This window comes from Canis lupus, chromosome 33 (assembly GCF_011100685.1).
Source record: "Canis lupus familiaris isolate Mischka breed German Shepherd chromosome 33, alternate assembly UU_Cfam_GSD_1.0, whole genome shotgun sequence".
NCBI classification, from domain to species: Eukaryota; Metazoa; Chordata; class Mammalia; order Carnivora; family Canidae; genus Canis; species Canis lupus.
The window spans coordinates 17,894,704-17,966,792 of record NC_049254.1 but is presented as its reverse complement, the minus strand read 5'-3'; the positions used below and the strand labels follow the sequence as shown (position 1 = coordinate 17,966,792).

Here is a 72,089-nt window from a genome sequence, read left to right as displayed (position 1 = left end):
AAGAGACAAAGATGGTCATTATATCATGATAATGGGGTCAGTTCCTCAAGAGAATATAACATTTATAAATATAATGTCCCCAGTATTGGAAAATCTAAATATATTAAGCCAATAGTAACAGATCTGAAATACAGCAATATGATAATTATAAGAGACTTCAATACCCCACTTAGGAAATTAAAGGAAACATTATACCTGAAGTATAATGTAGACTAAATGGACCTTACAGACATACAGAACATTTCATCTAGCAGAAGCAGAGTACATATTCTTTCTGAGTGTACAGAATGTGCCCAGGATGGATCACAAAGTTAAGGCAAAAACAAGTCTTATCAAATTTAGAAGTTTTATTATAACAAAAAGCTTTTCCAAATACCATGGTATGAAACAAGAAATTGATAACAAGAGGAAATTTGGAAAACTCACAAATATCTGGCAATTAAACAGCAAACTCCAGAACCACTAATGGTTAAAAGAAGAAATCAAGAGGGAAATAAAAAAAAATATCTTGAAGTAAGTGAAAAAGGAAATACAATATACCAAAACTCATAAGGTGTAGCAAAATAAGTTCTAAGAGAGAGGAAATAAAAAATCAATAACCATCATATTCACTACTGAAAACCTGTAAGATTTCCCCTTAAGATTATGAATAAGACAAAAATACCCACTTTTGCTACTTCTATTCAACATTGTACCAGAAGTTCTAGCCAGGGAAAATACATAAGGAAAAGAAATGAAAGGTATCCAAATTGCAGAAGAAGACCCAGAACTATGTATTCACATATGACATCATCTTTTTTTATAGAAAACTCTAAGCATACTACCAACCCCACAAACCCAACATAATTAGGACTAATAAATTCAGCAAAGTTACAGGATACAAAATTAAAGTCAGCATGCAGCAATGTGTTGTATTTCTATACATTAGCAATGAACAATCTGACAAGGAAATTAAGAAAACTGTTCCATGTAGCCAAATAGTTACAAGACATACATTAAAAAATATAAAACATTGCTTAAAGACTATAAAAAAGATATCAATAAATGGAAAGATATATTCATGGATTAAAGATAGTATTGATAAAATGACAATACTCTTCACAGAGATATACATATTCAATGCAATTCCTGTCAAAATCCCAATGGCCTTTTTAGGGGCAAAAATGGGAAATCCTCAAATTCATGTGGAATTTGAAGACTCAAATAATCAAAACAATATTGAAAAATAAGTATAAAGTTTGAGAACTAATATTTCCAATTTTAAAACTTCCTACAAAGCAATAATAACCAAACAGGTTGGTACTGACCAAGACACAGACATGAAGACCAATGAATGGAAAGGGACTTGGAGTCCAAAAATAAAACCACACTTTTATGGCCCATTAATTTTCAGTGGAAGTATCAAGATCATTCAGTGGGAGTAAGAATAGTCTCTCCAAGAAGTGAACAAAATAGATCATCAGCTGACATCATATTCAAAAACTAACCCCAAATAGATCTAAGTCCTAAGTGTGATTGGTAAAATAATCAAACTCTTAGAAGGCAAACATCTTCACTACTTTTAGATTTGGCAATGATTTCTAGATTGGCATCAAGAGCACAACCATCCAAAGATAACATATAGAGAAATTAGAGTTTGTCAAAATTAACAACTTTTGGGTACACAGTTTTGTGTATCAAGAATGGAAAACAACTTATAGAATGTGAAAAAATAATTGCAAATGATATATCTGTTAAGATTCAAGTATCCAAAATACAAAACAAAATTTATTACTCAAAACGAGTACTGATACATACCACAACATGGATAAACCTTGAAAACATTATGTTACATGAAAGAAGCCAGACACAAATTGCCAAATACATTATCTTTCCATTTATCTAAAATATCTAGAATAGGCAAATGCATGGAGACAGAAAGATTAGTGATTTCCAGTGGCTGTGGGATGAGTGCTTATGACTACAGAGTTTCCTTTTGGGATGATGAATATCCTCTGGAACTTGGCAGTGATGACGGTTTCTTTACATTGTGAATGTACCAAATGCCACTGAATTGTACACTTTAAATAGGGTAAAATGGTGAAATTTGTTGTGCATATTTGACACAATAAAAAGAGTGCGCTTCAGTTATGTTTAGGCACATCTACAAATAAGGAAATGAAATTTTCTTTTAATTTTAATCTTTAGGTACACCTGGGTGGCTCAGTAGTTAAGCATCTGTCTTTGGCTCAGGTTGTGATCCTGGGGTCCTCAGGTGGAGTCCTGCATTGGGATCCCCACAGGGAGCCTGCTTCTCCCTCTGCCTATGTCTCTGCCTCTCTCTCTCTGTTGCTCATGAATAAATAAATAAAATATTTTTAAAAATTTAATTTTTAAATTAAATTTTTTATTTTGCGATGGTTGCAGATTCACAAGAATTTGTTAAGAAACAACCTAGAGATCCTGTGTACCTTTAATCAGTTTTATCTAATAGTAACATTTTGCAAAAACTACAGTAAAATAACAACAAGGATACTGACATTGATCAAGATACAAAATAGTTCTCTCATGCCATCTTCAGTTTTCTTTTTTTCTTTCTCATCTGTATTCCTTATATTTAGTTTTCTTACCTTATTGCACTGGCTAGAACTTTCAACACTGTATTGAGTAAGAGTTGTGAGAGTAGGTATCCTTGCCTCACTTACTCGTTGAGGGGGAAAACATTCAGTCTTCCACAATTATTTATAATGTGAGCTGTAGGTTTTTATAGATGCTCTTTACCAAATGAAGAAATTTCCTTTATTGCTTTTTTTTTTTTGAGAGATTTTTTTTTCACAAATTTGTGTTATGTCAATAGATATGTTGAAGTCCTATCCCCAATGTGACTGTATTAAGAACTAGGGCCTTTAATGAGGTCATAAGAATGGGACCCTAATCTAATTAACTGTTATTCCTACAGGAAGAAGAAAAGATACCAGAGGTATCGCTTGCTCAACCACATACACAGAAGAAAGCCATCTGAAACCATAATGAGAAGACAGCTCTCTGTTAGCCAGGAAGAGAGAAGCCTCACAAAATCCCTCCTGGTACTAATTTTGTGGTATTTTCCTACAATAGCCCTAATGGACTAAGAGAATTGGTTGTAAAAGTGATTGATCAATGCTTTTTAGTTACCTGTAGCATGGAAGAGAAAAAGAAAAAAGAGAGAGAGAGAAACTTTAAGGAAACTTAAAGAGAATGGAATTTTCTTTTTTCCTTTCTTCTTTTTCTCCTCCTCCTCCTCCTCCTCCTTCTTCTTTCTATATTGTTTCCAAAGTCATGTATCAACTCATTTAAGTTCTACAAAGTTTGAGTAAATAATTCTAGAGGAATTAAAAATTTATGTAAATTTTGATTTTGGTGACTGTATTATAAACTGTATCTCTACCATTTAAAATTGTATGTTGAAGAATAGTTAAGAATAACTTTTTAGCAATATATTCACATTCTGAGAAAGGACTAAGTATATTTGTTCCTTTAAGAAATAATTTATAAGAAAATTTTAGAGCATCGTAATGACCATAAAAAACAAATAATGCCCTAGAATGATGGTGTCCAATATGTTAGTTGTTAAACACAAGGGCTGTGGACCACTTGAATTGTGGTTGAACTCAGTTGAGATACAAGATGTGGCAAATTGTCTTGGTAGAAGTGGTGATGTTTTGTGTAACTAGCTCTCTGCAATGGTAGGGAAAAAATGGCACTACTGGTTTGGAAATGTATTAGTTTTCTAAGGCTGCCTTAACAAAGTACCACAAACAAAGTGGCTGAATTAACAGAAATAAGTGTCAGTTCTGAAGTCTAGAAGTCCAAAATCATGGTGTCAGCATGGTTGTTTCTTTTTGAGATTTATTTGACCAAGTTTTTCCTTTTTTTTTTTTTAAGATTATATTTATTTATTCATGAAAGACACACAGAGAGAGGCAGAGACGTAGGCAGAGGGAGAAGCAGGGTCCCTGTGGGGAGCCTATGTGTGACTAGATCCCAGGATGCCAGGATCATGACCCGAGCTGAAGGCAGATGCTCAACCACTGAGCCACCCAGGTGCTCCAACAGAGTTTTTAATGCCATTTTTATTTACTTTTGTGGCCAGTCAGTACCCTTTCTTAAGCACTTGATTAGGCCCATTTCTCAATCACTTCCTTATTAGGACTCCCACCCTGGTCCACCATGCACCTGCAGAAATGGCCCCAGGACCAACCCCAGACACCTAGGGACTGGGGTACTCATGGACACCTCAGGAGCCCTGCCACCACATACATGCTTTGCAGGCAGGATTATAATAAGTGTTTCCACTTTCCCCCATAAATGCAAGGATGACATTACATTAATAATATTCCCATCCAAGGAGTTTTGTTGAACATACTCATTAGGACATACAAGTCCAACATCTTTTAATCCCTTTAGGATTCTGGAGGCAACATATTTCTCATTTAATTTTACTAATCTCCCTGATGCTGCTATCTACAGATGAACTCCCATCCCCAAAAAGCTCTACAACCTACCCAATTAAAATCAATAGGCCGTCCCACTAGCGCTAACAGAGACTCGTTCACTGTACAAGCTTCAGCACCTCTTCTCATACCTCCTGGGATCTCTGGACTACCTATAATGGCCATAAATAGCCCATGAGTTTCTGATACAAAACCCTGCCCCTCACTGTTTGCTAAGTCCAAAATCTTAATTACTCTTTAGTCTCTGCCAAAACATACATCGCTACACTCCCATGTCTAAAGAGAAACCTAATTTGTCCTAGTAGCAGTGGTACATTGTATATTGTTCAGCAAACCTTTTATTTATCTTATGTCAGTGGTGCACTGACTAGTTGTCTAGCTTAGTGCAGCATAATACTGGGGGCCCTGGAATGGAGTGAAACTGAAATTGTGTGACTAGACAAAATGTAGTGTTTCCTCCAGTTTTTTGGTTTGTAATTTTATTGTCTCCATGATTTCTTATTTGCTGTTTGATATTTCTAATATTTCTCTTTTGATATTTCACCTTTGATATTTCTAATATTTCTAGCACGCGGATTAAGAAGGAAACCTTAAATTTCTACTTAGTGTTTTAAAATTTTAAAATAGAGGCAAAAAATTAATGGGTAAAATTTGTATCATAAAATGTGAACCAGAGAACATAAGAGTATATAAATAAAAAATTATTCAAACTCAATGATTTTAAGGTCACACCAGAACATTTTATACTATTTTGGTTTGTTTTATGTTTTGGGGTTTTTGTTGGTGTTGTTTGGCATTTTGAGTATTTGGTGGTCTCCAAGCTTCCAAGAACTTTGATTTGGTATCTGATAGTAACTTGTGGTGAAATTCTCAGTCATTATTTCAGATAATTCTTCTGTTCCTTTTTCTCTTTCTTCTTCTTCTGATTTTTCCATTACATGTGTTTTACATATTTTTATAGTAGTCCCACAGTCCTTGGATATCATGTTCTTTTTATTTTTAAGTATTCTCTTTGCTTTTCAATCTTCCACTGGTATATTCTCTAGTTTAGGGCTTCTTTGCTCAGTCATATCCCATCTAATATTAACAAGCTCACCAAAGACATTCCTCATTTCTGTTACAGTGTTTTTTATTTAAACCTGTCAATTTTGCCTCATGTATTTTGAAACTCTTATTAGATATACGGGCATATCTCGTTTTATTGTGTTTCACTTTATTGCACTTTGCAGATATTGTGGTTTTTACAAACCGAAGGTTTGTGGCAAACCCTGTATGGAGTAAGGTGCTGATAGCACCATTTTTCCAACAGCATTTACACACTTTGTCTCTCTGTGTCTCATTTTGGTAATTATTGCAAATTTGAAACTTTGTTACTACTTTTTATTTGTTGTGTTGATCTGTGGTCAATGATCTTTGATATGACTATTGTAATTGTTTTGTGGTGTCACTAATCATGCCCAAGTGGCATGTATGTGTGTGTGTTCTAGTTCTCCTGCCAACTGGCCATTCCCCCATGTCTCTCTCCTTGTCCTCAGGCCTCTTTCTTCCCTAGACACAACAATATTGAAATAGGATAATTAATAATCTCACGGTGACCTCTAAATGTTCAAGTAAAAGGAGGAGTAACATATTTCTCACTTTAAAATAGAAGTGAGAAAGGATTAAGCTTACGGAGGAAGGCATATTGAAAGCTGAGATTGATCAACAGCTAGTCCTCTTGTGCCAAGCAGTGACCAAGCTGTAAATGTGAAGGAAAAAGATTGAAGGAAATTAAAGGTGTTATTCTAATGAACACAATAATGAAAAGAAAGTGAAACAGCCTTATTTCCTTTATGGAGAAAGCTTGAGTGGTCTGGACAGAAGATCAAACCGGCTACAACATTTCTTTAAACCAAAGACTAATCCAGAGCAAGGCCTTATTTTTCCAATTCCACAGAGACTGAGAGAGATAAGGAAACTGCAGAAGAAAAGTTGGAAGCTAGAAGAGGTTGATTAATGAGGTTTAAGGAAAGAAGCCATCTCTATAACATAAAAGTATAAGGTGAGGCAGCAAGTGCTGATGTAGAAACTGCAGCAACTTATCCAGATGATGTAGCTCAGATAATTCATGAAGGCGACTACAATAAACAACAGATTTTTAAAGAAGATAAAACTACCTTATATTGGAAGAAGATGTTATAAAGGACTTTCTGCAATTCTATTGCCTTTCTCCTTTCATGTACACTTGTGTTATTATCTTTTTTAAAAAATATTTTATTTATTTATTCATGAGAGACATAGGGAGAGAAAGACAGAGACATAGGCAGAGAGAGAAGCAGGCTCCATGCAGGGAGCCTGATGTGGGACTTGATCCTGGGGCTCGATCCTGGAACCCCAGGATCACGCTCTGGGCATGAAGGCAGGCGCTCAACTGCTGAGCCATCCAGGCTCCCACATTTGTGTTATTATCTATCATTTTCCAGGTTAGGTAAGTAGAGAATCAATGAGTAATGTGACTTGTTGTGTACTTCTAATGTACATAGCTTTTTTTGGAGGGGGAAGAAGCAGGTGTTGAAACCATATATTTCTTCTTCTTTTTTTAAATTATGCTTTTATTTCTTTAACATTTTCCACACATGTCTTATACTCTACATTTAAATTTCCAAACTCTGAAGTTCTGAATCTTATTCTTCTCTTTAGGAATAAGAGAAGGCAACCAATAAAAAGTGCATCATCTCATTCCGTGGTTGCATTTTCTTCTCCTGTATTTTGTAATTCTGTAATGTGAAGTCATAATTACGTGCTTTGAGTTTGAGAACTACTTTGAGTGAAGGATTATCATTTTCCGGTACAGCAACTAACCTAAGTTTTTACTCACTGCTATAGACTGAATGTGCCCTCCAATGTTAGAACTTAATCTCCACTGTGATGGTATTTGATAGAGGCCATGGAAGGGAATTTTGAAATGAGGGTGAAGCTCTTGGATTAGTACCCTTATATGAAGAAACCCAAGAGAGCTTTCTCCCTCGCTCCCTCTCATTCTCTCTCTCTCTCTTTCTCTCTCTCTCTCCATCTAGCCCTCCCAAATCAGAATACAGTGAGAAGGCAGCTGTCTACAAGCCAGAAAGTTCACCAGACACAATATCTGCTTGTGCTTTTTTTTTTAAATTTTTATTTATTTATGATAGTCACAGAGAGAGAGAGAGAGAGAGAGAGAGAGAGAGAGAGAGGAGAGGCAGAGACAGAAGCAGGCTCCATGCACCGGGAGCCCGACGTGGGATTCGATCCCGGGTCTCCAGGATCGCGCCCTGGGCCAAAGGCAGGCGCTAAACCGCTGCGCCACCCAGGGATCCCCTCTGCTTGTGGCTTTGATCTTAGACTTCCCAGACTGTACAGCTGTGGAAACTGTGAGAAAAAATGTTTGATATTTAAGTCTGTCTATGGTATTTTTGTTAAAGCAGGCAAAACTAAGAAACTCACCCTTAATTTGGTTAGATAGGGAAGCCATATCATCAAGAGGATATAACAATTGTAAATATTTATGCATCCAACTTTGGAGCACCTTAATGTATAGATCCGATATTACCAGAACTGAAGAAGAAGTAGACAATACAGCAGTTGTAGGGAACTGTAGTACCCCACATAAAAATGGAAAACTCTTCAAAAAAAAATTGTTGTTTTCCAAAAATTAGTTCAATATAGAAGTTTACAGAACCTGAATTTGAAGTAGATTAGGATTGTTTTGATTGTTAGAAACTGTATAGAATCCAAGGGAAAGATGCATGTTGGTCTCAGGGACTAAGGAGTTAGAGATGTGAGCCAGGTGAGGAGAATCATTCTATCTTTCCTTGCTTCTGCTTCAATCTCCCAAGATGGGTGTATTAGGGTTCCTTGGAGAAAAAGTAAGAGAGAGAGAGAGAGACTGTAGAACTCAGATTTTTCTTTAATACCTCTCTTCAGCCTGGTACTCCCTCTCCACCTTCCACTATGTCTGGATCCTTGACTCTGAATCTCTTCAGGTCATCTTTTCTGGGGCCAAACTTCCTGTTTTCTGCTGTTTGAGGGAGGTATGGTGGCCTGGCTGCACAGGGAGGGAGTGGACTTGGCAGCCTGTCTCTTCTCAGTACAGACCTTCAAAGAAGCTTCCAAATTTTAGCTCACACCTCACCCCCCACACACTTGCCCCCTTTAATTAGATTTAGCCTTTCCTATTCTAGAATCTTCTTGGTATTCTATGGACACTAAGATTCTTAATTATTCCACCCTAAATTATTTATCTTCTTCTGTACATTTTTCACCTGAAAACAAAGTGACATTATTCATCTCATCTTCATCCATGTTCACTTAAACAGTCTATATTTATAAATTTTTCCTCCTGATAATTTAGTAAGTTTAAGAAGAGGGAAGAGAAAAGCCCATTATCTTAAAACCACCATGTTCCAATATCCATTGTTAAAGTGACTTTAAAAGAGATTTTAGGAGTATTTACTGAGGAGAATAATTGTGCCCTGTGTATGCAGGCAATCGACCCCTGCTATTGCGATATGATGTCATGTTTATGAATTCTCAGAATTGAAAGGACTGTCTCATCCACTGCCAGCCAGTCATCAGGTTTCTTTCCTGTCACCTTGCAGATGGATCCTCAGCCTCTGTGGCTACAGTACCAATGAAAGAGGATGCGTTCTTTTGCAAGAGAGGGTTTCGAAACAAGGCTGTTGATTTTAACTATAACATTTTTTTTTCTTTTTCAAACAAAAGGCAGTGAAATGCAATGTTTGAAAACAAACCATTGAAAGAAGGTGGAGGGGCAGGACGTCAACCTGTTTAGCCTCCACTCACCTCACTCTGCTGCCCTCAGCCCCATTCAGGGTACAGCAAGAGCGAAGTCATAAAGGGATTGCCTCTGGGACTGGGTAATCCCTTTGTTGACTTCTCTTGTCACACTGAGCTTCATCTTGCTGCCAGAGTTAATAAAAATTGTTGGAAGTTGCTGCCATGCATTTATGTCAGTTCTGAGGTCCAGAAGAAAGGTGACTTCAGGATTAGGTTGTTTTGGGGCACCTGGATGGCCACTGGTTGAGTGTCTGCCTTTGGCTCAGGTTGTGATCCCGGGGTCCTGGGATCAAGTCCCGCATCGGGCTCCCCTCAGGGAGCCTGCTTCTCCCTCTGCCTGTGTCTCTGCCTCTCTCTGTGTGTCTCTCTCGAATAAATAAATAAAAACTAAAAAGATAAAGGATTAGGCGTTTTTCCAATTACCTTCTTTTCCTCCTTTTCCAATTACTCCCCATTTATTTCTGAATGCTGGAGACGGGAAACACCTTGCTATTACTGCAACTGAGAAATCTAGTCTTCACATCCCTCTATATGAATTCACCATTCATGGATCCTTAAAGCCATAAAAATCTAGATTGAGGATGATGTCTTGCTAGCATCAGAACTGTGAAGAACATTTTATTTTATTAATTATTTGAAGTGTTAATGAGTCAGAACTGTTTAAAATAAAATCACAGAATTTCATGAACTCTGAGACATTGTTGAAAAGTATTTTATTTTGTAGTTATATATTTTAAATAGACTGTAGTTTTTAGAGCAGTTTTAGGTTCTCAGCAAAATTGAGTAGAAATTACAGAGTTTTCATATAACCCCTGCCCCAACACATGCACAGTCTCCCCTCTCTGTCCATCTCCAACACCCTGATACATTTATGAGAACTGGTGAGCCTACATTAACACAACATTATCACTCATAAAACATAGCTTAATTAGGGTCCACTCTAGGTGTTTAGCCTATGCGTTTTAGCAAGTGTAGAAGTGGCACATATCCACCATGGTAGTTTCATAGAGAGTAGTTTCACTGTCCTAAAGGTCCTCTCTGCTCCAGCTACTCCTCCCTCCCTCCACCCTAGCCTCCAGTAACCAACCCCTGATCTTTTCATTGTCTCCATAGTTTTGCCTTTTCCAGAATGTCATATACTTGGAATCATACAGGATGTAGCATTGTTAAATTGGTTTCTTTCACTGAGTAATATGCATTTAAATTTCCTCCATGTCTTTTTATGGCTTGATAGCTCATTTCTTTTTAGTGCTAAATAATGTTCCATCGTCTGGATGTGCCACAATTAAAGCATATATTTTTGTGTCTATATTTACAGGTCACAAATCACCACTAAATTGGAATACTGTATATATCATCCTCTCTACTTTGATTTTATTCATCATCATAGGTTCCGTTTTGCTGTTCAAAATCTGTGGCTGCAGGTATTAACTGATGCTTTTTCTTCTTCAGTTTTATTGGGCTAGAAGGGGTCAGATATATGGAATGATGGGGTAAAATTAATATGTTAACACCAACTCTCCCGTAATCAAGAAGGGTGTCCTAAAGGTCTTAGTTTTGAAATACTCTAAATGACAAGAGACATTTGCTTGGTTACTTGGGCATGCGAGCATAGGGATATAGGGCATTTAGGACAAGATCTTGGGAGAGAAAGTGTATGTTTTTCTGTATTAGAGAAAAGAATTACAATAATTCATTGTGTGTACCAAAAAAGATTGCCATATTTATTTCATATATCAGGATTCTGCTGCATAATTCTACTTTCCTCCAAACCAGAATTAACTTGTTTGGGTATATTAACTATAAGTAGCAGTCTTATTTCTGGTAGTGATTTCTGATTTATTTTGGCTTCTATCAAAAATAAACCACACTTGTCAGTAGTGGTTTTGTTTTCCCATTTTTAATTAAATAATAATGTTTTCTACGTTCACTCCAGCTTATATTTATTTTTGCAAAAAAATGCTAATTAAAAAAAAGCCACTTCAGTTGTTGAGAAGGTAAGACATTAAAAAGAAGTTTAAAAAAAAAAAAAAAAAAAGAAGTTTTACCATCTTTAAGCCACAAAGTCAAAATATAACCATGTAATTACAATTTGGATTAATATTAGTTTTTAGTTAAAAAGTAAAAATTCTAATTTCATAATGCCAATAGGTATACTTATTTTGTCAATTATTTACTATGGACTATTTATATTCTGAACAATATTTTCATTTCAGGAACTGTATCCTACAAACACATAATATTTGCCAAATTTGGGCTGTAATGTTTGGAGAAACTGAACTGGTCTTTCCTCCCCTATGAAACCATCTCCAATTTTTGACTTCCCTTTCTCCATACCATCATTATTCTCCTCTTACTTGAACTTAAATCTTCTCTTGCTTCATAATCTCTTATAACCAGTAGCTTATGAAGTCTTTGACCCTCTCCTTTGAAAAATCTCTCCTATTACTTTATTCTTTTCTGTTTCTACTATCAAGCAAACTTTACCATCTCACACTGAGACTTAAATAAGCAATACATTTTTTTTTTTACAAAATAATAGAAAAAAGTCTTTCTGTTATGTCCATTTAAGCACATATACAAATATAAGCACTCTTGGTAGATACTAAACCTGTGGGTACCTGCTAGAGCAAGACAGATAGCTGATGACTTCTGGCTTTTTGAATTGATTTTGACTTTGAGTTCTTTCTTAGGATGAAATACAGCCCTACACCAGCACAGAGAAGAACAATCAACTCTATGATACTGTGAGCAATGTGAAGAGATCTCCAGAGTTTCAAAATGAAGTTGATGGGCTGTGTCTCCATAATTCATAAGTTACTGGAATCTAACAGCAGGACAAATGAATGAAGATACAGCACAGCTACTATTTTGATTCTCTTAGAGTTCTAGCATGGAAAACTGTTTTGAAATTAGCTTCTCAAAGATTCTGAGAAGACAAAGACATTTTAAAGGGTTTGAACTCAGAGTCCCTGGGTGTCTCAATGGTTGAGCATCTGCCTTTGGATCAGCTCCTGATCCTGCAGTCCTGGGATCAAGTCTTGCATTAGGCTTCCTTCAGAGAGCTTGCTTCTCTATCTGCTTATGTCTCTGCCTCTCTGTTGTCCCTCATGAATAAATAAAATCTTAAAAAAAAATAAAGAGCTGGAACTCATACCCTTATGCATTTAAAAACTTAGAATGTTAGCTGCTATTAGCTACATATTGAAAAATTGATATTAGTACAAAGAAAGCAAATGCTCATGATAAAATATTCAAATTGTTCGGTATAGTAGATAATGAAAAATGAGTTTCCTCAAGAAAGAACTCTGCAGAAGGAACAGTCATCAACATTTTTTATGTATTCTTCCAGAAAATTTTATATACATGTATCTATCCACCCAAGGTATGTGTGTGCATTTTTAAGTCTATTTATATATACCCATATGCTTGTCAAGACACAAATGGGAACATACCATGATAGTGTCCTGTACTTACATAAAGCCAGTAATATGATAAGTCTTCGAGGGTCTATATCAACACAAGCACAAATGCTAAATTATGTTTTTTTCATTAATAATTACAGAAATTTCCATTGTATGGTTATATAATAATTAGTTAACCATATTTATAGACATTTAGATAATTTGTTTGCTATTACAAACAATCCCACATATAATGTTTCTTGTGGATATATCTTGTTATTTCAGTGTATTTATAAAAAGATTTCTGTGAATGGAATCACCTGGTCAAAAGGCTTGTGCATTTTAATTTTGACTAATATTTCAAATTGTATCAATTTTGATCCCCATTAACTGTGTTTGTGTCTTTCTATATACTGTTATTTTATTTTCTGCAATTTGTCACTTCTTGTTTTTAATCAACCAATTAACTAATGTGATGTAAGATTATAAGAAGAATTGCACTATTTAATAAAACCAGATTTATGATTTTCTGTTATGTTTACGAGAAAGAGTGGTAATAAGAGAGAGGAAACACGTATGAGGAATTAGCTTTCTGAACTCATTATATCTCTATAGAGATACTGATATCTAATATCTAGTAGTTTTGCAGATGTGATAAATTGAAATTGTGTATTTTTATGATGTACATTTTTGTGATGTATTTAGCAAATAACAGATGATCACTGACTTTATAAACAGATAAGTATGCATTATGAAGAACTTGGGTATCCATAAAATATGATCTACCTGGTAAGAGAATAGTGAAGGGATGACATGACCTTCCCCCAATTTTTCTGTGGAATACAGTATCAAGAATGTGTGTACTAATTGTTTTTAATATTATGAAAAATGTATTTTATTTATGAAAATTTATGAAAAAAAATTAGTCTGCTTCTTCAGAGCAGGAAAAACATTAAAAATTTTCATCATGGAGAAAATTAAATCAAAATCCATTCATTCTCTCACTGACACATCCAGAAATAATGTTTTACCAGCTCCTTGGGCATCCCTAAAATTAACTAACACAAGCATATCAATATTCCATTCTTTTTAATGGCTGAATAACGTTTCATCATATTGATATACCACATTTTGTTTGTCCATTCACCAGATGATTGAAATATGCATTGTACCAATTTCTGGCTATTAAGAATAATGATGCTGTGAACTTTCATGTGCATCTCTTTGAACATTCATGTGCATGGACATTTCACTTCTCTTGGGTAGATTCTTCAGAGTGAAATTGCAAGGTTATATAGTAAGTTTGTGTTTAACTCTAAAACTGCCAAGTTATTTTCCAAAGTGGCTCTACCATTTTATACACCGACTTGCAATGTATGAATATTCCAGTTTCTCTGTATCCTCACGAGTGTTTGTATTGTCTTTTTTGTTATAGTCATTCTACTGGACATGAACTGATATTCATTATGGCTTTAATTTGCCTTTCCCTAATGACTAATAATATTAAGTATCTTTTCCTGTATTTCATTACCGTATAAGTAAGTAAAATGTCTTCTTTGGTGAAATGTCAAAAACAAAACAAAACAAAACAAAAAACCAAAATCCATTCATTCTTCAATTATGCCATGTGAAGCATTTAAGACAGCTCTTACATCACTGTCATCTTCCCTCCAGATGTTTTGGCTACAGTAGGCTTTATTCTTAAAAAGATTCTTGGTTTCTTTTGGAGGTAAAACTAACTGAATGACATTTGTCACATGATTTTGACCAAAGCATTTTGACACCATTTGGCTATGCCCCAAAAACAGTCCATGAAGTTTCCCCATATAAATATTACTAAGCAGTGCACATAATAGATGTCAAATGCTGTCCTTGACCTTTTCTTAATTCTTCATGCATCCCTGGATAGGATGAGGCTCACAGTTAACTGGGTTAAAAGGAATCTGTTTAATTTTACTGAGAAACAAAAAAAGCAAAATTGTATTTACATCTTAACTTGATGATATATGTCAAAACAGCCATGTAAATAAACACATCAAGATAGTTTATAAATGCTAAACTATGATGTACAGGAAACAAAGGTTCCATTATAGGGCTGCTAAATGTGGCTGAACATGAGATTCATATGGGTAAATACAAAATTATATAGATTGCTCAAATCCGCTTTAGGTCTGCTGAATCAGAAAAATCTAGAAACAAAAACAGGTATGTCAGTTTGTTCCTCCAGGAAGAAGAGGCTGAGATGAGTTAGGAGCAGTAAAGGTTAATTGGGAAAGAGGGGTTATACATGTAAAAGATTGAAGGGGCAGAAAGTAGAATAGGGCAGGGAAGCCTTCAGACCGTGACACTGATCTGAAAGAAACCTGTGAAAGGAAAGGGGAGGAAGCAGGACACAAGGGCCTCAGATCAGGATATAGAACTAACTCTTGGCCAAATCAGTGAGAAACCCTGGAGTGAAGATGGCTTCCGAGAAGAATTTTTCATGAGCAGAAGTGGCAAAACTGTAATACCCCTTCATGCTTAGTCATTAGCTGGAAAGAGTATGGCCTCAACTCCAAAGCTGAAATGGATCCTGAAGGCCTTAACAACTGGAGACCATGAGCTGATTGCACTCCTTGCATTTGGATGGTAAATTCTCTACTGATGGGAAAGCTGAACCCCTTACCTCCTTGGCTGCCCAGTGCATCCTTTCACTGGTTAGTATTTGCCTGGTATGTCATCATCGGTCTCTCTTCAACTTCTCTGTGACACTTTATTTTAGGTATACATTGTATAAAGAAACTCCAGATCGTTAGTAAATAAGATAGAGCTGATTTTTACGAACTCTGAGAATTAACTTTTTTTAAAAAAAGATTTTATTTATGTTTTCATGAGACACACACACACACACACACACACACACACACACACACACAGGCAGAGACACAGGCAGAGGGAGAAGCAGGCTCCATGCAAGGAGCCCGACAGGGGACTTGATCTAGGGTCTCCAGGATCAGGCCCCGGGCTGAAGGTGGCACTAAATCGCTGAGCCACCCGGGCTGCCCAGAATTAACTTTTAATAAGAGAATTGAAACCATCCACATTTATTGTGGTTACTTACTTATTTGGTCATATTTTTACAATCTTAATTTATCTGTTTTGTTTTCTGTGTTTACTCTCTGTGCCCTGTTTTACCTTTTTCTTTTATTCTGCTTTGCTAGATTGGCTAATCTTTTTCCTCTTTTTTTTTCTTTTTTCTTTTTCTCTTTCTTTTACTACCGGCAGTTTCCTTCTTTCCTTCCCTCCTTCCCTCCTTCCTTCCTTCCTTCCTTCCTTCCTTCCTTTCTTTCTTTCTTTTCTTTCTTTCTTTCTTCTTTCTTTCTTTTTCTTAAGATTTTATTTATTCATGAGAGAGACACACACACACACACAGAGAGAGAGAGAGAGAGAGAGAGGCAGAGACATAGGCAGAGGGAGAAGCAGGCTCCATGCAGGGAGCCGGATGGGGGACTTGATCCTGGGACTCCGGGATCATGCCCTGAGCAGAAGGCAGATGCTCAACTGCTGAGCCACTCAGGCGTCCCAACTTCTGGTAGTTTCAAAGATATCCCTTGTAATATGCATCTATTCATGGTTACGCTTTATTTCAGAATATATAAAAGCATCTTTGTTTTGTTATTATTACCTCCAAAAATTTTTTTGTCTCTTTTTCTCTCTTCTGGCCTTTGATTATTTCAAATTTATATATGTAATCTGGCTTCTCCAAATATATATATATATGTAATCAGGCTTCTTGAAATTGGCCCAGAACTCACTGATACTCTATTCATATTAATGTAACTTTTTCTATTTATTTTTGCATAACTTTTATTATCTAGTCAATATTTTTTCTTTTGCAATGTGTGATCTGCTATTAATTTTATTCAGTCTATTTTTCACCTCACATATTGTAGTTTTCATCTTTAGAAATCTGATTTGGGGGCAGCCCCGGTGGCGCAGCGGTTTAGCGCCTGCCTTCAGCCCAGGATGTGATCCTGGAGACCGGGGATCGAGTCCTGCGTGGGGCTACCTGCATGGAGCCTGCTTCTCCCTCTGCCTGTGTCTCTGCCTCTCTCTCTCTCTCTCTCTGTCTCTGAATTAAAAAAAGAAAAAAAAAGAAATCTGATTTGGGCCTAGTTAATGCTTTCCATATGTTGAATGAACCTTTAGAATATAGAGATAATAGTAATATTATAATGATTTTTAGTGTCCTTGCCCACCATATCTTTCATTTGTGTCAGTTTTTAGTTGGCTTTAATTGTATGTCTTTTTTTCCTCATTGTGGATTGCATTGTCCTATTTCTTTGAAAGCTTTATAATTAAAAATACTTTTTGTAATCACTCATAATGTGAAATTTACCATTTTAAGCATTTTTAAATGTACAGTTCCGTGGTACATTATTACTGTTGTGTGTATAGGATTTAGGTAAGTCTTTTATTAAAAATCTGGGTTAAGAAATTGTGATTATTTTAATATTTATTGTTATGTTTATATATTTGATATAACATTTAAATATTAATATATTATAATTTATATTTATCCTGGTGTTCTGTTTTTCCCTTTCTCTTAGACTTACTGAGCTTTTTTTTTAAAATTGGAATTCAATTTGCCAACATATAGAATATCACCCCAGTGCTCAGCCCCTCAAGTGCCCCCCTCAGTGCCCGTCACCCAGTCACCCCAAACCCCCACCCACCTCCCTTTCCACTACCCCTTGTTCATTTCCCAGAGTTAGGAGTCTCATGTTTTGTCACCCTCACTGATATTTCCACTCATTTTCTCTCCTTTCCTCTTTTTTCCCTTTCACTATTTTTATATTCCCCAAATGAATGAGACCATATAATGTTTGTCCTTCTCCGATTGACTTATTTCACTCAGCTTAATACCCTCCAGTTCCATCCACGTCAAAGCAAATGGTGGTTATTTGTCGTTTCTAATGGCTGAGGAATATTCCATTTTATACATAGACCACATCTCCTTTATTCGTTCATGTTTCGATGGACACTGAGGCTCCTTCCACAGTTTGGCTATTGTGGACATTGCTGCTAGAAACATTGGGGTGCAGGTGTCCCTGCGTTTCACTGCATCTGTATCTTTAATTAATCCCCAACAGTGCATTGCTGGGTCGTAGGGCAGGTCTATTTTTAACTCTTTGAGGAACCTCCACACAGTTTTCCAGAGTGGCTGCACCATTTCACATTCCCACCAACAGTGCAGGAGGGTTGCCTTTTCTCCGCATCCTCTCCAACATTTGTGGTTTCCCGTCTTGTTAATTTGTACCATTCTCACTGGTGTGAGGTGGTATCTCATTGTGGTTTTGATTTGTATTTCCCTGATGGCAAGTGATGGGGAGCATTTTCTCATGTGCTGGTTGGCCACGTGTATGTCTTGCTCTGTGAGATTTCTCTTCATGTCTCTTGCCCATTTCATGATTGGATTGTTTGTTTCTTTGCTGTTGAGTTTAATAACTTCTTTATAGATCTTGGATACTAGCCCTTTATCTGATAGGTCATTTGCAAATATCTTCTCCCATTCTGTAGGTTGTCTTTTAGTTTTGTTGATTGTATCCTTTGCTGTGCGGAAGTCTTTTTATCTTGATTAAATCCCAATAGTTGATTTTTGCTTTTGTGTCCCTTGCCTTCATAGATCTATCTTGCAAGAAGTTGCTGTGGCCAAGTTCAAAAAGGGTGTTGCCTGTGTTCTCCTCTAGGATTTTGATGGATTCTTGTCTCACATTTAGATCTTTCATCCATTTTGAGTTTATCTTTGCGTTTGGTGTAAGAGAATGGTGTAGTTTCATTCTTCTGCATGTGGCTGTCCAGTTTTCTCAGCACCATTTATTGAAGAGACTGTCCTTTTCCCAGTGGATAGTCTTTCCTGCTTTGTCGAATATTAATTGACCATAGAGTTGAGGGCCCATTTCTGGATTCTCTATTCTGTTGCATTGATCTATGTGTCTGTTTTGTGCCAGTACCACACTGTCTTTATGACCACAGCTTTGTAGTACAACCTGAAATCTGGCATTGTGATGCTCCCTGGCTCTGGTTTTCTTTTTTTAATATTTCCCTGGCTATTTGGGGTCTTTTCTGATTCCACACAAATCTTAAGATGATTTGTTCCAACTCTCTGAAGAAAGTCCATGGTATTTTGATAGGGATTGCATTGAATGTGTAAATTGCCCTGGGTAGCATTGGCATTTTCACAATATTAATTCTTCCAGTCCATGAGCATGGAATATTTTTCCCTGTCTTTGTGTCTTCCTCAATTTCTTTCAGAAGTGTTCTGTAGTTTTTAGGGTATAGATCCTTTACCTCTTTGGTTAGGTTTATTCCTAGGTATCTTACGCTTTTGGGTGCAACTGTAAATGGGATTAACTCCTTAATTTCTCTTTCTTCAGTCTCATTGTTAGTGTATAGAGATGCCATTGATTTCTTGGCCATTGATTTTGTATCCTGCCACACTCGCAAATTGCTGTATGAGTTCTAGCAATCTTGGGGTGGAGTCTTTTGGGTTTTCTATGTACAGTATCATGTCATCTGCAAAAAGGGAGAGTTTGGCTTCTTCTTTGCCAATTTGAATGCCTTTTATTTCTTTTTGTTGTCTGATTGCTGAGGCTAGGACTTCTAGTACTATGTTGAATAGCAGGGTGAGAGTGGACATCCCTGTCATGTTCCTGATTTTAGGGGAAAGGCTCCCAGTGTTTCCCCATTGAGAATGATATTTGCTGTGGGCTTTTCATAGATGGCTTTTAAGATGCTGAGGAATGTCCCCTCTATCCCTACACCTACACTCTGAAGAGTTTTGATCAGGAATGGCTGCTGTATTTTGTCAAATGCTTTCTCTGCATCTATTGAGAGGATCATATGGTTCTTGTTTTTTCTCTTATTGATATGATCTATCACACTGATTGCTTTATGAATGTTGAACCAGCCTTGCGTACTGGGGATAAATCCCACTTGGTCATGGTGAATAATCTTCTTAATGTATTGTTGGATCCTATTGGCTAGTATCTTGTTGAGAATTTTTGAATCTGTGTTCATCAGGGACATTGGTCTATAATTCTCCTTTTTGGTGGGATCTTTGTCTGGTTTTGGAAATAAGGTGGTGCTGGCCTCATAGAACGAGTTTGGAAGTATTCCATCTCTATCTTTCAGAACAGCTTTAGTAGAATAGGTATTGTTTCTTCTTTAAAAGATTGATAGAATTCCCCAGGGAAGCCATCTGGCCCTGGACTTTTGTGTCTTGGGAGGTTTTTGATGACTGCATCAATTTCCTCCCTGGTTATTGACCTGTTCAGGGTTTCTATTTCTTCCTGTTCCAGTTTTGGTAGTTTGTGGTTTTCCAGAAATGCGTCCATTTCTTCTAGATTGCCTAATTTAATGGCATATAGCTGCTCATAATATGTTTTTAAAATTGTTTGTATTTCCTTGATATTGATGGTGATCTCTCCTTTTTTATTCGTGATTTTATTAATTTGAGTCTTTTCTCTTTTGTTTTTAATAAGGCTGGCTAATGGTTTATCTATCTTATTAATTCTTTCAAAGAACCAATTCCTGTTTCAGTTGATGTGTTCTACAGTTCTGGTCTCTGTTTCATTGAGTTCTGCTCGGATCTTTATTATCTTTCTTCTTCTGCTTGGTGTAGGTTTTATTTGTTGTTCTTTCTCCAGTTCCGTTAGGTGTGAGGTTAGCTTGTGTATTTGAATCTTTTCCAATTTTTTGAGGGATGCTTGTATTGCGATGTATTTTCCTCTTAGGAGTGCCTTTCCTGTATCCCAAAGATTTTGAACAGTTGTATCTTACTTTTCATTAGTTTCCATGAATCTTTTTAATTCTTCTCTAATTTCCTGGTTGACCCTTTCATCTTTTAGCAGGATGGTCTTTAACCTCCATGTGTTTGAATTTCTTCCAAATGTCTTCTTGTGATTTAGTTTTAGTTTCAAAGCATTATGGTCTGAAAATATGCAGGGGACAACCCAATCTTTTGGTATAGGTTAAGACCTGATTTGTGACCCAGTATGTGGTCTATTCTGGAGAAAGTTCCATGTGTATTTGAGAAGAATGTGTATTCAGTTGCGTTTGGATGTAAAGTTCTGTAAATATCTGTGAAATCCATCTGGTCCAGTGTATCATTTAAAGCTCTTGTTTCTTTGGAGATGTTGTGCTTAGAAGATCTGTCATTTACAGAAAGCACCATGTTGAAGTCTCCCAGTATTAGTGTATTATTATCTAAATGTGTCTTAACTTTGGTTATTAATTGATTGATATACTTGGCAGCTCCCACATTAGGGGTATAAATGATTGTTAGTCCTCTTGTTGGATAGATCCTTTAAGCATGGTATAGTGTCCCTCTTCGTCTCTTATTACAGTCTTTGGGATAAACTTTAATTTATCTGATATGAGGATGGCTACCCTGCTTTATTTTGAGGACCATTTGAATGGTAAATGGTTCTCCAACCTTTTATTTTCAGGCTTTAGGAGTCCTTAGGTCTAAAATGAGTCTCTTGTAGACAGAAAATAGATGGGTCTTGCTTTTTTATCCAGTCTGAAACCCTGTGTCTTTTGATGGGATCATTAAGCCCATTCACATTCAGAGTTACTATTGCAAGATATGAGTTTAGTGTCATCATGATGCCTATTCAGTCCCTGTTTTTGTGGGCTGTTTCCTTGGACTTCCTCTTTCTTTTACAGAGTCCCCCTTAATATTTCTTGCAGAGTCTGTTTGGTGGTCACATATTCTTTCAGTTTCTACCTATCTTGGAAGCTCTTTATCTCTCCTTCTATTCTGAATGACAGTCTTTCTGAATAAAGTATTCTTGGCTGCATGTTCTTCTCATTTAGGACCCTGAATATATGCTGCCAGCCCCCTTTCTGGCTGCCAGGTCTCTGTGGAGAGGTCTGCTGTTAACCTAATACTTCTCCCCATAAAGGTTAGGGATCTCTTGTCTCTTGCTGCTTTAAGGATCTTCTCTTTATCTTTGGAATTTGCAAGTTTCACTATTAAATGTTGGGGTATTGAATGGTTTTTATTGATTTTAGGGGGGGACCTCTCTATCTCCTGGATCTGAATGCCTGTTTCCCTTCCCAAGTTAGGGAAGTTCTCAGCTATGATTTGTTCAAATACACTTTTTGGTCCTCTGTCCCTTTTGGTGTCCTCTGGAACCCCAATTAAACGTAGATTTTTCCTTCTGAGGCTGTCATTTATTTCCCTTAACCTTTCCTCATGATCTTTTCATTGTTTTTCTCTTTTTTCTTCAGCTTCCTTCCTTGCCATCAACTTGTCTTCTATGTCACTCACTCTTTCTTCTACCTCGTTCACCCTCATTGTTAGGACCTCCAGTTTGGATTGCATCTCATTTAATTGATTTTTAATTTCGGCCTGATTACTGTTCTGTTTTTGCCTTTCTTTTGGACTTATTAAGCTTTAAAAGCTCTTTACACACTCCATTTCTATTCTTTTGATATTCCCTTTCGGTATTTATGCTTGAAATCTAGAGATAATCAACATTATTTTACCTAAAGGATTAAAATTTCTTACGATATTTTAACTTCTCTTACTTCATCTCCCATCTAGGGGTTGAGACTTCACAATTCTTTGAAAACCATTCCCCAAACTAGATATTACTATAATGGTTTATAAGAGTTTATCTCTATATTTACCAATTTTGTTTGTTCAGTATTTCTTCCTGAAACTTAGAGATTCCTATTTTTCCTTTTGTTTTTTTTTTTAATTTTTAAATTATATATATTTTTATTGGAGTTCAATTTGCCAACATATAGCATATCACCTAGTGCTCATCCCATCAAGTGCCCCCCTCAGTGCTGGTCACCCAGTCACCCCAACCCCCCGCCCACCTCCCCTTCCACTTCCCCTTGTTTGTTTCCCAGAGTTAGGAGTCTCTCATGTTCCATCTCCCTCTCTGATATTTCCCACGCATTTTCTCTCCCTTCCCCTTTATTCTCTTTCACTATTTTTTATATTCCCCCAAATGAATGAGACCGTATAATGTTTGTCTTTCTCCGATTGACTCACTTCACTCAGCATAATACCCGCCTTCCTTTTCAGGTCACTTTCATTCTTCTCTTCCTCATTTTTAAGTATTGTTCAGGAGTTTATGTAGGGAGGTTCTGTATTTATTGGTAATAAACTCTCAGTTTGTGTTTGTCTAGAGGAAAGGTCTTTAGTTTCTCATTTGTAAAATATGTTTTTCTGAGTAATTGAATCTAAACAGTTATTTTGCTTCAGCAGTTCGAAGATATTCTATTTATTTTGGCCTTCATCATTGTTGTTAGGAATTCTGTCAGTACAGGTGTTATTCCCTGGTAAGTATACAGTAATCTGTCTTTTCTTCTTGATTGCCTTTAAGATCATTTCTTTGTCATCAGCGTTTTGTAGTTTCACTATTGTACATTTAAATATAAGTTTCTTTTTATTACCTTGGTTTAGGATTGGCTGTGCATCCCAAATTTGAAGATTCTGGATTTCCATTAATTCAATATTGGAAAATTCTTAGTTATTATCTCTTTTGACACTAAGTTTCATTATTTGACTCTGTTCTCTTCTCCTGGAAATCTAATGAAATTTTCTTGATCTTCCATGACACAACATTTTTCATATTTTCTATATCTTTGTCTCTCTGTGGCGTATTTTCTGCAATTTTTTCCAGATTTCTCCTAGAGACTACAAAATTTTTCTTACTTGTTTCTAATCTATAGTTTGGTCTGTTCTTGGCATTTTTAACTTTTAACAACATTAAATTTGATTCTGCAAGTTCTATTCAGTTCTTTTAAATCCCTTTTTTTGTATGAATATAATTTTGTATTTTTATAAACATGTTAAAAATAATCATTCTATAAATATATATTCTATGAATCTATTTGAATGTTATAATACTTGCCTTGATATTCTTTTTGTTTTTGTAATTTTGGATTGTGTACTCATATATCACTAATCTATATCTGCGGTATCATGTGGAGTCTGAAATCTTGGGGAAAGAGTTTCTTTCAAAGAGGATTTTCTGTTCTTGGGAATGCTACTGATATGGGGAAAGTGTATTTTAATTTCTGGGGTTAGAGTTTCTTAGATAACACAAGTAATATAAATTCAACCCCCAAACCCATATGAGGGTAGTGTGGTAACATATTCATGGTGGAAACCTTTCCGTCGTTCTTATAAAAATAAGAGATAAGTGTATGACAAGTAATATACTCTTCTTTATTTTTAGATAATAACTTATTTAAACTTTATCCTGACTTTATTTTGGGGAAGGGAATCTCAGTTTCTACTTTCTGTTCTGCCTGGGTCCAATGTTCTTCTGTTCCCTAAATCGCTCTTAAAACCCTAGTGTCTATATTTCTACTACACTCTTGATAGTTTTTGGGTTAAATCAGTCTTTCCAGTACATGTTTGCTGCTTTCACTTTTGATTCCATAAGTTCTCTCTAATTACTCATGAGCCCAATTAAGCATTAACAATTTATCCACCCTTAAGCCCTAATTTTTGGTGTTTTGAATGGTAGGGTTTTTTTTAGAGTACATAATTAACAATATTTCCAGAAATAGAAGTCCTAAACAGAACTAAAATCAGATTTTACATTAAATCTATTTTTTCAGCAATCAGTTGTTATGATGATATGTAAAAGTATAAAACACACTGATAATGATAAGTATATAGTCAGATTCAGACTACTCTAATGCTAATGCTGGTGTATAACTCATGTAATTCTATTGTAAAGATGAACAGATGAAAACATTAAAAATAAGTTTAGCTATGATATGATAATGGATACACAATATAAAAAGATGTAAATTGTGATGTCAAGAACATAAAATGAGGAGCAGTAAAGGGATAAAGTTTTATGTAAGTTAAGTTGCCACCAACTTAAAATAGACTGCTATAACTACAAGATATTTTGTATAAACCTCATGATAACCACCAAGGAAAAACCTCTAGCAGATTCACAAAACATGAAGAGAAAGTAACCAAAGCATATAAAGATAGAAAGTCATCAACTCACAAAACAATACTGCAAGAGACACAGAAAAGTACAAAGAATTTTTAAAAGAGGTAGAAAACAAAAGTACAATACTCAATCCTGAGTTTTCAATACTTACTTTAAATGTAAATCGATTAAATTCTCCAATCTAAAAGCAGAGTAGCTGAATGGATTAAAACTGAGATTTGACTTTATGCTGCCTCTGAGACTCCCTTCAGCTTTCATGACACACAAAGGCTGAATGTGATGAATTGGAGAAAGATAATTCCACACAAATGGAAACCAGAGAAAAGCAGGGATAATTATGCTTGTATCAAACAAAATAGATTTTAAATCTATTAAACCCCATTAAGACCCTTTTTTAAAAAAAGATTTTATTTATTTATTCATGAGACACACACACACACACAGAGAGAGAGAAAGAGAGAGAGAAGCAGGCTCTATGCAGGGAACCTGACCTGGGACTCCATCCTGGGTCTCCAGGATCACCTGAGCTGAAAGTGGCACTAAACCGCTGAGCTACCCAGGCTGCCCCTATTAAGACCCTTAATAAGAGACAAAGAAGGTCATTATATTATGATAAAGGGACTAGTTCTTCAAGAGGATGTGGCAATTGTTTTTTTTCTTTTTTAAAGGATCTCATGTATTTATTTGAGAGAGAGCACAAAAGAGAGAAAGCATAACAGAGAGAGCTCACACAAGATAGAGTGTGCAGGGGAGGGGCAGGGGAAGAGGGAGAAGCAGACTACTGCTGAGCAGGGAGCCAGTCATGGGGCTTGATCCCATGACCCTGAGATCATGACCTGAGCTGAGGGTAGATGCTTAAATGACTGAGCCACCCAGGGACCCCAAAGATATGCAATTGTAATTATGTTTTCAATATCAGAAAACCTTAATAAATGTATTAAGCCAATATCAACAGATCTGATATAGAGCAATATAATCAATATAAGAGACTTCAATATCTTACTTAGAAAATTAAAAGGGAGCATTGAACCTGAACTATATGGTAGACTAAATGGACCTTACAGACATATACAGAACATTTCATCCGGCAGAAGTAGAATACATATTCTTTCTGAGTGTAAACAGAGTATTGTCCAGGATGGATCACAAAGTCAAGGCAAAAACAAGTCTTATCAAATTTAAAAAGTTTGATTATAACAAATATTTTTTCCAAACACTGTGGTATGAAACTAGAAATTGATAACAAGAGGAAAATTGGAAAAATCACAAATATCTGGAAATTAAACAGCACACTCCAGAACCACTAATGGTTAAAAGAAGAAATCAAAAAAATATCTTGAAGTAAGTTAAAAAGGAAATACAATATACCAAAATTCATAAGGTGTAGCAAAATAAGTTCTAAGAGAGAAGAAAACAATCAACAACCATCATATTCACTGGTGAAAACCTATAAGCTTCCCCCCTAAGATCAGGAATAAGATAAGAATTCCAGCTTTTGCTACTTCTATTCAATATCATACCAGAAGTTCTAGCCAGAGCAATTACACAAGGAAAAGAAATGAAGGCTATCCAATTTGCAGAGGAAGACCTTGAACTATCTGTTCATGTATGACATGATTTTACATATAGAAAATACTAAGCATACGAACCCCACAACCCCAATACAATTAGGGCTAATAAACAAACTCAGCAAAGTTCCAGGATACAAAATTAAAGTCAACATGCAGCAATGTGTTGTATTCCTATACATTAGCAAAGAATAACCTGAAGAGGAAATTAAGAAAACTTCAATTTACACTAGCATCAAACAAAATAAGATACTGAATAGTAAACTTAAACAAGGAGTTGCAGGACTAAACTGTAAAACATGACTAAAAGAAAATTAAAAAATTATAAATAAATGGAAAGATGCCCTATGTTCATGAATTAGAGACAATATTGATAAAGCAGCAACACTCCTCAAAAAGATCTATATATTCAATGCAATTACTATCAAAATCAGAAATGGATTTTTTGGCAGAAGTGGAAAATCATCTAATTCATATGGAATTTCAAGAGACCTCAAACAATATTGAAATACAGGTTTGGAGAACTGACATTCCCTAATTTAAAACTTCTACAAAACTGTAATAATTGAAACAGTTTGGTACTGACCAAAGCATAGACATGCAGACCAATGGAAAAGAATTTAGAGTCCACAAATAAAACGATACTTTTATGACTCATTAATTTTCAGCAAAAGGGCCAAGACCATTCAGTTGGGGTATGAAAAATCTCTCCAACAAGTGAACAAACTAGATTATCACCTACAAAAGAATGAGGTGGATCTTTATTTGACACCATATTAGAAAACTAACCTCAAGTAGGTCAAAGTCCAAATATGATTGCTAAAATGATCAAACTTGGAAAAGACAAAGGTCTTCACTACTTTTAAATTTGGTAATCATTTTTAGGTATAGCATCAAGAGCACAAACTTCCAAAGAAAACATAGAGACATTAGAGTTCATCAATATTAACAACTTTTGTGTACAAAGTTTTGTGCATCAGAGTACACTATCAATAGTGAAAAACAGCCCATAGAATGTGAAAAAATTATTGCAAATGATCCATCTGATAAGATTCGAGTATCCAGAATATTTTTTTAAAAATTTCACTACTCAAAATCAAACAACCAAATTATAAAATGGATGGATGACTTGAATAGGCATTTTCACAAGTAAGATCAACAAATAGCCAATAAACACATGATAGATGGTCAATATTATTAGTTATTAGGAAATTGCAATTTGAAACTATAATAAAATACCACTTTACACTCACTAGGATAGCTAATAATAATGAAAATAACACGTGTAGGCTCTCATGTATTGCTAGTAGAAAGGTACAATTGTGTAGCCATGATGAGCAACAATTTGGGGACTGCAAAATAAGTTAAACATGGAATTACACAGTGTTCAGCAGTTCCACTTACAGCTACATAGCCAAGAGAATTGAAAACAGGTGTTCAAACAAAAACTTGTACCTAATGTTCATAGCAGCACTACTCACAATAGCCAAAGTAGGAACCAACCCAATGCTCATCATTTATTGGATGTACACACAAAGTGGTATATCTATACAATGAAATGTTATTGAGCCATTAAAAGAAAAGAAGTACTGATGCATGACACAACATGGATAGACCTTTAAAACACTATGGGAGGGATCCCTGGGTGGCGCAGCGGTTTGGTGCCTGCCTTTGGCCCAGGGCGCGATCCTGGAGACCCGGGATCGAATCCCACGTCGGGCTCCCGGTGCATGGAGCCTGCTTCTCCCTCTGCCTGTGTCTCTGCCTCTCTCTCTCTCTCTCTCTCTGTGACTATCATAAAAAAAAAACAAAAAAACAAAACAAAACAAAAAAAAAACTTAAAACACTATGGGAACATGAATGAAGCCAGATACAAAATGCTGCATATTAGGTTTTTATTTACCTGAAATACCCAGAATAACAAACCCTAGACAGGAAGCAGATTAGTGATTGCCAGTGGGTGTGGTGTGAGTACCTATGACGACAGAGTTTCTTCTTTGGATGATAAAAATCCTCTGGAACTTGGTAGTGGTGATGGTTTCTTTACATTGTGAATGTACTAAATGCTTCACTTTAAAATGGATAAAATAGTGAAAGTTAAATTATACATATTTGCCACAACAAAAAAGTGCACTTTAGTTACTTGTAACACCTGTGGGGAAATTCTTTAGGTAATCCTGCAAATGAGAGAATGACATCTTTTTTTAAACAAATTCACTTTTAAATTAAATTTTTTATTTTGAGATGAGTGCAGATTCACAAGTAGTTGATAAGAAACAATCTACAGATCTTATGTGCCTTTAATCAGTTTTATCCATTGGTAACATTTTGCAAAACATTAGTAAAATAACAACTAGGATATCGACATTGATCCAGATACAAAATAGTTCTCTCATGTCATCTTCAAATAGAAACAGTTTTCTTTTCTTCTTTCTCATCTGTGTTCCCTATATTTAGTTTTCTTACCTTATTGCACTGGCGAGAACTTTCAACACTGTTGAATAAGAGTTGTGAGAGTAGGTATCCTTGCCTCACTTACTCTTTTAGGGGGAAAACATTCAGTCTTCCACAATTATTTATAATGTGAGCTGTAGGTTTTTATAGATGCTCTTTATCAAAATGGGGAAGTTTCTTTTATTGCTTTCTTTTGAGGTTTTTTTTTCACACTTTGTGTTATGCCAATAGGTATATTGAAGTCCTATCCCCAATGTAACTGTATTAGGAAGCAAGGCTTTCAGTGAGGTCATAAGAATGGGGCCCTAATGTAAGTGTTATTCTTTACTTTAAAAAAAAGATTTTATTTATTTATTTGAGAGAGACCATGAGTAGAGGGAAGGGAGAGACAGAGAGAGGGATTAGCAGACTCTCTGTGGGGAGCCTAATGCAGAGCTTGATTCCAGGACCCTGGGATCATGACCTAAACTTAAGGCCGATGCTTAACTACTTAAGCCACTCAGGTGCCCCTGTAACAGTTATTCTTAAAGGAAAAAGAAAGGACATAAGAGGTATCTCTCACTCAAGCACATACACAGAAGAAAGCCATCTGAAAACATGACAAGAAGGAAGATTTCTGTCAGCCAGGAAGAGAAGCCTCATCAGAACCCTGCTGGTACTTCGATCCTGGCCATCTATCCTCCAGAGCTCTGAGATAATAAATTCCTCTGATGTCACTAAGGTTATGATATTTTGCCTAGTAGCCCTATTGGACTAAAACAATTGGTTGTTGAATATTGTCAAGTGCTTTTCTGTGATTGATAAATGCATTTTAGTTGCCTGTACCATGGAAGAGAGAGAGAAAAAAACAACTTTAAGGAAACTTAAAGAGAACAGAATTCTCCTTTTTCCTCCCTCTTCTCATTCTCCTTCTCCTCCTTCTTTTTCTTCTTCTTCTACATTGCTTTTTTTTTGCTATGTTGCTACCAAAGTCATGCACCAACTCATTTAAGTTCTACTGCAAACCTTGAGAAAAGAATTCCGGGAGAATTCAAAATTTGCGTATATTTTGATGGCTGTATTATAAACTGCATTTCTACCACTTAGAATTGTATGTTGAAGAATTTTTCAGAGTAATTTTTTGGCAATACTCACTAGTTATGAGAAAGAATTAAGTATATTTTCCTTTAAGAAATAACTTTATCAGAAAACTTCAGAGCATCATAATGACTGTAAAAATAAATAATGCTCTAGAATGATAGAGAATGATGATGTCCAATATGTTAGTTGGCAGCCACAAGGGCTTTTGACCACTTGAATTGTGGCTGATCTCAGTTGAGATATAGGATGTGGCAAATTGTCTTGGGAGATGTTGAGAATATGAATAATTGGCTCTCTGTAATGGTAGGAATGAAAAAAGGCAGTATTAGTTTGGAAATGTATTAGTTTTCTAGGACTGTTGTAACAAAGTACCACAAACTAAGAGGTTGAAAAAACAGAAAATACTATGTCACAGTTCTAAAGGCTAGAAGTCCAAGATCATGGTGTCAGCAAGGTTGGTTCTTTCTGAGAGGTATTTGATACAATTTTTAAATGCTTTTTTTATTTGGTTTTGAGGCCTATGTTAGAGACCAGTCAGTTCCTCTTCTTGAACACTTGATTAAGTCCACGTCTCAACCACTTCTTTATTAGGGCTCCCGTTCTGGGACACCATGCACATGCCCTGATTGCCCCAGGACGACTGACAATTGATCCAACACCAGGCAACTAAGGACAGCCCTTATGCCCTAATCCCATGAAATTATTCAAATTAGCCAATGCATGGGAACCCAGGAAATCTAGTGAACTCTGCTCTATCTGCCAGATATAAACTTTTCCCCACAGTTCTCACTGCTACCCTGAGCCCAGTTTATCCCCTGTGCAGCCCTGTATGGCAGCCTTCTTTCATTTGGAATTGTCACACAGAGTCTGCCTTTTATCTATTCTGAATGTCGTTTGTTGTGTCCTGCCATCAAAAAAAAAAAAAAATCTTTTGATCTTATAAAACATTTGGCATTGTGAGCAAGAAAGCATGGTCATGACTGCTTACTCTTGCATAGCTTCTTAGGGTTCTGCTTTTGGCTTCCTAGTTTATTCCAGATGACAGGAGAGGAGCTTGGGAATGAGCTATTGCCTGTTGGTAAGCATGAGCTTTAACCTTGCAGCTTGTTGCTGCATCTGCTAGTGGTTTCCATGTTTCTCCTTGCCCACATTTTCTTGGAGTTGAAAGGCTAAGAAAGAACAAACAACAGTCCTAAATGGTTAAACTCCACTGACTAGATACTAGCCCAAGTGGGAGTCACCTAGGAGAAATGGGAGCAATAGGCCATGTGAACCACACTTTCCAGGGTCCAGCCTTATGTTTTCAGTCTTCTGTAGACTACATATTGGTGTCCCTCTCATCCAAATTTATATATTGAAACTTATTTTTTCCTAAAGATGGCTTTTGGAGGTGTTGCCTTTGGGAACTGATTTGGTCATAAGGACAGAGCCATCATGAATGGGATGAATGCCCTTAGATAAGAAACCCCTAGGGAGCTAGCTCATCCCTTTGCCATGTGGGGACACAATGCAAAAATCAGCCTATGAACTAGAAAGTGGGTCCTCAGCAGGTACCAAATCTGCTAGTGCTTTGTTTTTGAACTTCTCAGCCTCCAGAACTATGAGAAATAAATTTCTGTTGTTTATAAGTCACTCAGTCTGTAGAGTTTGGTGATAGTAGCCTGAATAGTCTAAAATAGTAGATATAAACATTGTAACACAGCAAGTATTGAATCAAAATTAAATTTCAACAGATGAATGGATAAAGAATATTTGGTATATATATATATGTATATATATATATACAATGGAATATTACTCAGCCATCAAAAAGAATGAAATCTTGCCATTTCATTGCAAATAATGATGTGGATGGAACTAGAGGATATTATGCTAAGCAAAATAAATCAGTTGGAGAAAGACAAATATCATATTATCTCACTCATATGTAGAATTTAAGAGACAAAACACACACACACACACACACACACACAAGAGACAAAACACATAAGCATAGGGAAAGGAAGGAAAAATAAGACAAAAACAGAAAGGGAGACTTAACTATGGGAAACAAACTGAGGGTTGCTCAAGGGGAGGTGGATGGCAATTGGGGTAACTGAGGAGTTAAGAAGGACACTTGATGTAATGAACACTAGGTGTTATATGCAACTGAAAATCACTAAATTCTACCTCTGAAATTAAGAATACATTATATGTTAGTTAAATTGAATTTTAATAAGAAAATGAAGATAAATTTAAAATATTAATATTGAATTAATAAATAATTAAATAAAATAGTTATATTAGAAATTAAATTTGATGAAATGAGACCCAGTGACCTTCACTTAGAATAGCTACTATGGCTCAATGTAAGTTAAAACAGGTCCCTGCATGATTGAAACACTCCATAAGACCTAATTAACAAATAGGTGATTATTCCCTCTTCTCCATTGAACAGATCAATTTTGTCTGTTCTTAAACCTGGAAAGACTGAATTGTGCTTCATGATAGATTATTGCCATCTTAATGCCATTATTGCATCCATTAAAGCCCACATGCCAATATCCAACATTATTAAGATTAGTAACATCATCTAATGTGTTTCATTCAATGCTAACTTCAACAGCCTCTCAATTTACCTTCTACTCCAAAGGGACACAATATACCTTTACTAGACTACCCATGGAGTACCTCAGTGGCTCTACCATCATACACAGGTTTTGCAAGCAGGAGTCTTAAGTGCATCCACCTTTCCCCATGAACACAAATAGGGTATTATATTAATAACATTCTTATCCAAGGAATTGTGTTTAACATAAATATTAAGAATATACAAATCTAACATCTTTAAATCCCTTTGGGATTTAGAGGCAACATATTCCACATTTACTAATTTTATTTAATCTCTCTGACACTGCTACCTACAAATGAACTCATGTTAAATGACAAGCAACCTCAACAAAAAGCTCTACAATCTATCCACTTAAAATCAATAGGATGTCCCACTCATGCTAACAGAGACTCATTCACTATATAGGCTTTAGCAACATCCTCTCATACCTCCTGGGATCTCTGGGCTATCTATAATGGCCAGAAATAGCCCATGAGTTTCTGATACAAAACCCTACCCTTCACTGTTTGCTAAATCCATAATCTTAGTATACTCTTTGTTCTCTGCTTAAAATGTACATCCCTACATGTGTCTAAGGGAAATCCTGGTAGAGGATACTACCATCTGTGCCATTCTAAAAATTAATGGATACTGTTACTCTCTGCAGGAGACAACTGCCTTACATAGGTCCACACCCAGCCCCCTGAGAAGAGGACCTCCTAATCCCTGAGCTTCAGTTTGTCACCACAACCTCCCACCGTGCATCTCTGACAATGATCACCACAACTTGCTCTTCCCCTTAGTTACAAATATTGCTAATCATTACATATTCCTTAATGAATATAGTTCATATCAATGTAACTGCTGGACTTGCCTTCTTGAACCAAGGAACACACCGAGATATTATTGTCATAAAAAATACAACTCATACTTGTAACATACTTTACAACTCAACCAGGGTATTGTTAGAGATCCTGAAAATTCCAGATACATGATCTAGGCTAATGCCATATAATGGTGAACTTGGCTATGTACTGACCTACAAGGACTCTACTTGTTTTCCTCTCATAATAAAATGATTTTTATGCTGTTTAGGGTGACGTATGTATTCGAATACCCCAAATGATGAAGCTCAAAGTTGATGTGAAGATCAGGGGGTCAATTTTAATATAGTTTTTAGCTATTACAAAATACTGACTTGACCCATATGTGAGGTCCTGACTAGAGGATGGTCAGTTTCTTTTCTTGAGACCTGATTATTTCCACATCCTACCTACTTTCCTTAGTTATTACAAAATACTGACTTGACCCATATGTGAGGTCCTGACTAGAGAATGGTTAGTTTCTTTTCTTGAGACCTGATTATTTTCACATCCCACCTACTTTTCTTATCTGGGCTTTCACACTCTTGGCCCCTGGGCCAAGTACTAGACAACAAAGAATAAACCCATAAATAATTATGCATGGGATTCTAGGAAATTATTCAAATTAGCCTGTCTGGGAGCCCTTCAAACCTAACTTCACCCGACTTGCCATACACACACTATATTCTATAGTTCCAGGTTGATGTTACCCCTCCATTAGGACAAGACCTGTGTGATCCTATATGGGAGCCTCCTTTTATGGCACTATAAGTAACAAAGTTCTGCTTCTCATTTATTCAAATGTCTTGTGTTGTGTCCCACCATCAAAAGAAATTGAAATCCCCTAGATCATGAAGGAAGCATCTATTCCATGCTTCTCTTCTACCTTCTGGTGGTTTGCTGGAAATCTTTGGAGTTCACTGGGTTGCAGAGGGTCTGCCTTGATTTCTGCCTTCATCTTTATATGGCATTCTCCCAGTGTGTGTATCTGTTTATGGTTTTCCTCTTTTTACAATGATACTAGCCATTGGACTGGATCCACCCTACCCCAGTGTGGCTGCATCGGAACTAATCCCATCTGCAATGACCCTGTTCCCAATAAGGTCACATTCTGAGGTAATGACGTTTACAATGTCAACATATGAATTTTGAGAGGACACAACTCAAATCATAATAGGAAGTATTTCTCAAAGCCACACATTATAGCTATCATGTGATCCATTGATTTTATTCCTTGGTATATATGTAAAAGAATAAATGCATAAATAGACCAAAAGATAAGTACAAAACAAAAATGATCATAGAAGATTTATTTGTGTTAACCTGAAATCCATGTACACAGCAAAATGGTGAATAAATTATGGCATAGTCAGATTAGAAAACCACTATACCATGTTACAAAAACCAACTATGTGAACAATTTTATTTATATGGTGTTCAAAAATTGGCAAAGTGGTGATAGATATCAGAGTAGTGTTTCTGGAGAAGGGCTATTGACAAAGAAAATGAAGGAAACTTCTTGAATAGTAGAAATGGTCTACCTTCACTTTGGAGGAGATTATCTGAGTTCATACCTACATAAAAATTCATCAAGTTGTACACTAAAGATTTGTGTGTCTTACCATATGTAATTTATGTTTTCCAAAATGGTTTCTAAATAAATTGTTGTGTCATTTATTTTGTCGCTTCAGTCATGTGGGAGACCCAATGAATTGTAAGTATTGGCTTTTTTGCTTTATTACCCAAGAAAACCCAGTAACATTTCCTGTTCATGGCTAGTCAGTGGCTAACCACTTGAAATGCATACTCCGGGGAGGACTTCAACTTTGAGCGTACTGATCTCCATCAATATCATGGTATCTGGTAAGTCTGATGCAATGATATTTTTAGCAAAAAGTAAAGCTATATTTCAATAGTGACAAGGATACTCTTGAGTGACTCACAAAATGTTTTATAACTTGTTCTAGTAGCAGTGATACATTTGTATATTATCCAGCAAACCTTCATATTTACCTTATGTCAATGGCGGACTGACTACTCTGGCTGAATCCAGCGTGATGCTGGATCCATTCGGAGTGAAACTGAACTTGTGTGACTAGACAAAATGCAGTGTTTCCTCCAGTTTTTTGGTTTGTATATTTTTGTCTCCTTGAATTCTTATTTTTTGGACCTTATATTTATTGACATGTAGTTATTTTTTTCCTCTTTCGATATTTTTAATATTTCTAGCACACAGGCTAAGAAGGAAACCATAAATTTCTATTTGGGATTTTAAATTTTTTAAATGGAGACAAAAAATGAATGGGTAAACTTTGTTTCAGAAAATGAGGATCAGAGAACTTAAGGATATATAAACAAAAAATAATTTCTCGAAGTCAATGATTTCATACTCACACCAGAATATTCTATATAAAGGGAATCTTATCCCAAAGCATGAACAGATGTAGAAATGAAGGCAGTGACTAAAATTAGAGCTGTCTCAGGACACCTGGGTGGCTCAGTGATTGAGCATCTCCCTTTGGCACAGAACATGATCCTGGAGTTTCAGGATCAAGTCCTACATCGGGCTCCCTGCAGGGAGGCTGCTTCTCCATCTGCCTGTGTCTCTGCCTCTCTCTGTGTCTCTCATGAGTAAATGAATAAAAATCTTTAAAAAATAAAAATAAAATTAAAGCAGCCTCAGGCAGGTGAAAACAAACTTGAATCCATTCTGTGTTTTCTTGTAATCATCCCAAAGAAGTTCCAAAACATTCTGAAAAACACTGGCTTCCACATTACCATAATATGTCTAGTTAAGGGAGAAGAGAACCAGTTCTTAGGAGAAAGAAAGATGGAATCTAGAGTGAGGAAAAAGTGAAAGAAATTGAGAGGGAGGGAAGAACATTTGGGAAGAACTCAAAAGACAGTGAGTAGCAGATTTCTAAGTCTTTTCAAAACCTGATAGCTCATTCTTTTTAGCTCTGAATAATATTCCATTGTCTAGATATACCTTGATTTAGGCAGTATTTCACCTACTAAAGGGCATCTTGGTTGCCTCCAAGTGTTGGGAATTAAGAATAAAGTTGTTACAAACAGCTGAGTGCAGGTTTTGTGTTTTAAGACATAAGTTTTTAATCCGACTGGATAAGAAACAAGGAGTGCTATTGATGGATCATATTGTAAGAGCATTTTAATACCTTAAGAAATTGCCAACCTGTCCTCCAAATTTGCTATAGGATTTTACATTTCCACTGGCAATCACTGAGTTCATTTTGCTTCACATTCTTGCCAACATTTGGTGTTATTATGGATCGCTAATAGATTTTGGCCATTCCTTGTATTATTGCTGCCACTCATTTCAAATGTATATAAATATAGTCTATCCAATTAAACATATATAAATATTTTTCTATATTGTCTATATTTTATATTTATGTTAAGTAATACATAAAACATATAAGTATATATCTAAAGAATACATGTTTTATTATTTTGAACAAACTGTTGTCAGATCAATTAAGAATAAGAAAAATAAAGGCTTTTATTTTTCCTTCACTTATTCATTCTTCAATACTTTCTTCCATTATGTAGATCTGAGTTCTTCCTTACATTATTTCCTTCTTCCTGAAGAACTCTTGACATTCCTTGCAAGGCAGGTCCACTGGAACCAACTGACCACAATTTTTGCTTGTTTGAGAAAGTCTTTTTTTTCTCCTTCACTTTTGAAGGGTAATTTTGTAGGACACAGAATTCTAGGTTGATGGGTTTGTTTCTCTTAACATTTAAAACATTTTACTCATTCTCTTTTTCTTGCCTGACTTCCTAAGAGAAGTTGGATATAATTCTCACCTTTGTTCCTCTATAATTTGTTTCTCTGGATTTTTTCAGAATTTTTCCTTTATCTTAGATTTTCTATTGCTTGAATATAATATGCCAGGCCTTGTTTTTTGTTTTGTTTTGGTTTATGTTTTTGGGTTTTTGTTGTTGTCATTTGGCATTTTGCCTGCTTGTATTCTATAAGCTTCCTAGAACTTTGATTTGATATCTGTTAGTAACTTGGAGAAATTCTCAATGCTTCAGGTATTTATTCTGTTCCTTTCTCTTTCTTCTCCTTCTGATTTTTCCATTACATGTATTTTACATGTTTTCATAGTTGTCCTATAGTCTTTGGATATCTGTTTTTTTTTATTTTAAAGTGCTTGTTCTCTTTGCTTTTGAGTTTTGGAGGTTTCTATTGATATATTCTTTAGCTTAGGGATTCTTTCCTTAGCCATATCTCATCTATTAATAGCTTCATCAAAGACATTCCTCATTTCTGTTACAGTGTTTTTTATTTAATTTTATCAACTTTGCCTCATGTATTTTGAAGTTCTTATTAGGTATATGGACATATCTTGTTTTATTGTGTTTCACTTTATTACACTTTGCAGATATTGTGGTTTTTACAAATTGAAGGTTTGTGGCAACCTTCTATGGAGTAAGACCATCAGCACCATTTTTCCAATAGCATTTGCACACTTTATCTCTCTGTGTCTCATTTTTGGTAATTCTTGCAAATTTGAAACTTTTATTACTTTATATTTGTTGTGGTGATCTGTGGTCAGTGATCTTTGATGTGACTGTTGTAATTGTTTTGTGGTGTCACTAACTATGCCCATCGAAGATGGTGAACTCAAGTGACATGTATGTGTATGTGTTCTAGCTCTAGCACCTACTGGCTGTTCTTCCATGTCTCTCTCCCTGTCCTCAGGCCTCTTTCTTTCCTGAGACACAACAATATTGAAATTAGGCCAATTAGTAACTTTACGATGACCTCTAAAGGTTCATGTGAAGGGAGAAATACACATTTCTCACTTTAAATTAGAAGTGAGAAAGGATTAAGCTTACTAAGGAAGGCATGCTGAAAGCTGAGACAGATCAACAGCTAGTCCTCTTATGCCAAGCAGTAGCCAAGTTGTGAATGTGAAGGAAAAAGTCTAGAAGGAAAATAAAAGTGCTACTCTAATGAACACACTAATGATAAGAAAGTGAAACAGCCTTATTGCTAATATGACAAAAGTTTGAGTTATCTGGTTAGAATCTCAAACCAGCCACAACATTCCCTTAAACCAATGCCTAATCCAGAGCAAGGCCCTACTTTCTTCAAAATCTGTGGAGGAAAAGAGAGATGAAGAAACTGCAGAAGAAAAGTTGGAAGCTAGAAGAGGTTGATTCATGAAATTTAAGGAGAGAAGCCATATCCGAAACAGAAAAGTGCCAGGTGAAGCAGCAAGTGCTGATACAGAAGCTGTAGCAAGTTATCCAGAAATCCTAGCTCATTCATGATGGTGGCTAAAATAAACAATGATTTTTAATGGAGATGAAACCACCTTACATTGGAAGAAGATGTCATAAGGACTTTATGAAATTCTATTGCCTTTCTCCTGTCATATATATTTCTGTTATTCTCTATCATTTTTTAAGTTAGTAAGTAAGGAATCAATAAGCAAACTAAATTCTTTTGTGTGCTTCTAATCTGCACAGGTTTTTGTTTGGAGGTGGGTGGGGAGAACATATATTTCTTCCTTTTTAAAATTCTGCTTTTATTTCTGTAGACATTCTCCACAGATTTTTATTTTATACCCTACATTCAATAACTCCAAACTCTGAAGTTCTGAATCTTATTCTTCTCTTGAGGAATAAGGGAGGGAAACCAATAAAAAGTGCATCATGTCATTTTGTGGTTGCATTTTCCCCCTGTGTTTTGTAATTTTGGAATATAAACTCATAATTATGTGGCTTTGAGTCTGAGAACTAACTGGTTTGAGTATAGAAACTTGGGGAAGGACCATCCTCTTCCATTATGGCAACTAACCAGAGTCTTTGCTCACTACTATGGACTGAATGCATCCTCAAAAATTCATATATTAAAATAATCTCCAAAGTGATGGTATTTGGAGATAGATGTAGAGGCTTTGGGAGGGAATTTTATCATTAGGGTGGAGATCTTGGGTTAGTACCCTTATAAGAAGAGACACAAGAGAGTTTGCTTTTTCTCTTTCTCTCTCCCTTTGGCCCTCCCTGCCAGAATACAGCAAGAAGGCAGCTGTCTAGAAGGCAGGAAGTGGGCTTTCACCGGACACCATATCTGCTTGTGCTTTGGTCTTAGACTTCCCAGACTGTACAACTGTGAGAAAAAAGATTGTTATCTAATCCACTGTATGGTATTTTTGTTGCAGCAGGCAAAGCTGACTAAGACACTCCCGTACACTTGATTTAGATAAGACAAACTATACCCTCTCTGACTGCCCTTTTATATCACCCCTAAGAACACTAAGGTTTATTTAGTTTTTGCTACAAATCCTTCAGGTCAGAGTCTCTTGACTGCCATTCTGTCCTTGCTAGTGTTTATGATTATCTACTTTGCCTGAGACTATTAAGTGCTGACACTTTGTGTTGGTACTGCAGAATCATATCATCCTCCCTGAAGCCAGCACCACCACACCACAGATGATGGGCACCTTCATAGATAGTGTGCATGGATAACAGAAGTCACTTTATTCTGCTGAACTGGGAGATGGCACACAACCCTGAACACTTCAGGGCACTTTCCTAGTATAAAAAATGGCAGATTTCAGAATTCTGTCTGGTTTTGTGGGTTTGAGAGAAACCCACAAAACGAGACAGAGAGAAGGCACACAATCCTAAGACTTCTGCCTCAAGAAGGAGCCAGGGAAATGGAGAAGGAATACATCTTTAGGAAACGTCTGAGAGACCTCCCAGAATCTCTAGCTGGGCTGACAGGTGAAGATCTTTTTCTGAAGAAGCCCGTCACTAAAGACTGGAGGAAGTGACAGCTTCCATAAATATGAAGACACTAACCATGGAAAGCTTCTAAAAAATCTAAAAATATGACACCACCAAAGAAACAAAATAAAGTTCCAGTGACTGATCCAAAAGAAATGGAGATCTGCATTCTGGAGAAAGAAATAAAAATAGTCTATGTAAGGAAGCTCAATGAATACAAGAGAACACAGACAATTGGACAAATCTGGAAAACAATACATGAACAAAAGGAAGTTTCAAGAAAGAGACAGAAATCATGAGAATCAAGCTCAAATCCTGAAGCTGAATAATGCAATGACTCCACTGAAAAATGCAATAGGAAGCTTTAGTGGCAGATTCATCAAGCAGAAGAAAGAATTATTAAACACAAAGGTATAATTTGAAATCATCCAGCCAGAGATATAAAGCAAACATACAAAAAGAATGAAAGCGATTAATGAAAGTCTATGGGTCTTATGAAACACCAACAAACAAAATAGTATCAGCATCATGGGAGTCCCAGATGGACAAAAGAGAAAGGAGCAGAAACCACATGTAATGTAATTATGAGAGACAACTTCCTAAAACTTTGGGGCAGTGGGTGAGGAATGAATGTCGAAATCCATGAAGCCCAAATAACCTGACTGACCATAAAGAAATATTCCCTGGCACACCTTGATAATCAAATGGAAAAGAGAGACTTTTGAAAGTAGCAGGGGAAAGGTGATTGGCCACATATAAAGGAACTCCATAAAACTAGCAGATTTCTCAGCAGAGACCTTGCTGACCAGGGGAGTGAGATGATATATTCAAAGTGTTGAAAATAAAAGCCTGCCATGGAGGAAATCTTTCCTTAGCAACCCAGAAATAAAACTGATCAAGACTTACCTAGAAAAAACAAAGCAGATGGCCTTTGTCAGTACTAGATGTGCTTGCAATTAATTCTAAAGGGTGCTCTTCAAATTTGATGACAGAATGGTAATCAAAGACATGAAGACATATGAAAAATAAAACATACTGGTAAAGGCAAATATAAAAGTAAATATATACAAGGTACAAGGTAAAACATCTTTCTGTAAAAACAGAAAGATGCTACTTAACTCTAAGAGTCCTGTGTTTGTGGTGTGTAAATCACTTTTGACTCTAGCACAAATGCTAAAAAGAAAAGTATGAGAAATAATTACAACTATGATAATTTTAGTGAATAAACAAATTAAAAATATGTGAATTGTGACTCAATAAAAGAAAAGGCGGAGAGAAATAAAAGCAGTGAGTGCTGTATGCAATGAAGTTAAGTTGTAATCAGCTTAAACCAACTATAAGGTGTTTCATATAAGTCTTGTGGTAACCACAAAGTAAAAGAAAATATCTGGTAGACACACTAATGATATAGTAAAAGGAATCAAAGCATACTACTACAAAAAAATCATCAAATCACAAAGGAACAATAGGCAGAGAGGTAGAAAGGAACAAAGGAACTTCAAAACAGTTAGAAAACAATGAACAAAATGAAAATAGCAGTACATCCCTCTCAGTCATCGTAATATAAATGGACTAAATTCTACATTAGATGGTAATGGGTAAGGCACCAAGATTGAACAATATGCTACATATTGGAGATTGACTATACCTTTACGGATACAACTAGGCTGAAAATGAAGGGATAGAAAGTGCCCCCCCCCCCCCATTGAGGAAGGTAATTTATGTTACTGAAATTATATTCATTTAAATGTTAGTCTTGCCTTAACAAATACCTTCACAAAAACATCTAGAATACTATTTAGCGGAATACCTAGGAACCATGTCCAAGCCAAGTTGACACATAAAATCAGCCATTACAGTACAAAATGGGGGAAAGAGAGGGATGAATTATCTCAGTCTGGTTCCAAATTTTCCTGAAGGTAATCTCATTTGTGCCGCTGAGTGAGGCCCACCACTGGATTTAACACTTTTAATCCTGTGGGTGATATCTGGAGAAAGCCCTGGACTCAGCCCAGATCAAGGGAGGTACCCATGAGGGGTCAGTCCACTGTGGCTTCAAAGGAGGTAGAAGCAGGGTTGCCTTTGACAGAATTGTTGTCATCGTAGAGTAAGGTGTCTCACAAATGAGAAATCATTGATTAATAGCTTATAGTGTAATTTTCAAATGTTAACATGGTTTTCCACTTGATGGAATAACTTCTAATTTCTGTTTTTCAAAGCAAAGCATTTTGTGGACTTTAGTTACAGTTAGAAGATTTTCTATAATTATGTCTGTAAGAGATGTGCATACATGGAGGCTTGTACTCCATTTAGGCACCTAAAACTGATATACTTTCCTCTGAATATTTTCTAGCTTCAACAAATACGTTACCTGTGGAAAGAAAGCAGAAAAGCATCACACCTCCTGTGGAAGGTAATATGCTTTTTAATTTTTTTCTAGAGGCTAGTACTAAAGGGAGGAAGTGTTCAACATCCTTAGAAACATAGTTGACAGTCTGGTCAGGGGGACAATTTTGAGCCCAGTAGAAGAGCATGGTGATCTGAACACAGCGGGGTGAGGGATCATGCATGACCCTGACCCTCCTCTCCTAAAGCAGTTCAATTCCCTGTGAAGATTATGGAGCTCTCTCTATCAGGCACTGTGCTAAGCTTCATGGGGAAGTCATAAACATGCTGCTCACCACCCTCTCTCTTTCTGGTTTCATCTTCAGCATCCATGCCAAAGAAAACCAAGAGAAAGTAGGGATAGGTATCCTTATATTAGAGAAAATAGACTTTAAGTCAAAAACTGTAACTAAAGGCAAAGAATGTTAGTATCTAATGGTAAAAGAGTCAATACATCAAGAGGATATAACAATTGTAAATATTTATGCATCCAACATCGGAGCACCTAAATGTATAGATCCGATATTACCAGAACTGAAGAAGAAGTAGACAATACAGCAGTTGTAGGGAACTGTAGTATCCCATATAAAAATGGAAAACTCTTTGCTACATAGAGTCAATAAGGTAACAGTAGGCTTGAACAACACTGTAGACCAAATGGCCTAATACACATGTACAGAACCTTCCTTCCAACAACAGCAGAACACATTGTTCTCAAGCACACACAGAATAAACCACAAGATAAATGATTATATCCTTCATTTTTCTAAAAATTTATTTATTTTACAGAGACAGACAGAGAGAGAGCAAGCAGGGGGAAAGGTAGAGGGAGATGTAAAGTGAGAGAATCTTCAGCAGACCCATACTGAGGGCACGGGTCCCGATGCAGGGCTTGATCTCAAAACCCTGAGGTCATAACTTGAGCTGAAACCACGAGTTGAACACTTAAGCAATTGAGCACCACCCAGGTGCCCCTAAATTATAATTTAAAAAAAAAATGTTGTTTTCCAAAAATTAGTTCAATATAGAAGTTTACAGAACCTGAATTTGAAGTAGATTAGGATTGTTTTGAGTGTCAGAAACTGTATAGAATCCAAGGGAAGGATGCATGTTGGTCTCAGGAACCAAGGAGTTAGAGATGTGAGCCAGGTGAGGAGAATCATTCTATCTTTCTCTGCTTCTGCTACAATCTTCCCAAGATAGGTGTATTAGGGTTCCTTGGAGAAAAAAGAATGAGAGAGAGAGAGAGAGAGAGAGAGAGAAAGAGAGAATATAAGGAGGCAGGGAGATGGAGGAAAGAGGAGATAGGTGAGTGAGAGTGAGAGAGAAGGAGGAGGGAGAGGAACAGGGAGGCAGGTAGAGAGACTTAAAGGATTGGCTCACGTGATTGCAGAGGCTTGCTAAGTCCAGAATCTCTCGGGTGGGCCAGCAACTAGAGATCCAGGGAAGAGTAGCAGTTTGAGTCTGAAGGCTGTGTGCTATAGAACTCTTTCCTGGGAGGTCACTCTTTTCTCAGTCAAAGCCTCCAACTGGTTTGAAAGTGCTCCCCCTCCCCCATTGAGGAAAGTGATTTATGTTACTGAAATTATATTCATTTAAATGTTAGTCTTACCTTAACAAATACCTTCACAAAAACATCTAGAATACTATTTAGCGGAATACCTAGGAACCATGTCCAAGCCAAGTTGACACATAAAATCAGCCATTACAGTACAAAATGGGGGAAAGAGAGGGATGAATTATCTCAGTCTGGTTCCAAATTTTCCTGAAGGTAATCTCATTTGTGCCGCTGAGTGAGGCCCACCACTGGATTTAACACTTTTAATCCTGTGGGTGATATCTAGAGAAAGCCCTGGACTCAGCCCAGATCATGGGAGGTACCCATGAGGGGTCAGTCCACTGTGGCTTCAAAAGAGGTGGAAGCAGGGTTGCCTTTGACAGAATTGTTGTCATCGTAGAGTAAGGTGTCTTATAAATGAGAAATCATTGATTAATAGCTTATAGTGTAATTTTCAAATGTTAACATGGTTTTCCACTTGATGGAATAACTTCTAATTTCTGTTTTTCAAAGCAAAGCATTTTGTGGACTTTAGTTACAGTTAGAAGATTTTCTATAATTATGTCTGTAAGAGATGTGCATACATGGAGGCTTGTACTCCATTTAGGCACCTAAAACTGATATACTTTCCTCTGAATATTTTCTAGCTTCAACAAATATGTTACTTGTGGAAAGAAAGCAGAAAAGCATCACACCTCCTATGGAAGGTAATATGTCTTTAATTTTTTTTTCTAGTGGTCAGTACTAAAGAGAAGGGTTGCTGAACATCCTTAGAAACATAGTTGACAGTCTGGTCAGGGGGCCAGCCTTCAGCTCAGTTGAAGATCATGGCGATCTGAAGGCTGCTGCATGAGGGACCTGAGTGACTCTGGCCCTTGTCTGTCAAAGCAGTTCAATTCCATGTGAAGATTATGGAGCTCTCTCTATCAGTCCCTGTGCTAGGCTTTAACGGGGAACACAGAGGATGAACAAAGATGAAGAAAGATGAACTACACCACCAGAGCACCCTAGGGGGCTCAGTTTTGTGGGTGAACCCAGATCTCATATAGAATAGAGGAGATAAGCCCTCCTACCAAGTGTGCCAGGAATATAGAGAGGGAGACTGAGGACCCAGGCCCTGAGAAGGCTTCACAGAGCATGCAGCATGTGATTTGCTCTTAAAGGAAGAGGGATGTGTTCACAGAGAGAGTGCTGTGTAGGCCACCCCAGACAGCAAGAAACATTGAGGGAAGACCTAGATAAGCAGCTGTACTTGGTGCTTTCTTTCTGAGGTGTGGGGCAACAGAGGGGTGATAGATTACAAAGGTGAGTCTATTTGAAAAGAGGGCTTTTAAAGCAAAATCAAACACATTTAAGTTTGTCCTCAGGCGGTGAGAGATCTCTGAAGGGTGTCCGAGTGGAGGGGATCACCCCTGTGTTACAGAATCACGTAGGTGGCTGCAAGATAGGCTATTAACTGAGAAGAGAGTTTTGAGACGGAGACAGATGTTAGAAGGCTTCTGGAGTAATGCAGGAATGTGGTGATGGGGTCTTTTTTTTTTTTTTTTTTTTTTAAAGATTTTATTTATTTATTCATGACAGTCACAGAGAGAGAGAGAGAGAGAGGCAGAGACACAGGCAGAGGGAGAAGCAGGCTCCATGCACCGGGAGCCCGACGTGGGATTCGATCCCGGGTCCCCAGGATCGCGCCCCGGGCCAAAGGCAGGCGCCAAACCGCTGCGCCACCCAGGGATCCCGTGATGGGGTCTTAAACCAGGGTGTGGCAGTGAGAACAGAAAGGAAAAGGGATTTGTCTGTGTGCAGGAGGCTGGAGGAGACTGGAAGAGAGTCATAGACACAGGCTGCAGAAACACTGGGACATGCCTGCTGGTTCTGGAGCAAATATGAGAATCTACCTGCTACCCTTCTGTGAAGCCAGAGGTGAAATCACCATAGCTGATCACAGGAGTGTGTGGAGATTTATTGTTAGACAGGTGCCAACCCATTTAGTGTGGGGGAGTGACTGGCCATTGGTGAATTATCACAACAGAGATGAACAGAGGAGGGATGCCTGTTGGCTCAGCAGTTGAGAAACTGCCTTCAGCTCAGGGTGTGATCCCAGGGTCAAGTCCTGCACCGGGTTCCCCACAGGGAGCCTGCTTCTCCCTCTACCTGTGTCTCTGCCTCTCTCTGTGTGTCTCATGAATGGATGAATAAAATCTTTTTAAAAAGGCAGGTATGAAAAGAAAAAGAAGAGGATTAGGAAAGGATGGATAATAGCAATCCCCTAAGATGCTTCCTATCAGGTGAAGGGGCATCGTTGGAGGTCATAGAGTGGAGCAAAGTGAAGGAAGAGAGACTATCCATAGTCCTGGGGATCCTCACCATTGGACCTACTTCTCTGGAGACTGCACCCCTATTAAAATATGTATGTTTTTTTGATTAATTAGTAGTTTCCTTTAAAAGAATAGAGTCACACCTTGAGAATAAATGTCAGGAAAATTAAAGCCTTAGCCTGAAGGGCTGAAGGGCAAAGTCCCCAGAACACAAAAGAACCCTCTTAACACGCTGCTCATCAGCCTCTTCTCTCTCTGGTTTCATCTTCAGCATCCTGCCCTTGGGCACATATATGCTCCTCCACACTCAGCTCTACGCGTTCTCCAATCAGCTACATTCTTGCTTGCCTCTAAGCTTTGGCCAAGTCACAGGTTCTCTGTGAAAGGAGTGGCCACCTGCAGTGGTCAAAAGAGCATAGATTTAATTGCTCCTCAGATCTGCTTTTTTTTTTTTCAGAAAAGTGAAATTTATTAGCATTGCGCTACAGGACATAAGAAATGTAAAGATTTGTCCTTCAAGATCCACTGACTTGAAACTGTAACATCCTGAGAGAGAATAAGTATTGTTAAAAGTCATTTTATTACAGCATAAAATCATACCAGTTAGGTTTTGTAAGATGCAGAATTCTATGCCTACACAGGAAGTGACAGATGATACTTTTGTGAAATTGGCAACAGTCTTCCCTGGAAGCCCTGGGAAATACAAGATGTTTTGCATGGTATTAGTCACAAAAGGCATTTGTAGACAGCCACAAAACAACTGTCCCCAACAAAGCACAAGAGGGTGGAGAACGGATGAGAAAGTAGGAAGACCACTGGTGAGATGGCACTGAAGGAAGGAAGGAAAGAAGGAGATCTGTTGAATTTACTGACTTAGTGATTCTCCAAATAAAAAATAGCTTAAGAAATGTCCATCTTGCTCAACCTGAATGTCATCTTATTTTTAATGAAAGTGTCACATGCTTTTTATATTTATGTTTCTATGAAGTGCCATCCTTAGGGGTAGGCTTTTCATTCTGATATTACAGATTTATTCTTTCTGATCAAGACTTGGGAGGAGAAAACCACATCACCAATTTTTCCACTTTCTACCCCAAGGAGGATGAGATAAATCTAATAATCTCTATGACCGAAAGATTTGATTTAGATGAATCTGTCCTTTAATTTATATTGTGTTTTCTTATTTGTGTTTCTCAAAGCTAAACTTCTGAATCAATTTTAAACTCTTAAAATATTTCTCACACGTATAAGAAATATAGTTTATCTAAGAACACTTGATATAGGAGAGAAATGGGTTCATCTTTGGATTAAGTTTAATGTGTTTAATGTGTTATGCATTTTGTGCATGTTTAATTTTTATGTAAGCCTAATTAATATTCTTGAAATAAGATCACCAGCAAAGTCATGTTGTAGTACACTTTATATGATTTGTTGTAGAGAGTGTAACACATGAAGTTGTTCACCACGCTTCTGTTTTCTCCTTCTCTTTGTGTGTGTGTCCAGCCAACACTTCTCTGTCTGTATTTGTGGATACAAGGGCTGTGCTTCATTGCCCTAATGCCACCTCGAATGTTCTGGTAGTAACATGGTCAGTAATCTTCAGAGACAACACTTCCTGCATCAGAGCCTACAGGACAGATAGCAACAAGACCAGGGAAAAAACTTGTACAGACGAGAGAATATCCTGGGACTCCAGACCTGATCAGAACTTTGCCCTTCGGATTAATCCCGTGGCCATCACTCATGAAGGATATTACAAGTGTGAAGTGGTCACACCTGATGGGAATTTCTGTCATGGGCATCACCTCCAAGTGTTAGGTAAGGAGCCTCGCGTACTGTGGTATGCCAGAGAACCAGATCTGAGACTGAACCAAAGGTCTCTCTCTAGTCCATATCGCATGTGTTGAGCCTGAAACATTTCCCCCTGCATCTCTGCAGTGCCCCCTAAGGTGACCCTGTCTCTAGGCGAGAATGGAACTACCGTGTGCTGGGCAGTTGCAGGGAAGCCAGCTGCACAGATCTCCTGGACCCCAATGGGAGATTGTCACACTGTGGAAGAACGACTGGGCAATGACACAGTGACCGTGCAGAGTACATGCCACTGGGAGGACCGCCAGGTGTCTGAGGTGTCCTGCTTTGTCTCCCATGTGACTGGCAACAAGAGTCTGTCCATAGAGTTGAATCAAGGTAATTACCTGTGTTTTTTTTTTTTTTTTTTTTTTTTTTTTTAAGGTAATGAACTTAATGCTTGGGAGGAGAAAACCACATCACCAATTTTTCCACTTTCTATTCCAAAAACAAAGCAAGGAACCTTTTGCTCCTAATTTGAAGATGTTATCTAAACTTAACTAGGTAATGCTTTACTATGTTAGGGAAATAATTCCTATTCCTGTAACAAAATGAAGGAGTAAATTTAACAACTTCTTAGTGGTACACTCTAAATATCTTTTATTCTAGAAGCCATAAAAATTTAACTTAGTATCTATTGACTTTTACTTTGAGATTAGTATTTGCATAAAGTAGCAATACTTTTATATACTTTAATAATACTGATTCAGTAGATAGACAGGAACGATATTATTCCTTTCCTGATTTTCATAGTTCTTAAATAGTCACCACTTTTATTACTAGCAGACAAGTTTTCCTTTCTTCTCTCTGTCATCTGAAACATATACATCAATTCATTTGCCAAATACTTGTCGAATGTATGTGTTTTTGATGCTGTTATGTAAAGATGAAAAGACAAGGTCCATGTCTTCATATCATTCCAAGAAGTATAACCCGATGGTTACGAGCAAAGCATTCGGCATAATATGGCTTCTTGTTTACCAGCTGTATGACTTGGGAGAGTATTTAATTTCTCTGTCTCATGGCCTTTTAAAAAATTGAGATATGGAACACCTGCGTGGCTCAGCGGTTAAGTGCCTGCGTTGGCCCGGGGTATACTCCTGGGGTCCTGGGATTGAGTCCCATATCAGGCTCCCTGCATGGAGCCTGCTTCTCCCTCTGCCTGTGTCTCTGCCTCTCTCTCTGTGTCTCTCATGAATAAATAAATAAGATCTTTTAAAAAATTGAGATATAATTGACATATAATAAATAATTTTGGGTATACATAATGATTTGATATTTATGTATGTGGCAAAATGATCACTACAATGGCTAGTCTCATGGTTTCTTCATTTGATAGAATGGATGACAGAACCATGTTATAGAGTTATTACGATATCTAAAAGGAATAATATATTTGAGGAGCCTAGTTGGCACAGTTGGTTAAGCATACCACTCTGGGTTTTGGCTCGTGATCTCATGGGTCATTAGATCGAGCCCGGGCTGGGTTCTACATTCAGAGAGTCTGCTTGAATTTATGTTTCCCTTTGTTCCTCCCCCCTGTTCTCTCTCTCTCAAATAAATAAATCAATCCTAAATAAAGAGTAATATATTTATTTTACATGGTGCCTATCACATAGGTGGTACTCAACAAATTTTAGCTACTGTATTTAACATGTGAACAGTATTAGCTTTTATATTCAATAAATGTTAGCTATTATGTGATTATATTAATACAGATTAGCTATTAGACTCATTCTTATGTTATTTAAAATAATCAGCCTATTAATTATTCCTTATAGCATCTCTCCTATTAAGTTTTTTGCAACATCTTTATTGAGATCTAATTTATGTAGCGTGCAATTCACGCATTTAAAGTGTATCATACAGGTCTTTGGCACATTCAGAGTTATGCAACCATCACCACAATCAATTTTAGAACATATACGTCACTCCAAAAAAAAAAAAAAAAAAAACCCTCTATCCTTTAGCTATCACTTTCTAATTCCAAAAATCCTCCAGCTTTAGGTAACCACTAACCTACTTTCTGTATCTATAGGTTTTCCTATTTTGGACATTTCACATAAATGGAACCATATAATATGTGCCTTTTGTTACTGACTTCTTTTACTTGGGATAATGTTTTCAAGCATCACCCATGTTGTCCCATGTACTAATACATTCATTTCTATTCTTTATTTTCTATTACCAATCTCCTACCAGCTCTAGGTTAATATTTTATACTTCTTGCCTCTAGACATATGCATTTATCTGCAGTCCCACCTGACTTTGCTTTCCATAGATAAAACATTCAACCTGTACTCTATACTCATTTCTCCCTTCCCATGTCCTGAGAAGCTTTGCTTCAGTAGTTTTCTGTGCTCTCTTTTGTTCACTCTTTTTTGTTCCACAGATCCATTTCCTAAGGCTGATTATATGGGCATGACTCTTTTTCTCCCTGTTTTATTTTTTTTTCCTCCCATGTTTTATTTTTATTTTTTTACTTTAAAAAATATTTTATTTATTTATTCATGAGAGACACACAGAGAGAGGCAGAGACACAGACAGAGGGAGAGGCAGGCTCCTCGCAGGGAGCCCGAAGTAGGAGTCCATCCCGGGACTGGCATCACGCTCTGTGTCAAAGGCAGATGCTCAACCACTGAGCCACCCAGGCGTCCCTCCTCTCATGTTTTAATAGTTTCTGGGACTTCCACAAACTCTTGGCTCTTGCCTTTTATTCATATCCAAGATTTTTTACAAGAAGAATCTATGCTCATTGTCTCTTCTGTGTTACCTCACATCTACTCCTTAACTCCTTTGCATCTTTGTGCACAGGAAATATTCTAACAAAAAGCTAAAGATCTCTCAGATGCCAAACAAAATATAAATTTTTAATTCTTAGTTATTAATTAACTTCTTTGTGATATGTGATATGGTCTTTCCTCTCTTCTTACCTATTTTCCTCCCATAATCACTTGGTTCTCTACTTAACCTTCAGTCAGCTTCTTAGTCATCTTAGATTGTTTTTCATCTACTCATTCCATGAAGGAAGGCATTTCTCTGAGTTTGATCATTGACTCTATTGTCTTTTCACCTTTACTCCTATTCATTGAAGGACTTCATCCGTATATTTGGCTCCAACCACTGCCTAATTATTGACTCTCAAACCTATTTTTAGCTCATATTTCTCTCCTTGGCTATACCATGATCAAAACCAATTTCCAATTGAGTGACTTCATGTGGATACATCAAGGGCACCTCAACTTGCATATTCCTGAAAAGGAATTCCTCTTCTCTACTCCTTCATAAGCTCCATACTTATATTTTATCTTAATAAATGACTCAAGCCAGAAAATTAAAGATATCCTACAATGTTAAACTTTCTTATTTCCCATATTCAAAATCAGTCACTATGTTCTGTTGATTTTTGTCTTAAATTCTTTTCTTAAATCTAGACCTTTTCCTTTCCTTTGCTTTAGTTGAACACATGATCATCTCTCCCCAGAATTATTCCAATTTCCTTGTAACAGGTCTGGCACCTAGCTTACCTCACTCCAATTTATTGCCTACACTGTTGCCAGAGTGACTTTTCTAAAACGAGAAGAATATGCCCCTCTCCTCCTTAAATGCCCCCAGTGGTTTCTCTTGGTCTCTTAGAAATCTAAGCTCCTATGATATGTCATTCTCCATAGCCTCATGTCTTGCTAATCTTCAGCCTGGACTGTGGGCTTCTTTGGGCTCCTCAAAAGTGTTATCCTTTCTCATACTTCTGTACATGTAATTGCACATTATACATGCCATTTTCACCTCTCCACATGCACTTCTTTCCTCATACTCTGTTCTTTCATTCCATTTTCTCAATTCCTATTAAAGTTTTAAAAAAAGATTTATTTATTTAGTTGAGAGAGAGAGCAGAGTATGGAGGAAGGGGCAGAAGGAGAGAATCTCAGACCCACCTTGAGCATGGAGCCCCATATGGGGCTCAATTTCATGACCCAGAGTTCATGACCTAAGTTGAAATCAAGAGTCCAATGCTCAACCAACAAAACCACCCAGGTGCTCTTCCTCTGAAGTTTTGAGGCTTAGTTTGAAATGGTTTCTGGGATAATTTTCTTTTCCCATGAAATTTCCTACTCTGTGCTCATGTAATGCCTCACGCATATATCTGAGTACTTCATAGTCCTGTAATTGACTGTCCACTTCTCTGACTCCAGTACATGGTAAACTTCTTGAGAGTAAGAACCATATTCTTCATTTCTATATCCACAGTCTGGCACAGTGCCTAAAACATACAAATAGTTACAGAATTCAGATCATCATAGACTTCATCTACATCTGTACTCTGCTCTATCACATTTGATTTGTTAATGAATTCTTCAAATCTTTGCTCAAATTGTTTCTTTCCCTTGAAAACTTCTTCCTTCTCTTAACCTATTTAATACTGTTATTGGCAAGGTTCCATTCAAATTTCACTTCACTCTGACCTCCCAGTTGGAGTTGATTCAGTTTTCTTATTCTTTAGATGATTACATTCCATAATGCTCACTTAGTACTCTTTGCTCTCTTGTAAGTGATCTTTTCATTTGTATGGATCTGGCTTTTCCAATCAGACTGTGAGCCTTTTTGAGGGCTGAGACTATGTCTTCTTCCCTGATAGTGCATAGGAAGGAGATTGGCCTACTTCTAGTTTAGTATGTGAATAGGTTATTTAACAAGATGACATGACTTTTGGAGCAAAGACTCAGAATAGTACTTAAAGTTTACTTTTGGTTGCCATTTTCATAGCAGAAAAAAACTTCAGAATGATAGTTCAAATTAGTCTCATTTTATCTTTTCAACAATTCTTGGGGCCATTTTACAGATTAATAAATGAAAGTAAGAAAACATAAAATACCCTACTAAACCGATGACAACAACTCAGTGACAAAATTACTGTGTGGAAAATATCAGATAGTGCTCAAAATATTAATGATAATACCCTAAAAATCTTCCATTTACTTAGGAAGTCAGAAAACATATTTCCTTTTTTCTTATATAATTGGAAAGTATTAGCAATGTTTACTGTGTATTTATTCATTTAGAAAATATTGAAAATCTACCATGTATAAACACACAGCTCCTAAACTCTGTCATGAAAGAATATCTTAACATTTGAATTGTAGTTTAGAAGGTGTTTTGATTATGATAGTCTGTGAACTTTTAAGACTATTTTAAAAGTCTCTTTTAGACAATTGACCCTACTTTGTTCATCACAAGAATCCTTGAAATGGTCTTTACCTGTGCCTGTGTTGCCTGTATTTAAAGGTGCCATAACTCTGGAATTTCCAGCATCAGCCTTACTGGTCATTCTCTATGTGAAATTCTCTTTATTCTTGGTTATTATCCTGGTCATCGTGGGATTCACCTATTTCCAGAGAATAAATCATTGCAGGTAGGAAATAAAATCTAAAAAAATATAGACTCATTAGAAAGAAAACATCATTGTAAAGCTTTAAGTTTATAATATTCTGGGAAGAGCTGGATGCATTTTTTGGCACATCTTTTGTTCCCCTACCTCTTTCTTTGATGTATGAACTTTGTTAACACCTGGAGAGTCCAGGAAGTGATGCCTGCAGCATTGGGGCAAAAGTTCCTGTTTCATTACAGTGCTTTCCTGAAAGATAATCTGTCCTGGGCCATCCTTCGAGAATTCAGTGGGCGAAATGAAGTTCAACTGAAGCTTCTTAAATGTTTACTCCCTAGTTTCTATGCCTGTGAAGGATTATATTCATTGTGCTTAATTATATATTTTGTGTTTTTTCATAGAGCATGAAAACTGAAAAATCTGGAAGTCAATTTAGATTTGATGGAACACCATGAAAAAGCAGCTGGTTAAGATCAACCTTTGGGTTCAACATCTAACTCAACTGCTCCAATTCTATTTAGTACCTTTGTGTTTATGTGAATCAATGTGATAGTTGGCAAATCCTGTTTCAAACTCTTAGCATACGTATATTTATGCACATGCCAAAGCTTGCTGCCTGCCTTTGTAAATGTCTGGGATGACTCATCTACTTTCCTCTTTGTCTTACTGAATTCTTATTTGCAAACAGGAGATAGCCCTGCTTCTCAGCCTAAAGAGGAAGATGGTTCAGCAAATGGCAAATTACAAAGCTCCGCAGGTTTTCTACACCCCTTGAGTTCTTTGGAACCTCCCATCCTTTTCTTACTAGCAATTAGTCTGGTTGTCGTACTGCATGTTTGGCCCAATCATTGAATAAATGATGAGGAGTCATTTTCAATAGTACCTTTATTTTTGAAGAAATTATAAGTTAACCCCAAATAAGGACTCTTAGAGTTATGGGAGACAGTGCTGAATGTCACCTCATCTTTTAGAGCTCAGCCGTCTCAAGTAGTCCACACTGGAATGGATTAATGGTAAGATTTCTTGGTGAAACCCCAATATTTTCTAGGGCCACAGTAAACTGGAACCCTATCTTGATTGATTGATATGGTTACCCTATAGTAAAAAGTGTCCTTTTATTTAAAGGAAAAATTTCTTGTATAAGTTGGCACGTGATTCAAGCTATTGTTTTTTTAGCAAGGCTCCAAGGGAGAAAATGAATGCATACTACTATCTGGAAGATAATATATAAGTAGGATAGTCTAATTGTTAAAACAAACAACCTCCCAATCTCAGTGTATTCATAATCACAAAAATTTAATTCTTCCTCACTCCATATCCCAGGGAAGGATTTTGATCTAGAGCAGGGAACAGGAGTGGTTCTGCTGTAAGTGAGCACTTTATCCTATATCTCTGCCCTTCTCAGAGTATTCTCCTTTCAGCTGGTGAGTGTGAAAGAGAAAGGGAGAATGGGGGATTTTTATGTAGGAGGTTTTTATGAGCCAGGCCTGGAGTAGTAATAATATCTGCTCATGTTCTATTGGCTAGTATTTGTCACACAGCCACACTAAATTCTATGGAATTTGGAGAATGTAGTGTAACTGCCTCAGCAGAAATAGAGTCAGGGTTTGGGTACAGATAGCTAGTCCATGCCTACAGTAAAGGATAGGACAAATGCTAAGATTAATACTTAATTCATCAGTAACTCAACATGAACCAAGAAATAAACTAGTAAATAATTTCATATATAACTTATATTAGCTCTTTTTTCTTTTTTATTATAAATATTCCCTCATGTTTAAAACAGAGCATAGAATTGAAAAAATCTAGTACCATAGTTTTGTCACAGACTCAAAAACACTGTGGCACTGACTGCTAATTGCCTGATCCAATGCTCATCTTCCCTTTTCTTTGTGGTAGAAGATTATATTCGTGACTCCAGATCTTCCTCCTCCCTCTGTCCATGTAATTTGTCAGTGGTTTTTTTAGTTGAAAACATAAAGAAATTGCATGTTTCTCTAACTCATGTAATTTGCTTTAGCCAATCAAATGAGACAAAAGTGGCAGTGTACTAGTTTTGAGCTAACATCTCAAGAAGTCCTGTGTGTTTCTGTTAATCGTACGTGAGAACATGCCTGGGCTAGTCCACTGGGGGATGAGAAACATGTAGAGCAGAGCTGGGTCATCCTAGTCCCATTCTCCACCTTACTGTTGAGGCCAGCCTAGATAATCCAACAGTTAATCATCTCTTAGACAAGGGAGATGCTCAATCAAGGTCAAAAGAGCCGCCTACCTGACCCTCAGATGATCCCAGACATTTAAGCAATTGTTGCTATGGAGGTTTTGTGATTGTTACACAAAATTGTTGTGATGTTAGATCTTTGATGCATTGCTTAATAACATGACTCCAATTTTTTTTAGTATGGAGACACACTTAACTAAAAGACATTTCTCAGTTTCCCTTGTAACTGAGTGTGACTACCCATTACAATTTTTGCAAATAAGGTGTAAGCATATATCTTGTGTGATACCTTTTGGGATATCTCTTTGAAGAGAAAGGAGAAATCCTCTTTTACTTTTCTTTCTTGTCTCCTGGACTATAATGACTGGAAGTCCAGCAGCCAGCTTGGGCCATGGATGACATTGAGGATGGCAGCTATTCACTAAGATGGTGGAAAAGAAAGACAGAAAGGATCTTGGGCCCTAATGACTATGGAGTTACCATACTAACTCTAAAATACCTACTTTAAAATTCTTTTGTGTGAGAGAAAATACGCTATTGTGTTCATGCCACTGTTATTCTGAGTTTTATTCCATACAATGTGAACTTAATCCTAGTTCATGAAAATGCCTACTTTGCCAGGTTCAAGATTTGCTGTCAGTCTTACAACATAGGTTATACTCTATTCATGTGCATTTTTCATGTCCTATTTTCATTCTTCCCATAGAGATTATGAAACACATGTAACTTCAGAAGATAATAACCATAGATATAAGAGCCATCTATGTTAGAACCAATTCCAGAAGAGCCAAAACTCCAGAAGAATTGCTGGTTATGTAAAACTGAAGGATGTTATAGACTTGTGATAGGAAAGGGCTTGGGAATTTGGAGATGTGCAAAGATTATCTAATAGACAATCCCACCACATGAGAAGACGTGTCTGTGTTACAGGGTTGGAAAGATAAGGATGTTGTTGTGGGCTGTTAGAGAGGATGTGATCAGGAGAAACAGAGGAATTGAAATCTATGAGGCTTTACTGAGTTAATCCTTTTTCTGCTATCATTGAAATGAAAGGACTCATTATTTCTGGAAGAAATTTACATTTGATTTCATGCTTCTTCACTGCCATGATTTTCTATGTGATGTCAAATTGGAAGAGTAAAAAGCTATAGCTACTGTCTCTCAACTTCTTACCCCTGAATAAAGAAAAAGAACCATTTCTTTCCTAAACACATATATGCATACATATATACACACACAACAAATTAATTATGGTCCTAAATTGAGGGAAATTGGGAGCAACCTTAGAAAAACACAATCGAGAGCCACTAGATGGTGCTTCAACTTAATTCTTTTAACATTTTGAAGCAAGCTAAAATTTAACCTTAAAACAGCAATCCTGCATTTTTTCTTTAATTTTTCCATAAAACTGTCTCTTCATTTAGGTTTCTTGGGTAACTTAGGGACAATTACAGAAGGAAGGAAATAATTGTTGAAATTAAAAAGAAATTTTTTTTTTAATTTCCAAACTTGAATTGTACTACTCTTGCCATTAATTTTAGTAGAAATATTTTGTTTATCAAACGAGATAAGGGTGGATATGAATAGTCTAGTTTCAGGGAAAGAGGAAATGTGAGAATCTCCTGGTGGTTAAACAAGATTAGTCCTCACTTATTTCTTAAGTGGAGTGCTGAGATCCTAGATCATTAAAGTGTTAACAGCAGCAAATGATTGGAGCTACAAATAAAATTAACTGGCCTTCTCTACTTCTTGGATTCATCCTTGTATCTCATCCCCCATGACTTTTAGAGGCCTACGTAGTATTCTAGAACTGGAAGGAAGCTACAGAAAAGTAGGCCACCTTCCTCATTTTACAAAAGAGGAAACTAAGATACTTAGAATGAAGTGACTGTTGGGTATTACTAAGAAGCCAGCTGGAGTGTGGACCTGCCTTGCTTGCTTGCTGATAAAGAGCACTCACAAAGTGAACTTTATAGTTTGTTGTTTTGTTTGGAATAAGAGTTGGGGTTCAAGAGAGAATTTATGGGAATCTTCAAAAAGATGACAAAATGAAAAAGTGAAAGAGCACATGAAATATTCATGAGATTAATTACTATCTTCAAGGGACAATTGGATGTTATTATTAAAAATTGAGTGTCACCACATGTCAGGGATATCATATTTAAGCTTTTTTTAATGATTTATTTATTTATTTGAGGTGGAGAGAGAGAGGAAGAGAATCTCCAGCAGACTTTCTGCTGAGCTCAAGGCCTGACACAGGGCTCCATCTCATGACCCTGAGATCATGGCCTGACCCGAAGTCAAGAGTCAGACACTTAACCGATTGAGCAACCCAACAGCCCCCATATTTAAGCTTTGAGAATACAAGTACAATGGAGAAATTTAAAAAATTGCTTGTTTAAATCTTACTTCAGTCCTTTCTATAATCAGGAAGCAGGACAAGAATCAGAAGAGGAAATTTTTTCTATTTAGGGAAATACACCCAGAGTTTAGAGAAGAAAGGTAAAGCTTAGGTCATAGAATGCATAAAGAACACCAAAATAAAGGGAACTCAAATGGTCTGCATAATTTTTTTTTAAAGTTTTGTTTTGAGGCTCCAGTGATGAGAATTTGGGAACCCTTGAGGAATCAGGTAAAAGAAGAGGTAGACTAGGCGTTAGCTTCAAAAAGAGAGTAGTTGATAGTAAATTCTCCATGATGGGGTAGCTAAAGAGTTCTCAAAATAAGGGTGCCTCTCTGTTAGCATTTAGTTAGAGTCTGTTATGTAAAACATCCTTCATGTGATTAATGGTGACTTAGAAATGAAGGAAGAGGGAACCCTATTCATATTCTGGGGAAAACAGTTGGCAGAAGGCAGAAGTTGGTAGCTCCTATGGTGTGAAACCAAGGGTGACCAAGAAATTGGTCTGATATTTAAAGTATATACTAAGAGATAGTAAGAAGCCAGTAAGTAAAGGCAGATCATTAAAATCCAGTACTGATGCTGTAATGGAGGTATGTACACAATGCTAGACCAATCAAAGGAAGGAGTATTCAATTCTGGCTGAACATGTGGGTTGTAGGTCAAGAAAAGCATTGGATGTATTAGGAAGGTTTCAGCTGCAAGAAATAGAGAGTAGGGCTCTGAGTTAATCAATAAAAAACTTATTATCTTACATAAGAAGACTTCCAGAAGGGGTGCCTGGCTGGCTCGGTTGGTTAAATGTCTGCCTTCGGCTCAGGTCCTATTCTTGGGGTCTTGACATAGAGCCCCGTGTCAGGCTCCCTGCTCAGTGGGAAGTCTGTTTCTCTCTCTCCCACTGCTAATGCTCTCTCTCTCACTCTCTCTTTCTCAAATAAATAAATAAAATCTCAAAAAGAGAGAGAGAAAAAAAGAAGAAGGCATCCAGAAGTAGAACCAATTTCAAGTCTGGTGGTTTCAATGGATCTATGAAATCTTGAAGGGCCTGGATTTTAACCTCCTCTCTACTCTGCCGTTTTCAATGTTTTCTTCATCCTCAGGCTGGAAGTGAGAAGGTGGTGGTCACCCCAAGGCCATATGGCATGTCCAGAGGAAGAGGATTGACCCTCTCTTCCTCAAATCCCATCTTACTTGTGAGGACTAAGAGCTCCACATTCATTTCCTCTCTTGCCTGATTGTCCAATCAGGCCACAGGATAATTCTTTATCCAATCTCTGGCAACAACCGAGATTATCTTTATGTTGATTAGGGCTTCTGTTGAACTGTGCTAAAGTTAGCACCTTTTACCAGGCACATATCCTAGTGGGAATGAATAGAGACCTGAACAAAAACTGAGGCTTCAAAGAGGAAGCAGAATGGGAGAATGCCTGAGAAGCCTTAGTGAAGAAGATGGTAACTGTCAAGCTGAGTTCTAAAAGATGCACAGAGGGGCTCCAGGTGGGCAAGGACAGGGAAGAAAGGCATACTAGGGGAGAAGATAGCATGGGTAAAAGCAGGGGGCTGTGACAGGCTGGATCTCTTTCCAGGCTATGGGGAAACTGTCTGTATCATCTCCTACAGGTCCTGCATTTCAGGAAGTCATCTGGGGACACAAGAATGCTATTCTATTGAGAATGCCAGAGAGTTTTGCAGATCAAGCAGAACTCTCCTTGCAGATCTTGACGAATTTATAACATTTTCTGAACAGAATGTCCAAATCTTCTGACTGATTCACCCAACACTGATTTTAAGATCAAATAAGGAGCCAAGAACATTGGCTTTCTTATACCAAAGAAAGACGGGAGCTCAGCCTAGAGAGACAGTGGGTTGGTGGGATGATGTCACTCATCTCTGAAGGGCGGGGCTCAGTTTCTGAGCAGGGTAAAACTGGCAGATTTGAGACGCTTCTCCTTATTCTGGTTTCCTCCAGTGTAATATGAAAATAATTCTTGCTCTTAACCCAGCTGAAGAGAGGATTTTGAGGATAATCTTTATAAATTTATAAATATCCTTGGGGAAAATGCTATAGAAACACCAAGCCTTGTTATTCATCCTTGCTTTCGAGTGTCTTTTATGCACACATAGGAAAGTAAAGAAAAATTTGACCATATGTTCTGCCCTAAAGCATCTCTTCTACCTAAAGCACCGAGATCCCACGCACAGACAACCACAGACATAGATTTCCATTTCCAGTTGTGGAGCTGGAGTCGATGTTCCCACACATTGAGGAGAGAGCTCTGTAGAGGTATGGCAATCACTGGAGAGGGAAGAAGTGACCATCTCTGTGCAGGTAGGGGGAGGCCATGTGACTAATCTAGGCAACTTGAAAATTTTACAAGAGGGAGAAAAAAAAACATACACAGGCTCAAAATCAGAAAAAAAAACCAATCTTAACAAGATACACTAAAACAAAAAGATTTGTGAAGTTCCACAAAATGCTAACACTTTTAGGAGAAATGAATCACTTTCCAAATTGCTGTCATGATTTGCCTGTTTTTTTTTTTTTTTTTTTTTTTCACGTATGATTTGCCTGTTATGAAGAATGTGCTCCTCCTGGGAAAATGAGGTTGCTTATGAGATTATTTACTCTTGAGCCTTAACATGATGAAAATGCTTGAGTACATCACATCTTGTTAGTTTCTCTTTTTATCCCATTACCTTTATGAAGCTCATTTTCTTTACAAAAAGAGAGAGCAGCAGATCTATTGAGCAGGGTGGTTTGTGCTAACATATGAGTTTTACTATGTTTCTGAAGGGTGTGTTGTCTACCGTGCAGCTTTCTGGGGTTCCACAGGGGCCTAAAACCTGGAGGGAAAGCAGTTCTCTTCCTTTGTGGGTACTGTGAAAAGAGGTTATGCTAGTGGAAAGATGATATTTTATATTGCTAGGAACCCTTGAAATGGACATAAGTACCTCTGTACACCTAGCTGTTGTTCTGTAGGAGATGATGCCAGGCCAGGTTATGTAATTTGTGTCTGACTACAAGAGTTTACAGTTTATTTACAATTTATACATTCCCAATTTAAGGCTTTTGGCCTGAGGACACCATCTATGACATAACACCTTTAAAACAACTACTCCCACAGATTTTCCTATAATCCATATAATGGAAAATCACAACACAACACCATTTACAAGACATTGAAAACCAAGGAGTGGCCCAAGATGTCTGCTCCAAGAAACTACAGTAAATGTCTTGGGACTAGAAAGAAAGATTAAACAGCCAGCATTCCAGCAAGAAGCATCTGTCTTTTGTCATTCTCCCCAAAGCAACATAAAATGTGCAGAGAAAGGCAGCCATTTCAGTGAGGGCAAAGGAGGTCAACCGTTTGTAACATTTTCCACCATTCCCTTGCAACTAAAACCCAAATCCCAACTGTCTATCAGAGAAGGGTGTTTGCTGATGCAGCCCAAGGAGGCCTAATCACTATCCATGGCAGCCCCTGTGTCCTGGAGGATGATTAAATGGCACAGCCTAGGGAGGAGCTGGATGTGAAAACTTATCTCAATGCCAAACTCATCTCGGGTATTTCAAATCTTTATTTTTTTTCTTTTTACTTTTTTTCAGATTTCTATCCAAAACATGCTTTCTTTGGCAGCCTCCCCAGAGGACTATGAAGTCATAGTGCATAAACTATCCAACTCCTACCTCTGCAGGATGGTAAAACAGACTCAAGACTTGCCAACTGCAGCTGTTTTCAGGCAAGGGCTCTCTCTGGCCAGCGGAAATCAGCAGACACACTGGCAGTGTGCACGCACCCACCAGAGGGCTGCAAAGCATCCATCTTCAGGCCGTTGTCAAGCTTGCAGACAAGGCCATCCATGGTCTCCCAGTCACTCCAAATCTTCACTTCTCACAGTCAATAATGTTCTTCTTTTCATTAATGACTACTTTTCAGGGAGACTATGAATTGTAGGATTTATCACTTATTTCTTATTTATGCACAGAAGAGTAAGATAGTGCCACTCTACTACTTTTTTCGATCTGGTCTTCCACTGACTTGACTGCTCTTATTCCTACCCTTACAGTCACTGTCCGGCTTTCCCAGAAATTTCTCCCCAGCCCTTCCTGGCTGCATTTTCTGCCTGGCTTGTGTTGTTTCTCCTGTGATGAAGACTTTTACCTATCCTTGCTTTTCAAAAGGCCGTGGTCTCTTCAATGCTACTGCATCTATGAAACTTTTCCATATACCTTGTTCTGAGCCAGACATTGCCCCACCATAGTACTTATTTTTTACAGTACTTTGTGGATTATTAAGACCCTTGGCTTTATAAATATTTGTGAACATGTGTCCCCAACACTGAATTGTGAGATCCATGAGGGCAGATGTCAAGTCTCAACTACTTTTATATTTTCCAGGGGCCCTGGCACATTGTTTTATTTGTAGAGAATACTTAATAAATGTATGCTGAATTTGAATTTAAAAGGTCAAAATAATAAAGACTGATGAAGGTATGATTATTAAGAGGATGAATAAAATGAGAGAAAATATTTACAACATATATAAGAAAAATGTTCTTAATTTAAGTGCATTAGCTCCAACAAATCAAAAGAGAAAGACAAAAAAAAATCCCATAGAAATATGGGCAAAGGGTATTAATAGCTATTTTTATAAGATAGGAAATGTAAATGTCTAATAAACAAATGAAACCATATTCAATGTAAATAGTAAAGGGAAATGCCAATTACAAAAAAAGAAAAACAAAAAAAACCGAGATGCCATTTTTTGGATACATAAGATTGATAAAATCAGTAACTTTGGTAGTATTAACTAAGAGAGGTATGGGGAACAAACAGTTTTCGATGGGAGTAAAAATCAGTATAGCCATTTCAGAGAGCAGTTTGCAAGGATGACCCAATAATTCTGTTTTTCAGCATCTACTCAAAGTACTATTGTACGTGTGCACAAGGTAATAATACAGCATGGTTTTTAATGGGAAATAAATCTTGCTATCCTTCTGCAATGTCATGCTAGGCTGTGTAGGAGATATAAAGAATGAGATTGCCCCTGCAGAGGGGCCCTCTCTGACGGTCTGAAACACCACCTTTGTCTCTGACCCTTTATCCCACTTTTTTCTCCTTGGATCCATCTCTTCATGTTATATCACTTATGTACATGCATAGAAGACTATTATCTTTCTTCTTCTCTAACATGTAAGCTGACAAGACTAGAGATTTAGTATATTTTTCCAGTGCTATATATGCAGCCCCTGGCACACAATAGGGACTCAATAAGTGGTTATTGAATAAATAATGTGGAGCTATATGTAGCAGCATGGAAATATCTTCAAGGCATACTGAACAAGAAGAAGAAGCAAGTTACAGCATAATACATCTAGGGTGATATAATTTATGTACAATAAATACAAAACCAATTTTTCTTTCAGTGTCATTCTAATAATCCCATACTTTCCTTATCCCTTTTTGTTTCAAGCTTGGCCATCTTAGGCTCATCACCTTAGCAAAAAGATACATTTGAGCAGTAGGTAGGAATGCTGCATATATGCTTCTTCCTAAGTCTAGTTTTCAACAGTGTAAATTCTCTTAGGGAAACAGAATTCTGAACCTTTCCCTCCACCCTCTCCAGAACCTAAACAACAGCAACAACCAACCTGGGGCTGAGTGGAGAAGAGAAAATGGGGTAAGTGATAAGAACATAGATTCCTTTGGGGATGAGCTCACCCAGCAGAGCTCAGGAGGTGAAAGACAGAGGGAGTTTTGGCAGAAGAGAACTTGGATGGTATTGCAGAGATTATCTTGTTTTAACAGGCACTACCAGTAGGCTGATTGTTACTCTTCCAATCTTGATGTGGCAAGAGTAGGCTCCAGTTCTAAGGAGCCAGGCAGAGGGAAACAAGAGTTTTCTCCACAAATGTCTGTCTATGAGACAGAGGATTTAGAGGACAGATGCTTCCCTAATTGACACCAAATATACTTTATTTTTATTATACTTTATTTTAATTAGCCTTTTTATTTGAGCATAATTGACACAGAATATTACATTAGTTTCAGGTGTACAACATAGTGATTCAACAAGTGTAAACATTAAGCTATGCTCGCCACAAGAGTAGCTACCATCTGTCACCACACAACACCATTACAATATCACTGACTGTATTCCTTATGCTGTGCTTTTTATTTCTGTGACCTACTCATTCCAAACTGGAAGCCTATACTTCCCACCCTCCTCCATCCATTTTGCCCATGCCCCCCACCTCTCCTCTCTAGCAACCCCCAATTTGTTCTCTGTGTTTACAGGTCTGATTCTGCTTTTTGTTTGTTTATTATTATTATTTTCTAGATTTTACATAAGAATGAAGTCATGTGGTATTTGTCTGAGTCTGACTTCTTTCACGTAGCATAATATTCTCTAGGTCCACTCATGTTGTCACAAATGGAATACTTATGTACTGTGAGTGGGAATGTATATTGGTTAAGTCAACTGGAAAACAGTTTGGTGGTTCCTCAAAAAATTAAAGATAGGACTATCATATGATGTAATAATTCCACTACTGGGTATTTACCCAAATAAAAACACGAATTCAAAAGGATATATGCACCTCTATGTTTATATGTTTATTGCATTATTCACAATAGTCAAGATACAGAAGCAGTCCAAGAGTCCATTGATAGATGAATAGATAGGGAAGATGAGTTATTAATATATATTTATATTTATTTAAAAATATTTTATATATTTAATCATGAGAAACACAGAGAGAGAGCTAGAGACATAGGCAGAGAGAGAAACAGGCTCCCCATGGGGAGCCTGATGCAGGACTCAATCCCAGGACCCCAGAATCATACCCTAAGCCAAAAGCAGACACTCAACCGCTGAGCTACCCAGGCATCCCAATATATATTTATATTTATTATATAATATTTATATTATATATTCATATATTATGGAATACATATATACATATATAATGGAATATTACAGAATATAATGGAATATCATGCAGCCATAGCAGAAGAGAGGAGGGAAGGGGCTGATGGACTAGTTTTTATGCTACCAGAATAAGTACTCTACATATTAATGATTTTCCTTGCAACTCAGAGTAGAGGCTGAGCGTTACACCTGTACTTACATAATTCAAGTATGTAGAAAAAATCTGGAAGTTTGCAAGCATGGACAGGAACTTGAGCTGTGGTTAGTTGTGAAGAGAAGTTTTAGCTTGGTCTGTAATGTTTGGATTTTGTACCAAGAATGTGTTCATGTAGTCAGTGTAATTAAAAATAAGAATTTCCAAAAGATAAAAAGACAACCCAATGTATTTTCTTGCCAAAAGGTGGGGCAAGAGTTATCAGATTTGCTAAGGCCATGTAGAGGGACTGAGTTCAGAGCTGCCAGGCTTCTAAGGGGAAACCCGATAAAGCTGGGTAGAGCTGGCTAGATTTGACTTCTAGGAAGCTGTGATTGTGCATTTTTACTGATTCTTCATGTAGGTAATTTCTCTGGCCTCCCTACAGATTTGTCTACTGGCCTAAAAATACCAGAATTTATGAGAATTTTTAACTGAAGAATTAATCAAAGGCTTATGAAGAGAAAGATGAAACATTAAATCTAAGTTCTGTCATGGATATGCCTTTTTAATTACTTGGGAAAACAATATAATAATCTGATATTTATGACTGTCTCATACTTTTATAGCTGGTTTTAATTATGATAAGTTGTGTATAACTTAAATTTCATTTTCTACGTGTCCTTGCTTTAACTGGTATAGCTTTAAACTTAATTTTGTTCTTCAATTTCTTGATGCCTTCTGTTCTTGAAGTTAATGAATGTTTTGAAATAATTTTTAGTAAGTTGATAAACATGTAATTACAAAAAAAAGAAATAGAAAAACTTTGAAAAGCATCTCATTTATAATTCATCAGTGTTTGAGGGTCCTAAACTCTGGTACACTGATGTCTACCTATAATTATTTATTTTAAAGATACTGTGTCTCCTTAACCTTTTTCTTTCCATATCATTATTTTTCCCGCCAGTTAAGTTATGCGTTGAAGACTGATTCAAGAGGCCAGAATGAAGTAATCCACTCTCTCAGGCAGTTCCTATTGACACCTTTTGATGTATCTGATGCCCTTGTGATTTCCATTGGACCTACCATGATGCAGTATGTGTACAGTAAATGATGATTTATGCACAAGAGAAATTTAGTAATACTGGCTAACTTTTAGAGTCTCTGTAGCTGGAAAACCGGTACTGGGAAATGGGCAGGAACAAACCAGTCTAGTGAGGAGGAGCACTGCTATCATAACTGCTGCACCACAATGGATGCCATAGCTTACAATACCACCATTACTGTGAGCAAGTGTGTCTGACAAATCATGCCTGGGGTACCTGTTCAACAACTGCCAGACAGACTATTAAAGTAAGTGTTCTGCATTTTGCAGGTCTAGAGTGGAAGGAAATGCTCTACATCTCACCAAGACTCAGAAGGTAGAAAAGTCACAAACACAAGAAGGGGGTTTAAAGCCCAGGAATTGCAAAAACTCATAAATGTTATAGGGATTAAAGTGGAGCCTTTTATCATTTCCTGACCTGGAAAGATTTACAAACACCAGATCTCTAAATATTGGGTATTAAATGCATAACTGAGTGTATTAGTTTTCTATTGCTACATAACAAATTATACCAAAAATTAGCAGTTTAAAACTAAAAGAAGCATTTATTATTTCACACAGTTTCTGTGGGCCAGGAATTCAGAGGCAACAGCTGGGCAGGTCCAGCTTGGGATCTATCATGAGGTTGCAATCAAAGTATCAGCTGGGACTGCAGGCTTCTGAAGATTTGACTGGGGCTGAGGGATTCTCTTTGAAGAGGGATTACCTACAGTTAATACCAACAGTTGCCAGGAGGCCTCTGTTTCTCCCCATATAAACTTCTCTACAAGATCTGAATGCTTTAATGATATAGAAGCTGTTTGTAAGCCAAGAAAGAGAAAAGCAGAAGCTGCAGTGTTTTCTAAGATATTTTTGCATAATATTCTACTGCTAATACAGGTTAGTCCTATTCAATATCTGAAAAAACTATATAGGGGCATGAACACCAGAAGGAGAGGCTCTTTGGAGGCTGGACATCACACTAAACAAAATAGGAATTTGGGAATTATCTAGTTAATTTCATAATCAAAGTGGAAAGTCAAACAGATTTGCTATCCATTTGACTCTGAGATATATAGACAGGAACTTGGAATGAGGTTATCATAATTATTTGACTTGAAGGCCAAAAACTTTCCTGAATCTATTAAAGTATGATGATTAAAAAAGCTAGCAATTAAAAGTGTCTCACAAGATAGATTTTTTTTTTCAATTTAAGCCAGTTTGGAATCTCTTCATCAAAGATACCTCCTGTTACTCTTCCAAAACTGTCAGAAGAAAATAAGAAATTAGAAAATTAAGGGGACTTATTCCTCTTGTTGCATTGTTTGACTGAAGTGCTACCTTACTGGAAAGTTCTTAAATTGTTTAAAATATTAGATTCTCTTCACCCAGAATGATGAGCAGTCATGCAGTGTCGGACATGAGTGGTAAAAGATAAAGACCATTATTTTCCATGCTAGGACACGTCTAAACCTTTTTCTTGTTTTAACTCTCACAATCTTGACTTACTCTCTTCTTATCCCATTGCTCCCACAAGATCAGTTGAGAAATGGAGAAAATTTAACAAGTTTTTGGTCCTAAGTGAAATTATTTATATATATGCCCCTTTGGGTTTAAATAATTATCAGTGCACTCAAGATGAAAGAAAGAAAGAAAGAAAGAAAGAAAGAAAGAAAGAAAGAAAGAAAGAAAGAAAGAAAGAAAGAAAGAAAGAAAAGAAGGATGGAAGGAAGGAAGGAAGGAAGGAAGGAAAGAAGGAAGGAAGGAAGGAAGGAAGGAAGGAAGGAAGGAAGGAAGGAAGGAAGGAAAGGAAAACCTCCTGACAACCAGCTTCTCAAGGGTAAAGAGAATGGGTTACCATCCTCAGGAGGTGAGTGAATTTATAATCTAATCCTGGAAGGGCTGGGGAATTGACTGAGCTCAGGGGTATGTCAATCACTTTAGTACTGCAAATGGGCTAAAAACTGGAAGTGTCCCTCAGCAGGAAGAAGGACATAGTAGAAGGTCCTATGAAGTTTGATGGGGGGGGGTAGAGAATACAGGAGACCCTCCCCCATCCCAATAAAAGAAGGGACATTTGATGGGCATCGATACCAGCCATGTGCTGGAGCCAGCTCTTACTAGCTTATGAGATTGAATACGAAATGTTCAGGAAATTTGGGAGCTGGTTGTTAAATTATTGGTGTCTTGAGGTAGGCTACAGTGGGAATATTTATGCCAGGCTGCAACTCAGGGCTCCCTCTTCACTCCCCTGCACCTTATGAAAGAACCAGATGTTATGGGCTGAATTATATCTCCCCAAAATTCATATCATGAACACTTAATGCCTACTACCTCAGAACATGATTGTATCAGGGATAGGGCCTTTAAAGAGGCAGTTAAGTTACAATGAGGCCATTATGGTGGGCTCTAATCCAATCTGAATGGTGTCTTTATAAGAAGAGGGAATTGGATACAGAGAGACACCATGAATGATGTATGTACAGAAGAATGACCATGTGAGGACACAGCGAGAAAATGGATATTTGCAAGTCAGAGAGAGAGGTCTCAGAAGTCAAACCTGCTGATCTTGATCTTGGACCTCCTGCTTCTAGAACTGAGCAAATAAATTTATGTTGTTTAAGCCACCCAGACTGTGGTATTTTTATTATGGCAGCCCTAGCAAACTAATGCACCAGTTTCCTGTGACCTGTAGGTGGTTTACAATGGAGACCCCCCTGCAAAAACGATACTATGATTTAGTTTACAACAGTAGGTGGTAGCGGTGATGATTTGAAAAAAAAAAAAAAAGCAAGCTGAGTTGCATCTGGAAATTAAGCTGGTGAGACAATGCTCACAGGACAGAGAGAATTGGTTCAGGGACATATTTAGGATCTAGAACCATGAATTTTTTTTTTTTTTTTTAAGTAACGGTAACTTCAGATCAGTGTGGGATGGTCTACAGCCTAGAAGAAGAATTTAAGGTTTCATTAGGAATGGGAGACAGAAGCCAATACTTATTGGCACTTGCTTTAGGTGTTGTAAGCATTTCATCCATCTGCTCAGGAAGGCAGTGATTTATGGTTTTATCTATTTTACAGTCAAGAACGTTGAGGCTCCAATTAGTAAGTGATGGAGAACCAAAGTTCTAACTCAGGGTTGTCCCATACCTTCCTCCAGAAAATTGTGTATGGGAATAGGAAGAAGTATAATGGTTTATGGACCAGAAATATCCAGAAAGAGCAGATGACATCTCCAAGTTAGTGAAGAAAGACGTGAAGTTTAAGGGGGGAGTATCTGAGCAGACCAAACCTTCCTCACCAAAAGGAGACAGGCTGACCTATGAATTGGGTTTTGTATCTAAGTTTCTGCTGTAATGCCAGGAAACTATGTGCATGAATAGGAGAACTTCGTTCTTTTAGGGGCCAGAGGAACATTTTTATAAGTTAGACCTGAGCCATCATACATAGTTGACAGATCTATAGCCCTTCCTGGAGGGCCCAAAGGTAACAGACAAGGATTCCTCTTTGTCTTGCAACTGACCTAATGGGGGAAAGTGCATCCATCTTCAACTTAACTTTATTCTGATTACCTTTTTTGAATGTCTAGTTCCTTAAACTTGTATTCTCTGTGCATGAGGAAGGACACCAAGATGGAGACTATTTGTTCTCCAAAAAGATCGTATGCTCCAGGAGGACAGAAGTTGGTCTTTGTCTTTGGTATGTCTCTTGACAACATGGCACACTGGGTGAACAAAAATTATTTTTCAATTTTCAATAAATGTGTTGAACAGACATCTAAAGACTCTGCTAAAAACAAAATTGGCTTCAGGTTCTGTAGTTCTACCTCTGTGGTCTCACTGCACAAACATATGTTTTAGATCTTACGCTATTCAAGACATGTGTTCTGACTTATTATTTATAACAAGATGAAATAGAAAATGCAACCAAGAGGCTTAAAGAATTTGCCTGAGGATTACAAATGGAGCACATACAGTCCGTAAGATGGAAATTTGGGGGCCCAAGAGTAAGCAGGAATTATTCATTCAAGCTATGTGGCTCATGACTGCAGTGGACTTTTCCCCTCCTCTTGTTTACACAACAGAGGATCTGAGACCTTTGGCTCAAACTTTGTTAAAACCTCGAACATTATATTTTTGTTTTGTTTTGTTTTCATTCTGGCTCAAAATCCAGAAGATATTGACACAAACGCAGCCTTCTTTGTTATTCCCTTCCGCCCAGCACTATTGAGGTAAAATTGACAAATAAAACTGGAACATACTTAGAGTGTACAATGTGATGATTTGATATATGTATTTATTATGAAAGGACTCCCCCCAAGTTAATTAACACATATAGCACCTCACATATTATTATTTGTGTGTGTGAAAACATTAAGTTCTACTCTCTTAGCAAATTTCAATGATATGATACAATGTTATCAACTATAGTTACCATGTTATACATTGGATCCTCAGACCTTAATCATCTTAAAATTGAAATTTATATCCATTTATTACAGGTCTATATATCCTCCACCACCCACCTCTGGCAACCCACCCCCCCCCTTTTTTTTTTTTATATTCTAGGAGTTCAAGTGGCCTCTTTATGGGGACCGGAGGGCGGCTGGGTGCGGGAGGGAGGGATAGGGAGGGAGGGAGGGGGGGAGGAGGGATGCGGATTCGGATGGGGGGGGAGGTAGGGAGTGAGTTGCGGGAGGGCGGGAGTCTTTATGAGGGAGGTATGTCTTCCCCTCCTCCTCCCTTTCTCTTCTTAGTTCTTCTTTTTTTTTTCTTTGTTTTTTCTTGTTTTTTCTTTCTTTTTCTTCTTCTTTCTTTTCTTTCTTTCTTTCTTCTTTCTTTCCTCCTCCCCCCCCTTTCTAGATTCCACATATAAGTGATACCATGCAGCATTTATCTTACTCTATCTGGCTTATTTCATTTAGCAGACCCCCCCATCCAGTTTCATCCATGTTGTCACAAATGATAAGGATTTTTCTCTTTTTAAAAGATGTATTTATTTTAGAGAGAAAGAGAGAGAGTATGAGCAGAGGGAGGGGCAGAGGGAGACGGAGAGAATCTCAAGCAGAATCCCCGCTGAGTGCAGGATCTCAGCACCCTGAGATCATGATCTGAGCCAAAATGAAGAGCCAGCCCCTTAACCAACTGAGCCACCCAGGTGCCCCACGGATTGTTTTTAAAGGCTGAATCATACTCCATTACATGAATATACCAAATTTTCTTGATCCATTCATCCATTGATGGACTCTTAGGTCATTTCCATACTTTGAATAATGATTAATGATTGTTTCCATAATTTGAGTCGTGAATAATGCTCTAATGAACATGGGAGTACATCTTAGAAATGATTTTGTTTCCTTTTTTAATGTCTAGAAGTAGAATTGCTGGGTCATATGGTAGTTCTATTTTTAATTTCATGAGGAATCTCCATACTATTTTCCATTGTGACTACCAGTTTATATTCCCAATGACAGTGTACAAGGTTCCCTTTTCTCCACATCCTTGCCAGCATTGTTATCTATCTCTTGACTTTTTAATAATAACTCTCCTAACAGATGAGAGGTGATAGCTCACTGTTGTTTTGATTTGCATTTCCCTGATGATTTGTGATGTTGAGCACCTTTTCATGATTCTGTTGGCTGTTTGTATGTCTTCTTTGGAAAAGGGTCTATTCAGATCCTTTGCCTATTTTTAATTGGGTTATCTTTTTGCTTTTGCATTGTATGACTTATGAATTTTGGTTATCAATCCCTTATTGGAATTGTGGTTTGCAATATTTTCTTCCATCTCAAAGGTTGTTTTTTTATTTTGTTTATGGTTTCCTTTGCTGAGCAGAAGCTTT

The 72,089-nt window shown here is 37.1% G+C and overlaps 1 long non-coding RNA gene across 3 annotated transcripts; it reads left to right on the top strand.

The window, feature by feature from the left end:
• Positions 1-22,820: 22,820 nt before the first annotated feature.
• CD200R1L lies at positions 22,821-55,212 on the top strand. Of its 3 annotated transcripts, none has more exons than XR_005383076.1 (8): positions 22,821-23,029; positions 35,004-35,087; positions 42,343-42,402; positions 44,580-44,639; positions 47,751-48,065; positions 48,213-48,434; positions 53,379-53,505; positions 53,880-55,212. It is a non-coding gene; the product is annotated as a cell surface glycoprotein CD200 receptor 1 (long non-coding RNA). The 3 variants fall into 3 exon arrangements; XR_005383075.1 differs by having other exon boundaries at positions 22,825-23,029; positions 48,186-48,434; XR_005383077.1 differs by lacking the exon at positions 35,004-35,087 and having other exon boundaries at positions 22,828-23,029; positions 48,186-48,434.
• Positions 55,213-72,089: the final 16,877 nt, after the last annotated feature.